We start from the raw sequence: 60948 nt of genomic DNA, 5'->3' as shown, positions 1-60948 counted from the left end.
CACGTCTCACCTTATTCACCGCTGACAACAAGTCCCAATTTTCAACGCTTGAGAAAGGATTACACAAAACCACACATATGAAGATGCTGTATTTAACTTCTGGTCCTCAGTTCTTTCGCTGTAAAATTGGGACACACCTGTCTAGTCTAATTCAGGGGACCGTGTCCGTGATTTTGTAAGCGAAGTCCAAATGGCAAAAACTTATTATGGTGGCTTCCCTCGTGGCGCAGTGGTTGAGAATCTGCTTGCCAATGCAGGGGACACAGGTTCCACCCCTGGTCTGGGAAGATCCCACATGCCGCGGAGCAACTAGGCCCGCGAGCCACAACTACTGAGCCTGTGCGTCTGGAGCCTGTGCTCTGCAACAAGACAGGCCGCAACGGTGAGAGGCCTGCGCACCACGATGAAGAGTGGCCCCCGCTTGCCGCAACTAGAGAAAGCCCTCGCACAGAAACGAAGACCCAACACAGCCATAAATAAATAAATAAATAAATAAATAAAAATTTTTAAAAAAGAAAACATTTCTTAAAAAAAAAAAAATCTTATTACGGAGGCCAGTGAATAGTTTGTCCCTTTTGACAGATGAGGCCAGGGAAGTTAGTGTTTCTTGGTTGGTGGGCTGGGAGTTTCAGAGAAGGGGCTTTGGCTACTTTAATAGCGCCTCTTAGTATGGTCACAGTATTTAACTTATTTGGAACAGGGAGATATAGGCACAGAAACCACACGTCCTCTCAAACGGGAGAGGCGATGCGGCGCAACCACGCTGACTAATCCGAACCCGGTCCACTTAAAGGGCCAGATCTTCCCTGCCCCGCCTCCGCCGTACAAAATCGCCAATCATCGAACGAGCCGCTCCGTGACGCTGTCTTCTTGCGACAAAGCCGGCGGTCTGAGGCGTTTACTGGGGACGGAGCCCGGGCGCTGAGGCTATGCGCCCCCGCGAGGTGCTGGGCCAGGCGGCCCGGCTGGCCTCCTCTGGTCTCCTCCTGCAGGTACTCTGCCGGGCCGTCCTAGCCCGTTCCGTAGCCGGGATTCACGGGGAGGTGGCCCGGGGGCCCTTGAGAGCCCATCCCGGGGCAGACCCAGCCCTGGCATGGACCCCGCTACTACGGAGGGGTTCCGCGAGAGGCGGTGGCGGCGGCGGCCGAGAGGGGACACCTGGGCCCGGAGCTGGGAGCCTGCGTCTAGAATCCTGGCTGGGAGACTGCAAACAAACCACTTTTCCTTTTGAGCATTATATATCCCATATGGCAGTAGGGGAGGGTTAGATCAGGTGGCAGGGGTGCCTTTGGTGCTCTAGAATCTCATATATTTTTAAGGCAAGGGTTTATTTTTTCCATGTCCCACTCCTTACCCTCAAACACTTTTTTCAAACTCTGACTCCCACTGAGTTCAGAAAGACAATATGGCATGGCGAAGAACAGGGACCTGGGCTCAGACAGGCCTGGACTGGAATCTTGGTTCTACCATGCCCTTGTTGCATGACCCAGGACAAGTGACTTCACCTGCTAAGCCTCAGCTCCTCCTCAGAAAACGGGGGTAATAATAGTACCTAGCTCATAAGGTTGCTGTGAGGCTAGGTTGGGGTTATTCGGATAATTGCACTTAACAGTAGTATGCTCTGGCTCTTAGTATGCACTCTTCCTTAAGGCAGTGTGACCTTGGACAAGTCACTTTCCCTTCTTGGCCCAAATTTTCACGTCAGATACGGTGCATGCCAGTTGATCCAAATGGTATTGTAAAGATTCTTTTAACCCTAGAACCTGGTCATTCTAAGTCATGTGGCTCAGTTTCTCTATGTCTCACTCTTGACCGTTCAACCCTTCCTCACAAAAGTCCTGAATCTACCTTTCCCTTTGTTTTAGAGAGGCAGCATTTCACATAGAGGTTAGGAGAAAGCACCAGGCAGACTAGGGCTCAAGTTTGGGCCTTGCCACTTGCTAGATGCCTGCACTTGGGGAAAATCTCTTGACTTCTACAATCATCAGTTTCCTCATCTTAAATGAGAACAATAATGCAACCTCATAATGTCATTAGGGAGATTAGATGAAATGCCTAAGTGCCTGGCATAAGTACTTAATAAATGTTAGCTAGTTTTATTATGGTAATATGAATTTTGAAAATGGTCACTGTAGGGGTGAAATGAGCCAATCTATGTAAGGCATGTAGAAGAATTCCTTGCACAAGATATGCACTTTATAAACAGCTAGTCATCTAACCCTAAGTTAGTTGAACCCTAAGTTACCTAGTTGTGGTTTTTTTTGTATTTCACAACATTAATAACTTTGAATTCAGTGCTTTAGCCACAGTGTTGATTGTTCAACCTTTGATGATACCTTACTACTGAGATTAGCTTCATTAAAAGAAAACAAGTCATAGCAGAAAACACACTAGACTAGGAGTCAGGTGGCCTTACCCATAAGCTCAAGCTGGGTCATTTGCTTGCCATGTGGGCAAATCCCTTTGCTCCGAGTTTACTTGCTTCCCATGCATTCACCCGGTTGCTTTTAGGGGTCAGGTAATTAACAGATGTGAAAGGGCTTTTTTTTTTTTTAAACTGTTAAGTCCTTTACAAAGTTAAATGAAGACTGTTGCTAATAAGGGCCACTATACGGAGCAAATACTGGGGAGTGTGAGCAACCTTATATCTTCATTAGCTCAAACCTTTATTCAAACCAATTAGGAGATATGGATATAGCCTAAGACATTAAGTTTCTTAGTGATAACTTTGAAGTTAACATAAATGTGTGCATGTGGGTTTTTTTTTTAACTAGCTATAATCTTTAGGTTTCTTGGAGTGTTTTAATTCAGTCTTGTGTGCTTTCTCAAATTACAATGCAGACACTTGAGGTAGCTTTGCAATTACATTGTGTTCTGAAAGAATTTAAGAGCTTATTCTCTGTAACTCTGAGCCAGCCACAGTGTATTAATGCCTTTCATTTGTATGCATTTTTCAAAAATGCTTTCACTTCCACGATGTTTTTTGATCCTTGTCATCAACTCTCTGTGATAGGTAGCCTCACCTGACAGGGATGAAAATTGAGGCTTACAGAAATTAGAAGATGATGGGTTTAGCTAAATGGTGAGTTGAGACTCTCAGCTGAGTACTTTTTCCGTTAAGAGCTGCATGAATTGGTTTCAAATCTCTAAAATTGAATACAGAATTTGGTGTCTATGTATGTACCCGCATGTTTCTAAGGAGAGGCTACCAAGCTTTCATCAGACTTTGAAAAGATCACCTTTGACTCCATAAAGGTTAACACTGATACCTTGGCTTTGGAGACCTTGCTGCTCTGTGACACTTCAGGGACAGTGTTAGACTGCAGTCTCCCTTTTTGGTCATACCTTCCCCGGGAGATTTTCAGACCACTGTGGTCCACTGGCATAGTTTGATTGAATTTTCCAGATTGCAACTGTTCACATGTAACTCTGAGAGTGCTTGACACAGAAGTGATCTGTCATTTGCTCTGGAGTGCCCTTGAGTTACATCTGTGTTGCTGCCAGGATGCAGAGGGGGTGTCACTTAGTGAGGCTTGCACCCCAGCCATCATCCCCATTTGGCAACCTCACTTAATTGCAACCTGTTTTTCTCTGTCTCATGGGAAGAATTCTTTGTTCAGGTGGTTTTCTTGAATTCACAGGCTTGAAAGTCTCAGGATATATCCTTTTCAAATGGTGATAGCTGGACTCTGTTTTCCTTTCCCCTCTATTTTATAGTATCTTATTGCAGTTGTTTGAAAGGTATTTTAGTTCCTCTCTGGAAAGTGGCAAATATTCAGTAAATAAACATAGCCTTTTCTGTTTTCTAATTGAGAAACCGAAGTTCAAAGAGATTAAATGTCATTGTCAGATCCTTAGATATTACTAGGCAAAGAGGAGAAGTTAGATTCCATCGTTCCTGGTAAATCTGCTATATTCTGCAGACTTCCACTTGCTAAGTGTGTGCTCTTTCTAAACAGGCTGGAGGGAGGGCCAGTGTGAAGCACTAACTAGAATTCCCTTTCTGCTCCCTAGAGTGCCTGACTGAACTTGAAGAAATTCAGTGAATCTGTCAGGGCCTCCCTCTTCTCATCAGTAAATTAGGGAGACTTCCACATGCCTTCTTGGGTTCTTTGACCATTGCATGAGAGTGCCGAGAGACCCCAAGGAATGAGATTTCAGAAGCAGTGCAGACAGGTTGAGCATTTTAAAGAGAATCTCTCTGGCAAAGCTGCTGTATGTCGTTACATTAAGAAGAGCAGCCATCTTGTGTTCATTTCAGCGAAGTAAACCTTCCCAATATAATTTATTATGTATTTTTTTCTTTTTCTGTAGGTGTTGTTTCGATTGATCACCTTTGTCTTAAATGCATTTATTCTTCGCTTCCTGTCAAAGGAAATCGTTGGCATAGTGAATGTCAGGTAAGAAGGGGTGTACCCTGGCCTTGTCCACAACTCACATCCCTAGTCGGGTTTTCTTCAAACTCTGTACCTGTGTGTCACCCTTGGATTTTAGAAGCATGGACCTTTACCAGAAGCAGAGTGTTTCAGCAGTGGGCTGAAGAGAAGCGTTAGGCGATGTTGCTTTTAATGGACCCATGGTGTGTTTTCCATTAGCAGCCTCCAAATACACATTTCTCTGCCCGCTCTCCCTCTGTGCCTTAAAACCCAGGAGAGGAGTGGGAGTAATTCACTGCAAACTCCAACTCAGGTATAATCCTGTGTTCTCGTCCTGCTGACAGCAAAGGAAGCAGGAATTCTGCAGATCGTGAGGATGTACTTTGTAATTGCAGGGCTGGAACAGCCACCTTCCTTCCCTCCTCGGTGAATTTTATAATTGGAAAGTGGAAGTGGGATGAGAGCTGAGTCCTTGTCATTAGTTCCTTGGAGGCACTTAGAAAGCCAACTTGCTTTGTCTTTTAGACTCTGTTTCTTCTACTCTCCTCCTGTCTGTTCAAGGACAACCACACATATTCTACCTTCACAAATGACACAAAAGTATATGAAGTGATGTGAGTGCTCAGTATAGCTCAGCTTCCCAGGTGTGTCTTCATGTCCTAGTAAACAAGACATTATGTTCCAGACAGCATTTCACATCTAATATTTACCGAACATATGCTCTTGGCTCTGTTCTCAGAGCTTAGAGAAGGGTCTCAAACTTTGATGGGCAAAGGAATCATCTGGAGAGCTTTGCAATTGGTAGGACTGAGGAGGTGCCCAGGAATCTGCACTTTGACAAGTTTTTCAGGTGATTTTGAAATAGGGACCATACTTTAAGGAATGCTCTTTTTGGGACTTCCCTGGTGGCTCAGTGGTTAAGAATTCGCCTGCTAAAGCAGGGGACACGGGTTCGAGCCCTGGTCCTGGAAGATCCCGCGTGCCACGGAGCAACGAAGCCCATGCGCCACAACTACTGAGCCTGCACTCTAGAGCCTGCAAGCCACAACTACTGAGCCCGTGTGCCACAACTACTGAAGCCCGCCCACCCTGGAGCCTGTGCTCCACAGCAAGAGAAGCCCCTGCAATGAGAAGCCTGCGCACCACAACGAAGAGTAGCCCCAGCTGCTGCAATTAGAGAAAGCCTGCACACAGCAACAAAGACCCAATGCAGCCAAAAATAAATAAATAAATAAATTTATTTTAAAAATGAGAAATGTTCTTGTAAAAGCAGGAAGGAAGAGGGCCAAGGCCTCTTAGGTACTCAGACTTTAAAGCAGTTTGGGCCTCTCCCCACTGGCCTCGCCCAGATTTGCAGATCCCTGCATTGACAGCCCTTGTCTGGCCTGTCTACCTGCTTAAGGTATAGTTCAGTCTCATTGGGACAGAAGCACTGGGTCACAGAATGGTCCCTGGACAACCTCAGGTACCTTAGCCCTGGGCCATCCTCATTCTAGCTTCATCCAATCAACTGCCTGTTGAGGAAGGGGAACTGTAGCTACTCTTTGCTAAGGTGCAGGAGGGTCCACCTAGGTAAGCCCGCCAGGAGGAACGTGGGCAAGCCTTGCCCATCTGGGTCGCAGCAGCCCCAGTAGTGGTTGCCAGCCTCATTGCCTGTGTTGAGATTCTCTACTCAATAGAGCCTCAGCTTCTTTCATAAGAGTCATTAGGTCACCAGTCTCGGGGTGGCCAAGAGGCCCTCTTGCTGTGTGCGGTCATATCTTGTCCTTTTTTCCTCCTTATGGTCAGAGCCACACCTCTGTATAGGCACAAAGGCTGCAGGCTTTGGGGGCCTCTGTGGCAGTTTCTGTCCTAGGCATAACTCTCTATAGGCACACGCTCATATGTCCCTTGTTTGGTTCCTAACTCTCCTATTGTATGGATCAGATTAGCTGGGGAGGGGGCTTCTGTAAGAAACCATTGCCCCCCGCCAATCACCACCAGTGATCTATGACCAAGACTTTTCCTCCTCCCGATTGCTAGCAAAATCCCAGAAGTTGTCTCTATGAAAAATCTAGACATCATGTTGATTGCTGCTTTTCCTTTACAGGCTAACACTGCTTTACTCTACCACCATCTTCCTGGCCAGAGAGGCCTTCCGCAGAGCATGTCTGAGTGGCAGCACCCAGCGGGACTGGAGCCAGACCCTCAACCTCCTGTGGCTAACGTGAGTTGTGCTTTGGCCGGAGACGGTTTCACGGAGGCAAGTGTGATAAGTGTGAGAAATTAAACAGCAACACTTGCCTAAAGCTGAATAGTTTCCAGCTTGGGTTTTGCAGTGGGCTTCTGGGCCCTTGGCGTGGGACAGGAAGGGGAGAACATATGTGTGAAGGAGCATCCCTGGCTGTTTTCTCTCCGGATGGCCAGGAGCCAGGAGGAAGCTCCGGGTAGGGGTTTCTGTGCCACGTTTCTAACCCCACTTCTACCCTCTTTGGAGGCTGTTTCTGCTATTTTGATTCCCACTGGGCCTGTGCCATCTTTTTTATTCCTAACCTTTTTCCTTAGAGTGTTTTCTGCACTTTTAACAGCCACTTATTATTTTTTGAAAGCCTTTTAAGGGTTTCTTTGTATCTCTCCTCAATTTTGTTATGTTGATTTCACTTCTGAGCCTTTTAGAATATTCTTGAGGACCAAGTACATCAGCTAAAAGTTGTAATGGCTTTTCTGCAGTTCAATCCCTGCCAGGAGGGCTAGTAATTAAAATGGTTTCCCAGTCCTGCCCTTGCATAACTCCTTATTACCTCATGGAGATGACTGTCATAACGGCTGGTAGGTGTTTATTTTATTAGAGGAATGACTGTTAGCCACCCAGTCATATTGAAGTGCTCTCTGGTCACACCTGAAGGGATACTGTGCACTGGACTACCAATTATTTGAGGTACAAGGACCAGCTGTATACCGTCCTTCAGTTATTCTAGTGCAAACAGCAGGCACTTCTGGGAGTTTTACTTACGAGTCATTGTAACACAGTGGATAGGAGTGCAGGCTTTGGAGTTAGATCAGGATTGGGTCCTACTTCTGCCCTGAATAGCTGTCTATGACCTTGGCCAAATTACCCAGTGCTTGTCAGCCTTAGTTTCCTCATCTTTTAAATGGGGGTAATGACAGAGTATCATTGTGAGGAGTCAGTGAGATAAAGGGGGTGAATCATATGCCTGGCATGTAGTAAGTGCCTGAATAAGTGGTAGCTATTTTTATTATGACTATATTTCTTTTCTGTTCAATGTTACTATTTTAATATATTTTTATTTTTATATTTAGCATATTAAGAGACATTTGTTCCCTTTTCTAGAGTCCCTTTGGGTGTGTTTTGGTCCGTGTTCCTGGGCTGGGCCTGGCTACAGTTGCTCGCAGTGCCCGACCCTGATGTCATCCCCCACTACGGAACTGGAGTGGTGTTGTTTGGGTTCTCGGCAGTGGTGGAACTTCTGGGAGAGCCCTTCTGGGTCTTGGCACAAGCACATATGTTTGTCAAGCTTAAGGTCAGTGTGCCTTCTGCTGTGAATGAGAAATGAGAAGAACAGGAGAAAGAGTGGTTTTTAAAAAATGCTTTTATAGGAGAGAATGGTCTTTTCAGATTTGCATCTAAAAAATATTTGGAAAAAGGTAACATGAACAGTTCAGTTCATTCACTTGAGATTTGTCAGATGAGTTTGGTTGAAGTTTACCTCTGCTACACTATTAATGAAGAACAAGTTTTGGTAATAGGGAAGTTATTAGTGTAAATAAGAATTTAAAAGGACGTTTTTCAGATTTTTCTAGTGATTCTATTTAGTTGTATACGGATATTAACTTTTCATCTTTTAAAATATATTATTTGATACATACAAAAGAATATAGTGTGTAACATATGTAAATCTTAAAGCATGATAATATACTGAAGGTCTATGAACCTAACCACCCAACCCAAGAAGTAGAACATTATTAATACTGTGTCCAACCATATGCCCCACCCCTACCACCGGGGTAACCGCTATCCCAGATTTTCTGGGATTCCTTTGCATCTTTAGTTTTTCATAATGTTTGTAAAGTGTACCCTTTACCATGGGTTTGCAGGTGGTTGCTGAGAGCCTGTCAGTAATCCTCAAGAGCGTCCTGACAGCTTTTCTCGTGCTGTGTGTGCCTCACTGGGGACTGTATATTTTCTCTTTGGCCCAGGTAAGAGTTATGACTTTTAACTTTTGTATAATTTCTGTTTCTCCATCTGTTTTTTACTTCTTGGTTCTGTTACTCTGTGATTTACATTTGCAGTATTCATGCATGTGGAGAAGGCTGGAAGCTCTAGAAAGGTGGTCTTGGCACTGCTTCTCCTCTGGCTGCCATGTCCATCCCACTGCATACACGGACACCACTGGTGTTTGTGGGGACCTGGTGAGAGCCACATCCAGCCTTGTTGTCAGACATAAAAACTCCTTTAGACATTCTGTGGGCAAGCCCAGCCCATATCAAACTGACCTTTGATTGTCTGACAATCCTATGGAGGAGAGAGAAAGCAGCAAGGGGGTGGGGTGGGAATCAAATTGCATGTGTGTTATTTTCCCTGGATTTCAATCAGTTGTTTTCAGAATAGCAGGAAACTCTGCCAAGCCTGTTTTAAACTTAGATTGAAATCTCTCATAATTCAGAGGGTGTGAATCTAGTCATAGGAGGTACGTTTTCAGTTTTAGCAATTTTGGCTTCAATTCCATCTCATTTTCTAGTTCTAGTTCATATTTCTAGTTCTATTAAAAATGTAACTATAGTACTAATGCTAATTAAAAAAATGAAAAAGATCAAACAGTTATCAGACCATCTCATAGTACAAACTACTTTGTAATTTTTCTTAATGTATTGGAAGACAAGTTAAAATTCTTAGTAATGATTTATGTGAAAATGTTTCCCATGTCCTAGGCAAAAAGTAAAAATATTTCTGTGAAACATAGAAGAGCTAGATTTAAAATTATAGATTAAGAATGAGGGGCTTCCCTGGTGGCGCAGTGGTTGAGAGTCCGCCTGCTGATGCAGGGGACACAGGTTCGTGCCTTGGTCCGGGAAGATCCCACATGCCGTGGAGCGGCTGAGCCTGTGAGCCATGGCCGCTGAGCCTGCGCGTCCGGAGCCTGTGCTCCACAATGGGAGAGGCCACAACAGTGAGAGGCCAGTGTACCGCAAAAAAAAAAAAAAAAAAAAAAGAATGAGAATTGCTTCCTAAAAGTAGCTTGCTACAATTACATATTTTAGAGAAGTTATCTCTGATTCTTTTTGCCATGTTTTATTAGATCTACAACTACAGTACTCAACATTCGTCACTGTTTGTGATGGACTCTCCCTAATAGGATAGGAGGGCAGTAGAGATGCCCAGTTATTGGTTGACTCTTCTTGGGAAAGTTACTTGCATTATGACTTTCTCATTGTCGTAGTTCCCACCCGGGATACGTCATAGATCGTAGGTCAGCTAGGCCAATTCTGAGTTTATTGACATCCTCATCATAAGATTTCTGAGAGCACTTCTCTGGTATATTCTCTGTCAGTCTCTGGGGGAGAGGTCTAAGAGCCAACAGCACCTCACATCAGCAGGCGAGCCCCACCTATGGTGCTGGGATTCTCCCTTCTCCAACCTGCCTCCAGGTTCCTCCTTGAACTGGCCCCTCTCCCCATGGCATCATAGCTCAAATAAAAGGGTCACTGTAGAATATATAAAGAGATCTTACAACTCAACAACAAAAAGACAAACCATCCCAAAAGTGGGTCAAGGACTTGAATAGACATTTTTCCAAAGAAGATACACAAATAAATAGCCAATAAACACATGAAAAGGTGCTCAACATCATCAGTTATTAGGCAAATGTAAATCAAAACCGCAATGAGATACCACTTTACAGCAGTTAGGATGGCAATTATCAAAAAGATAGAAAATAACAAACATTGGTGAAGATATGGAGAAATTGGAACACTCATACATTGCTGGTGGGAATGTAATATGGTGTAGCTGCTGTGGAAAACAATTTGGCAGTTCCTCAAAAAGTTAAATGTAGAAGTGCCATGTGATCCAGCAATTCCACTCCTAGGTATATACCCAAAAGAACTGAAGATGGGTGTTCAAACAAAATTTTGTACACGGATGTTCATAGTAATACTATTCACAATAGCCAAAAGGTGGAAACAGCCCAAATGTTCATCAGTTGATGAATGGATAAACAAAATGTGGTATATCTATACAATAGAATATTATTCAGCATAAAAATGAAATACTGATAACGTGCTACAACATGGATGAACCTTGAAAACATGATACTAAGTGAAAGAAACCAGACACAAAAGGCCACCTATTATATGTTTCCATTAATGTGTAATGTCCAGAATAGGCGAGTCTGTAGAGACAGAAAGCAGATTAGTGGTTGCCAGGGGCTTGGGGAATGGAGAGTGACTGCTTAATGGGTCCAGAATTTCCTTTTGGAGTAATGAAAAATGTTCTGGAATTAGATAATGGTGGTTATTGTACAACATTGTGAATGTACTAAAAGCCACTGCCATTATATGCTTTAAAATGGTTAAAATGGTCAATTTATGTGAATATTTCCTCAATTAGAAAAAGGGGAAGGGATCATGTAGTTAGGATACTCTGTAAAGAGGTTGTTGCTCTTCCCCAGGCTCTGGTCAGCAGGAAGATGGAGAGAGGCAAGGAAGGGGGCTAGAAAAGGGTGCTTGTTACAGAGGATGTTGGCCTCAGGTGGTGTGGCTCCCCACGCTGCTGCTTGTGTCTTAAAGGGTTTGAGGCATGAAAGAAGGAGAGTGGATGGCGAGTCTGTCCTCAGGCATGGATGGGCGTGGAGAGCAGAGGAGCCTACACCCGCTAAACCCAGACTCCTCTTAGTGCGTTTCCTAAAGGAGCAGGCTTGGTGTTTCCAGATTGAAAGTGGGGCCTGGAGGTCCCAGTACTTCTTAAGCTAGTGTGCACTGTTCTCAGGGGCAGAGGGGATAAGGGAGCTTATGAAAAGGGGCTCTTTCGTTTTTTTTTTTTTCCCTGCGATGCCACGCAGCTTGTGGTATCTTATTGTAGTTCCCTGACCAGGGGTCGAGCCTGGGTGCCCAGCGTTGGAAGTGCAGAGTCCTGACCACTGGACTGCTAGGGAATTCCTGAAAAGGGTCTCTGGATACTCCTCCCCAACCTGCAGACAAAACCCCAGGCTGCTGCTCATGGCCAGAAGACATCTTTTTGTCCTAGATGGGAAGAGGAAGGGGTGGAGCCTCTTAGCACCCTGACCCTCCCCATCCTGTAGTAGCTCTTGCCCTACCCATGCACTAGGCAGAAAGGAGAGCCAGCAGCTCAATCTGCTTTTTAATCATAGTGTCACAGGTTTCTGGGGTTCGTGGAGAATCCCCAGCCCTAGATGATGGACAAGTCCCTGGATACTAGCACAGCTGGGACACACGGATTCTCAAGGTGTACTGTCTAGTTGGGAGAGCCATCCCTTTGTCCAAATACAAATCTTCGGAGAACGTATCTGACATTGCTGTGGTGGTTGTCCTAGTGGATGTCTGTCACGGAACTTATGTTCTGCCTGCCTGGAAGAACTACTGTTCTCCCAGTCAGGTGAAGTGTGTGACACTTTCCGTAGAGATGCTGCAGTGGAGCTGGGTCATACTCAGTAGTGCTGTTTTCCAGAGGGTGAGACATTGCTCCATAGAAAGTACAGTTAATTAAAACAGTTCTATTTCTTGACTGGCCTTTGAGGTCGAATCTATAGGTGTATCTTAATTATGCTTACATTAAAACAGTGTAATTTAAACCCATTATTTTCTTTTTTCAGCTTTTCTATACTGCAGTTCTGGTGCTCTGCTATGTTATTTATTTCACAAAGTTACTGGCCTCCCCAGAATCAGCCAAGCAACAAGTTCTTCCTGTCTCCAGAATGACAGATCTGTTACCCAATATTACGAGAAATAGAGTAAGTAATGTATTTTGTCTGTTATCATTTTAATCACAGATGCTAGTTACCTTTGAGGGAAAGAAATGACAACTTTATCGCTTATTGTTATAATAATAGAGATAATTTGATAACTCATGTCTATGGAGTGCTTGTTATGTGCTCAGCCAGGGTTTCTAAATATTGTCACTATTGACAGTTTGGGCCAGATAATTTTTGTTGTGGGAGCTGTCCTTTGCACTGTAGGATGTTTAGCAGCGTTCTTGATCTTTACCCACTAGATACCAGGAGGTACCACCCCCAAGTTGTAACAACCAAAAATATCTTCAGACACTGTGGAGTGTCCCCCAGGGGACAGAATTGCCCCCAGTTGAAAATCACTCTGCCAGCCCCTGTGCTGGATGATTTACATACCTTATTTAATGCTTATAACAACTCTTTGGGGATGACATTATTATTTCTATTTTAGCGTTGAGGAACTGAGGCTTAGCAACTAAATTACCTGCCCAGGGTGAGGGTCAGAGTGAGGACAGGAGCTGGAGTGGCGTGAATCCCAGCAGAGCACAGGGCTCTCACCACTGTGCTCACTCTCTCTGTTCTGCTGCGTCTCTTGGTTTTTCCCAGGACTGACCTCCAGCACAGTTAGTCTAGATGGTGCTGACAAAGCAGGGAGGGCCCCTGCAGAGTTCCTTTGCCTAGTGTCAGGCTGCTCTCTCAGGTGATCCCCTTCCCCACGTAGATCACTGAGGATTCCAGAGTCTGATGTGTGAGAGCAAGGCATAATCTCTTTCTACTCAACCCTTCAACTTTCAGTCCATTTGACTTTTATCTCCTGACTCTCGTGGGGTCAGTGCTAGTGTCTCTAGCCCAGGAGCCGTGCATGTGATGTCTTACCACATCGCCTCTGCACAGATGCTCTGTGACCTGCTCCATCTCGGCTGATGCGCTTTCCCTTTTTCTCATACTTACTTGCTTGCTGGATGTGGTACACTTAGTTGAGGTAAGGCTTCAGCTGGACTTCTCCTTATAGCTCTTTTGTGATTACTTGAAAATGTAATAAAGTATTTGGGACTTAAGTCTCAGAACTTAAGGAATCTTGTTACGCAACTTTTCAAGAAAAACGAGAAATTATGTCACAAAGCCAGATATGTTCTTTTTTTTTTTTTTTGCGGTACACGGGCCTCTCACTGTTGTGGCCTCTCCCCGTTGCGGAGCACAGGCTCCGGACGCGCAGGCCCAGGGGCCATGGCTCACGGGCCCAGCCGCTCCGCGGCATGTGGGATCCTCCCGGACCGGGGCACGAACCCGTGTCCCCTGCATCGGCAGGCGGACTCTCAACCACTGCGCCACCAGGGAAGCCCCAGATATGTTCTTATTTGTTATATGAGAGTTCTCCATTCTGATCAACTAGATCTTACCTTTAACCTAAATCAACATGACAGTTTTTGGATACCATGGTGCCTTATCTGCAGGCTTAACAGATCAGGACTCCAGATCACTTCTCTTGCCTGGAGCTTCTGCTCCCTGCCCACAGAGTGGGTCTGAGAGTGCAGAAAAGTCCCCCTCCCTGAGCGCTCCCCAGGGCCCACCTGTACCAAGCCTGGCCAGCTTTTCATACTGGACCAGCGCCTGCTCCCAGCAGTATTTTGGAAAGGAGCGTTTTTACTGTTAATACAGGCAAAGAGAGAGAGGGTAAGGAAAAGAGTCCGACAAGTGTGTACTTAACCCTGTGACGGGCTCAGAACTCCAACCTTCAGTTTCCTTGAACTCCAACCTTCAGTTTCCTTATCTGTCAAATGGGCATAATAAGAATACCTCCCTCCTAAGGTGGTTGTGAGAACCAGATGACATGGGGCATATAAGGTGCTTAACACTGTGGCCTGGCATGAGAGCACATCCATAAGTGACAGCCCACACCATCACCAGCATCCCACTGCTGCTCTGAGAGCAGGAGTAGCTCCACTCAAACATCCTAGCCAGGCAGACACTGATGACATTGCTGAGAGCTCAGCGGTTTCACCTGGCAATCTGTCCCGAAAGTACCCATGCTCATGTTGTCAGGACAGAAGCCTTGACCTTAAGAAGGTTGGGTGTACCTGTCACACATGATGGTGGCAGTGTTCCTGCTGACAGAACACAGCCCCTGCTGGGTGTTCTCTGGGACACAGACACGTAGGAAGGTGACTGCTTAGCCTCAGGGAGCTTCCTGTGCATTTGGGAGGCAGTAGATACAGATCTGAAGCCTTCAGGACTCTCTCCAGACCTCAGGGTCCTCACTTTTAAGGTGAGATTGTTGGTCTACACAACCTCTGAGGCCCCTCTTAAAGACTTAACAGAATTCTGTGAAAGTATTTGAACTTTGACAAAGAGCCGTTTATAATAACTGCCATTGACTGCACACTTACTCTGCGCCCGGCCTTAGACTAAGTACTGTACTTGGACTTCTGTCCTTAATCCTCTTAGTAACCCTATGAGGTAAATACTATTGTCTCCCATTTTACAGGTGAGAAAAGTGAGGTTCAGAGACATTAAGTGACGAACCCCAAATCACACAGCTGGCTTTGGACCCACTTCTCTCTAACTTCTGTCTGTGGAAAAACCTTAGTTTGTGTGTTTAAACCTCTATGCTATGAAGTCTTCCAGAAGAAATTGTCTTATTGCCCAAAGTAATTATTTATTTACTTAAAGATTAGGAGATTCCAGGTAGAACAATTCATTATTCAAGTTTACTTTTTTAAAGAGAAAAGAAACAAGACAAATCTGAATGCAGTGGATGACTACACCAGCAACATGCCTAACTCAACTCTCCAGAGCAGCTTTCTGCCCTAGGGGCTCCCTTCTACGAAACTGGTCAAAAAATTGCATTCACAATCAACTTGACCAAATTGGGAGATTTCTTGCCTCCTCTTATAGAATTCCATCTTCTTTTTTTAAATTACTTACTTAATTAATTAATTTTTGGCTGCATTGGGTCTTCCTTGTTCTGTGTGGGCTTTCTCTAGTTGCGGTGAGCGGGGACTACTCTTCGTTGTGGTGTGTGGGCTTCTCATTGCGGTGGCTTTTCTCTTTGCGGAGCGTGGACTCTAGGCACGCTTGCTTCAGTAGTTGTGGCTCACAGGCTCTAGAGCACAGGCTCAGTAGTTGTGGCACGTGGGCTTAGTTGCTCTGCGACATGTGGGATCTTCCTGGACAAGGACTCGAACCCGTGTCCCCTGCATTGGCAGGCAGATTCTTAACCACTGCGCCACCAGGGAAGTCCAGAATTCTGTCTTCTTTAATGTTACTTATTTAGCCTTAAAGTACTGACATCTCAAATAAAGCCTGCCTTTTACATCTTTTCTATTCTTTGACACTCCTGAGGGATTTAATATGAGAGATCAGCTAGTATTTAAGTAAAGTTGAGGAATTTAACACAGCAAGCATGTACTAAGCAGTATCCTGTCTTAAGCACTGTACCAGGTGCCCTGAGTGAGGTCCCTGTGCTCAGAACTTGCACTGTGGTGGGGAGATAACATGTGTACTCTGCTAACTACACTGTGTGTCTAGTGTTAACAAGATAGAAGCACAGAGAAAGAACTGATGAACTCCATCTGCAAGCGTCAAGGAAGGCTTCATGGAGGAAGCTGCTTTTGAGCTGGGCCTTGACACCTGCGTGGGCAGAGGCGAATGTGAAAGTGTGGTAGAAATGAGCATTCGTGGCTGTAGGAAGGAAGAACATTTGCTCAGGGCCTGTTATGTGCCCATCACCATGTTGGAATTGGGATTGCAGAGATGACTGGGTCCTTAGGTTGGTTGGACAGCTGGGGAGGGGAGAGGTGAGGAAGCAAAAGGGGGAAGGAGGTGACGGTGTGCTGGTCTAGAGCCGGGTAGTAATGGCCTCAGTGCTGCCAAGTGCAGTTCAAGGGCAGTGGAGCCTAATGAAAGGTTTTTGAACAGTACCATGGTCTAATTGCTTGTGCTGAGAAACTTGCCATCTGTTACAAATTTATCATGTCTAGTTTTCTCTCATTCATTGCTCATACCAGCTCCAGGAAATAGGACTTCTTATCCCACTTTGTAGGTGAGAAAACTGAGGTTTAACAAAGTTAAGTGTTTTGCCCATGGTCTTTGTAGTCTGTAAGTCAGGAGCTGTAGGGAATTCCCTGAGGTCCAGTGGTTAGGACTCTGCGCTTCCACTGCAGGGGGCATGGGTTTGATCCCTGGTTGGGGAACTAAGATCCCACATGCCGCCGTGGCCCAGCCAAAAAAAAAAAAAAGAAAAAAAAGGGTAAGGAATGGGACTTCCCCAGTCTCACCCCTGGGTCCAGTGGGTGAGACTTCATGCTCCCAATGCAGGGGACCTGGGTTCAATCCCTGGTTGGGGAACTAGATCTCGCATGCATGCCGCAACTCAGAAGAAGCTGTCATGCCACAACGAAGATCCCTTGCGCTACAACTAAGACCCAGAGCAGCCAAAATAAACAACAACAACAAAAAGTCAGGAGCTGTAGTTTGAGCCCCAGTCCCTGAGCTTGAATCCAAAGCCTGAACCCTACCATGAGGAGAGAAAAGGTTGGAAGAAGACCAGGAGGAGGCAGTAGCAATTATCTATCACTTATCAAGTGATGAGGACAGTGGAGGGTGGGTGGAAGCGGGAGCATGGACGAAGCCAGGGCAGTCGATAGCCCTGGAGCGAGAGGGAGAGGAAAGAGTGCTGTGCGGGGTGTGGAGGTGATGGAGGGCAGGGGACAGGACCGTGGCCCTGGTGACTCTTGTCAGTGTGGTAAAGATGCAGCTGGTTGGACCATTCTGAGTCAGAAGAGTTTGGGAAGTGGAAGAGTGACTCAGGTTAAAGCACAATGAGCCCCTGAGTTCTGATTCCAGACCTTCTCCGGAGGTACTTCCCATCACCTTTCCCCACCTGTACCTCAATTTCTCCATCAGTACCGGGAGGCAGTGGAATGGCTTGTTAGTCACGGGATTCTGGAGAAATTCACAGCCTGTAGACCAGCTCAGCAATACCAACCTAGCTCTTGGGGAAGAGGCCTCTTTTTTTTTTTTTGCGGTACGCAGGCCTCTCACTGTTGTGGCCTCTCCCGTTGCGGAGCACAGGCTCCGGACGCGCAGGCCCAGCAGCCACGGCCCACGGCCCACGGCCCACGGCCCACGGGCCCAGCCGCTCCGCGGCATGTGGGATCTTCCCGGACCGGGGCACGAACCTGCGTCCCCTGCATCGGCAGGCGGACTCTCAACCACTGCACCACCAGGGAAGCCCCAAGAGGCCTCTTTTGACCTTCCCAAGTGACAAATCCATTCAGAACAGAATGGTAAAAGCCCGGAGAGTGCTTCTTTTTCTACCACTTAGCAGGTGCCTCTGAGAAGAAACCCAATCTCTGATCAGACTTCCTGCCTCTGTGTCTTTAATGAGCATTTTGGAGTTAGTAAGCAGTGTGGCCATTCCTTCCAAACCATGGGTCCATTTAAATTGAAGGCATTAGGAGAAAGGAATGCTCAAATATAAGCTTGAAGATCAGATGCACTGTCATGATTTCACTGTCCTAAAGAACTTTTAATTTATTTTTTTTAAAGAGCTCAGCCACCTTCCCAAATCAATTCACAGCCTAACAGCAAGTAGGCTTCACAAAAGCCTTGTGGGTCCGCTGTAACTGTTCATTTCCTTTGAAAAGAGCACAGTTACTGCTTTGCAGATCACACCCCTCGCCCCCTCCAGAGGACAACCTGGCATGGAGGGGGCAGAGAGAGAGAGAAGGTGCTGTACCCAGGCTCCCCTGAAGCCAACTATGGGCGGGATCAGTGTACCAGGATGACATGGTCCACAGTGCCCTCTAGTGGTATAGGGAGGTCTGGCGCTCTTTGTTCTGGGGCAAGGAAATGCCCAATTTCCTTCTCACTGAGGAAAATTTCCTCCTGGACTAGAGCTACCCCTGGCATTCGGCTCCAGGTCCAATGATGCACTGATGTCAGTGTGGTTTGGCAGGATTCAGAACTGTCCTCCAAATCTGAAAGAAAGGTTCTGAAACCAAAGGGTGAGGAGATTTGAGGACTGGAAATGACCCTTGCTTTCAAAGGGTACTCTAGACTTGCCCTGTCCTAAATGGTAATGTGGACGGGGCAATGTGGCTACAGAGCATTTGGAATTGAGATGAGCTGTAAGTGCACTCAATACACACTGGATTTCAAAGAATTAATATAAAAAATATGAAATGCTTCTAGTATTTCTTTTCATGTTGCAATGATAATATTTGGGGTCAAATCAAATATATTAAAATGAATTTTACCTGTTTCTTTTTACTATTCACTGTAGGCTGCTAGAAAATTTAAAATCATATATATGGCATGCATTATATTTCTACACAGATGGGCTTTGGGCCAAGAGCAGGGGCCCATGTGACTGGGACAGGTTCTACGCCTGCCTTTGGGCCAGCTTCCATAGCTAAAATCGACCTTTTAGAGAGGTGGGTTGGGCTTGGCCTTGTGATTCACCCCTTTCCTCCTAAATAGCCCCCTGAAATCCCACCTTTGAAAAGTCTGAGTTAATAAGAACTTTCCAAAATGCAGGTACCCTGAGAATAAGAACCTAACACCTAAACTGAATATTCTGGATGCCTTCATGTTTGAGGAGGGGCCCCTAGAAGGAACTGGGAGGAAGTAGGAAAAAAGAAGTCATGTCCAGCTAGCTTGCCCCTCTCCTGCATTTTGTGGTCGGCTCTCTGGCTTTGGGGCTACCTGTCTCTTACAGGTTGACCTCTGCCCTTCCTAAGCATTTGCTTCCTTCTTACCCTCCTTGTCCCTAGAAAATGGGCAGTTTGGTGCTCCCCCTGAGAGTTTGAGAAGAGCCATATCAGAAGTTTGTTTTTTGTTTTCCTTTTCTCCGTCGTTCCAATTCTATGTGGTTTAACTGACCTGGAAGGCCTTACTTTCTTTTGAAATATACAAGCCAAGCTCATATGCTTTCTGTAAAGGGAACCTGGCTGGCTAAATAAAGCACTAAGATGTACATTGAGCAGAACTTGTCCTGCAGCTTGGCATGCTTCAGACGTCTTTTAAGGGAAGAACTGACTGTGAGCTGTGTGTGTTCCATGTGGTCAGCTTACTCTCTGGGCAGCAGCAAGGGGACAGCACAATTCTTTAGGGGTCTCAGTGAATGAATCTTGGGCAGGCCCCACAGGGAGGCTCTTCCACCCAGAGACTTTGTCTTCACATTTAGGAATGTAAGTTCTTTGCCAGTATTCGTTAGATGTTTTCTGTGTGCTTAGCAGTAAACGAAAAATTAGTGGGGACTATCCAAATTGGGATTTAGAGACCAAGCTGAGTTTGCCTCTCATGTAGTATTATTGTATTCTTAGACTTGGAATACCTGGAGTTTTTGCTTTGTTTTGTTTTTTCTTCTAGGCTTTTGTAAATTGGGAAGAGGCTAAATTGACTTGGAGTTTCTTCAAACAGTCTTTCTTGAAACAGATTTTGACAGAAGGTAAGTAAAAAGTCTCTCTAAGCAGCCAGGAAACCGAAGTATCAGCCAGGGGATTCCATAGAACTGCTGATTGCCTAGATGCAGACCACCTGCTGCCTAGAGCCCCCAGGGCAGAGGACCCTCAGAAATGAGAGTTTTTTAAACAAGGAGAGGGAAACTAACATTTATTTAATTAGATACTTCAGTTGTCTAATTTAAATCTCCCCACAGCCTTGTAAGAAAGATATTGTCCCCATTTATTATGGATGAGGAAACTGAGGGTCAGTGAGGTTACATAACTTCTGCAGAAATGAGGAGCAATTTAATTTGAATCCAAGTCTAACTCCTGAACCCATGTTAACAGCATTTAAACAAATGTATTATAAAAATATATCAATTACAGAAAGTTTGGAAAATACAGAAAACGATCTGTAATCTCATTTTCCTAACTTTTTATACACTTGTTTTTCTGCACTTTTTAAGAACCAGGTTTTTCTCATTTTATTTTCTTTAACAATAAAATTCACCTGTGGGATAGTTTGGTCAGCCTTCCAACTTCTCGGGACTTTCAGATTTAACAGTGACAGAGCTCTGAAGCAGAGGGCAAACCAGGAGCTGAAAGTATATGTAACTTTTCTATATATATGTATTGGTTTATTTATACCCAGCTTTAGTTCAAAGAATGAGATTGGAGGTGGCTATAAGCTGCTGAAAGTAGTAGTTTCTCTCTATAAATTTCATGTGTCTGTACATCTATATATCTATTACTGAACATGTTTCTAAATCTTTTCAAAAATTCTTTTAATTATGAAAATAATATAACCCCATTACAAGAATTTTGGAAAATAGAAAAGTTTCCTATAATTCTAGCATTGTAATACAAACATCATTATTATTATCTTGTTGTTTTTCCTTTTCCACCTTCTTTATTTTATTCATTATGCTTCCAAAGGGAAGTAACTCTCCCTAAGCCTCACTTTCCACATCTGTGAGTTAAAGGATAGAACCAGGAGGCGCCTTAGGGCTCCCTGAACTTTGCGAATGGGTGTTTCTAGCCTGAGCCCATAATGCTGCCATTACAGAAGTGAAACTGTTCATAGGGCTTCTGGAGGAAGTAAAGCTCAGAAGCCTTCAGAGAGCTGACTGGAGGTGCCTTAATGCTAAGTTTCATGAGAACACCGAGTGTGCTGTTCACCACTGTCTCTGTGGCACCCTGCCGGGCCTGGCACATGATAGGTATTCAGCAAGTATTTTTTGATAAAGAAAGGTACTGTAGTGAAATTGTATATTGTGATAGTTCCCATTATTGTTAGAACAGGCAAAACAATGGAGGGAGTTTTGGGAAGGGGTGTTACTTAAATGCACTTTTTTTTCCTCCTGAAGTTTAAAGGACAGTTTGAATGAGTTGAGGAATGGTCCTGAGTTGGTTGCAAGCAGTGGCCCTAAGTTGGTTGTCTGGACTGCAGTGGCTAGATGTGTTTGCAGTGGCAGGTGTCAGCTACACACTCAAGCCTCCCAAGCTGGCCCTGCTCCATGGTTGGGCCGTCCTGACCTGGCTGGCAGAGGGCCCTTAGGGACATTCCAGGGCCTCCCTCTCTGTGGCTGTGAAGTAAGGAAGGGGCTTGACAAGGACACCCAGATTCTTCTTCTCTAAAAACTACAGCTCTAAAAAATTTGAAATCATTTATTGTTATAGCAAAAATGTGTGTGTGTGTGTGTGAGTGTATATAGTATATGTGTATGTATGTGTGTGTTATATGTGAGTGTATATAGCACATGTGTATGTGTGTGTGTGAGTGTATACAGTATATATGTATGTGTGTGTATGAGTGTATACAGTATATGTGTATGTGTGTGTATGTGTGAGTGTATATAGTACGTGTGTGTGTGTATGTGTGGATGTATATAGTGTATGTGTGTGTGAGTGTATATAGTGTATGTGTGAGTGTATATAGTATATGTGAGTGTGTGTGTGAGTGTATATAGTATATGTGTATGTGTGTGTATGTGTGTGTATACAGTATATGTGTGTGTGGGGGGGTGTATATAGTGTATGTGTGTGTGAGTATATAGTATGTGTGTGTATGTGTGAGTGTATATAGTATATGTGAGTGTATGTGTGTGTGAGTGTATATAGTATATGTGTATGTGTGTGTATGTGTGTGTATACAGTATGTGTGTGTATACAGTATATGTATGTGTGTATGTGAGTGTATATAGTATATGTGTATGTGTGTGTATGTGTGAGTGTATATAGTATATGTGTATGTGTGTATGTGAGTGTATATAGTATATGTGTATGTGTGTGTATGTGTGAGTGTATATATATATGTGTATGTGTGTGTATGTGTGAGTGTATATAGTATATGTGTATGTGAGTGTATATAGTATATGTGTATGTGTGTATGTATGTGTGAGTGTATATAGTATATGTGTGTATGTGTGAGTGTATACAGTATGTGTGTGTGTATATAGTATGTGTGTGTGTATGTGTGAATGTATATAGTATATGTGTATGTGTGTGTGTGTATGTGTGTGTATATAAATGCTGTTACTTTCTGCCCCCACATTTCCTAAACACTGTGTGTCAGGTGCTGAGAATACACAGATGAATGAGGAACAGGCCGTGGCCTCAAGGAGCTCATTCTCTCCCCAGAGACGCAGGCATTTGTGTGGTTAACTCTGATACAGGGCTGTGAGGGGCTGTACTTGGAAATGCCAGCTCATTCGCCAGACATCTCTTGAGTGCTGTTTCATTTCCTGGAGCTCTGCTAGGCAGCCAGGGGCACGGAGATGAGTGAGACATGGTTCCTGCCCTCAGGGAGCTCACAGAACGTGGGAGGGAGAGGCCTTTTGTGCCAGAACCCAGGGAAGCCCCTGAAGAAAAGCCATTGCAGGTGGTGAGAATACCAACAGCTGAGTCTGGGAACACCGGCCCAGCCTGACTCAGAGCAGCTGGAGGGGCTAAATCCTCCATGTAGGGTGTAGCAGAGGATGACATTGTGATGGTGGGAGGTGGGGGTGAGGTTGGTGAAGGGAGCCCAAAAAGATAGCTCGGGGTAAGTTTATAAAAGGCCTCAAGGGCTTCCCTGGTGGCGCAGTGGTTAAGAATCCCAATGCAGGGGACACGGGTTCGAGCCCTCGTCCAGGAAGATCCCACATACCACGGAGCAACTAAGCCCGTGCACCACATCTACCGAGCCTGCACTCTAGAACCCACGAGCCACAACTGAGCCTGTGAGCCACAACTACTGAAGCCCACACGCCTAGAGCGCATGCTCCGCAATAAGAGAAGCCATTGCGATGAGAAGCCCACGCCCTGCAACAGAGTAGCCTCCGCTCGCCACAACTAGAGAAAGCCCACGCGCAGAAACGAAGACCGAACGCAGCCAAAAATAAATAAATAAATAAAATAAATTTATAAAAGATGATAATAATTAAATAATAAAAGACCTCAAATGCAGAATCAAGGCGCTTGGACTTTTTGCAAATACTCCAGAGCCATTTAAAATTGTGAAAGCAGGGATTGACTTAATACCTGTATTTGCAAAAGCTGGAACTGTTAGTTGTGAGGATGGATCAGAGCAGAGCAGAGATACAGATGGGAACTAGTGCAGTGCCTGAGGACCCGTGCCTGGGAAGACTTGCAGAGGTCCCTGCCACAAATGCAGTGGCTGGGAGATTGTAGGCAGGGAAGGGCTGAAGAGGGACTTAAGATCACATTGCTTCTCATCTCTTAATATTGCTTTCCTCTTTGAGCAAGTTGCTAGGAGGTGAGAGTGGGCCCTTCAGAGCTATGGACACTCTTCAGTGCTCCACCTCCGTAGTGGTCCGTGCTTTCCACTCACAGATAATAAGAACATTCATGGAAGTTGGGGGTGGGGAATAGGGCTCTGGGCTGGTGTCTTCACCTTGAAAGCATTAGACTGTCTTGAATTGTGAACTTGGGCTCCAGGGAGCTGCCAGCCTCCAAGGAGCTTTATCCACCCAGAGAGGAAACTTTTGATGAGTCTGTGCACTTAATCATGGACCTTTCATTTCATAGAATTTACACTCAGATTATCTGACCTCCCTGAAAACTTGAGATAATCATTTTCATCATTAACATTTTAGTAACTCCTCATACTTTTTTAAAAACTTAGACTGGTTTTATTGATTTTTGTTTTGTTTTTAATTCAACTGGTTTGGAAATTTGTTGTCAGTAAAGCCCTCTGCACTTTCCAAATTGTTATTATTTTGAGATTATTTGAAATCAACATTAGGACAAGGAACATGTCTTTAACTGATTACTTAATTTTTCTCCTTTGAGAGTATTTACCAACTGGAAGAGATGATAGACGATAAAAGAAAAGGAAACAAGAAAATACTGTACATTTGAAATGCTAATTATTTTGCTTTTCCATTTACAGGCGAGCGATATGTGATGACATTTTTGAACGTGTTAAATTTTGGGGATCAGGGTAAGATGAAATTCTGTATTGTTTTAATTAAAGATGAACTATTAGTAGACACTTTCTCATATTTTTCTCTGCAGTTTGAAACATTTAATGAAAAAATGAACCTGAAGATGATTTTTTAAAAAAAGATTATAAGAAATGAATCCTGAAGATTAAAAAGTGTAGGTCTTTATAAATATATATTTGACTATCCCCTCTCATTGACGTGGGTGGCACGTTCTCTTTTGAGGTTCTCTGCCCTTACCCTGCTTTCTGCAGAGCTCTGGTGCTCATTTTGGGGGCCAAGGTGTGCTAAGGGAAAAGGGAGCTCATTGCAGCCACAAAGATTTGCTCCATGTTTGTGTGGCTAGATAGGTCTTAATATTTTTTTCACATTTATTTTTGAATATAATCCCAAAGTAGTGTAAATAAAAATAGAAAAAAAATCAACTTGGCATTAATGACTTTTATAAAAAGATGCTGGTGATGGAAATGTTCTGAATCTTGACTGTATCCATGTCAGTTGTGATATTGTGCTATAGTTTTGCAAGAATTTACTGTTTGGGGAACCGGGTAAAGGGTACGTGGATCTCTCTTTTATTTCTTACAACTCCATGTGAATCTATAATTATCTCAAAAAGTTTAATTTAAAAAATTAAATTAGAAAAAAGTTTAATGGTGCTATAAAAATTCAAATAGAAAAACCAATACGATTGTTATTTCTTCCTTTTTGTTTTGTAGGCGTGTATGATATAGTGAATAATCTTGGCTCCCTTGTGGCCAGATTAATTTTCCAGCCAATAGAAGAGAGTTTTTATATATTCTTTGCTAAGGTGCTGGAGAGAGAAAAGGATGCCACACTTCAGAAGCAGGTAGTCTTGGTTCTCATGTCACCATCTCCCAAGTGAATTCTCTGTCTATGTGCAGGATAAACAGACAGAAACGTGGAGCTATCTGTTCCCCTCTGTTAGATCTGAAATTTTCTTCTAGTTTTCATTCTTCTATCACATTCTGAAGGATGGCAGGACCCTGAGCTCACTTCTTCTTTCACAGCTTCTCCTTTTTGCCCTGACCAGCCCTTCTTTTTCACCCTTTGTCCTTCTTTGTGACCTTATTCTTGTCCCAGCCCTCTCAGAACTCTCTGCAGCTGTCCCCAGTGCAGCGCAGACCTCCTTCCATGGTCTAGTCTTACGTGTAAGAATGAGGTTGCTTCCCCCATCCTCAGATTCTCAAGAACAACAGATGAGCTGAAGGATGCAGAGACCAGGTCAAGGCCAACTGAGGGTGCGGGGAGGAAAGCATGCGGACATTTGGTCTCGCTCACCACACCAGTTATTTAGCTTCTTAAGGACTTGTGACATGCCCAGAGCTCCATTCTGACTCTGAGAATTGATATACTCTGGCCAGTAAAAACAGAAGAGATTTTAATCCAGAAGTATTTGGTTGTAGAAACTTCCCTTTTCCTAGAACCATTGAAAATGTCTGTCTTAGAATTAGAAGCAAGCTAAGTTGGCCTCTTACATCTCTTAGAAGACATTTTGCAAAATACAGTTTATGCACAGTATTTCAAAATGAGCTAATCTGGTTCTCAGACTGATTTAGGAATGTTTTCCTAAGTGTAGATCCCAGGAACATCGGGGTTTGGAGTTGTTTGTCAGGAGAAGCACGGTGACAAAGCTAGCTAGCAATGTAAAAACTCGTCCATTTAAGAATAAATGTCAGAGGGGGAAGTGAGTGTTTCCTAGGCAACATTTGAGATAGTTTATCCTAAATGAGTTAAAAACTAACCCTCCCTTGCACTGCCTAAGGAGGTACACTTTGTCTTTTTCCCTCCATTTGCTAATTGACATAGAAACAAACCCAGGCTACAGAAAAGCAGTGATGGCCCTCAGCAGTTGAAAGAGTGATCTGTAAAACAGCAAAGGGAGAAAGTCAGACATGAAGTTTTTCTTTAGTTCATGATTCATCCCACTTCCTTCCCTCTCCCCTGGCCCAAGGAGGATGTTGCTGTGGCCGCCGCGGTTTTGGAGTCCCTGCTAAAGCTGGCCCTGCTCACCGGCCTGACCATCTCTGTTTTCGGCTTTGCCTATTCTCACCTGGCTTTGGACATCTATGGAGGGGCCATGCTTAGCTCAGGATCAGGTATGCACAAGAGGTTTTTCCAGATCTGTTCTAATTTCCAAACCGAAATATTTAGAAGAACCTTACAAAATTCAAACAAACGACTGACATGTGTGTCAGTGTAGGGAAAATTGCCGGTAGCTGGGGCACCTGAGGTCAAACCAGCCCAGGGTGCAATTGGAGCTTTGGCACCAGGTCGATCAGTCCCGCAACCTCACTTGGAGCAGTTGTTATGAATCCTTGGCTTTCCTCTCAGCCCTAAAATGTGTTTTGCCGATTGCTTCCCTGTGCTCCCTCTGGGGTAAGCGAGGAAGGCAGAGAGCAGGCTCTGATGAGTCTCCACTTGGTACTAAACACATCTGCAGATAGTAAATGCCACATAAATCTCACGGCCTGATGCATAAAAGCCTCCGAAGGATAACCCAGAGCCATTCGCAGAGAATGAAATTGATCTCGGCAAATAAAGTGGTATATTTAATCCAGTGACTCTTGGGTTTTGAAGGAGAAAAGTATTGAATGTGTCTAACTTTGAAACACTTGGTGCCCAGGCCACTGGCCGTCTCACAGCATCGCTGGGCCCTGGGAACTTCACCAATTTCAAAATGTGCTGGGTCGTGGGGTGGCAATCCATTTGGAGTGTTTCGTCTTGGGTTTAGCAAAGATGTTTTTAATTCCTCAGGTCACTAGACAAGAACCCTGAAGACTTCTTTCTGCTGCCCTATCTCAAATGTAAAGGGCCTTCTCCAGTGCCATTTTACAACGTCACTGGCATGTTTTAGTCTCCACTATAATAGGCCCAAACTTTTAGTATTAGGGGAAGAAGGGCCGAGTTTCTGCTTGACAGCAAAGGTTGTTAAGTTTGGAGAAACACCTGCCATGAAACCAATGACGTGGTTTGTGGCTCCCTGGGTCAGGCAACTGCAGGGAGGCCGCATTCGGAAGCCATTAGCAAGTCAGTGTGCAGAGACGGGCTATTTCACAGCAGCTCTGCCCCTTTGGAAAGGTAATCACCAAGGAGCAGCCTTTGTAATGCAACAACAGGACAATGCCACGAGGAAAGGGCTGTCCCATCCATGCAATGTTCACTTGCTGGATTCGTTAATCATAGAAGATATATCAACAAACCATTGTCATTGTGTGGTCCTTTTACTCAAGTGAGATGCTGGTACCAGTCTTGAGAATTTAAAAGGGTCAGTGTTAGTTGATTTCTAAGGTAATAAATTCTATCTCTGATGGTTTATGTCAGAGTCATTAATAATTCTATTTATTTATTTATTTATTTATTTATTTTTTGTGGTACGCGGGCCTCTCACTGTTGTGGCCTCTCCCATTGCGGAGCACAGGCTCCGGATGCGCAGGCTCAGCGGCCATGGCTCACGGGCCCAGCCGCTCCGCGGCATGTGGGATCCTCCCAGACCGGGGCACGAACCCATGTCCCCTGCATCGGCAGGCGGACTCTCAACCACTGCGCCACCAGGGAAGCCCTCTATTTATTTTTTATTTTTTATTTATTATTGTTTTTTATTTTTGGCTGCGTTGGGTCTTCGTTGCTGCACGCAGGTTTTCTCTAGTTGCGGCAAGTGGGGGCTACTCTTCATTGCAGTGCACGGGCTTCTCATTGCAGTGGCTTCTCTTGTTGCAGAGCATGGGCTCTAGGCACGTGGGCTTCAGTAGTTGTGGCTTGAGGGCTCAGTAGTTGTGGCTCACGGTCTCTGGAGCGCAGGCTCAATAGTTGTGGCACATGGACTTAGTTGCTCTGCGGCACATGGGATCTTCCCGGACCAGGGCTCGAACCCGCGTCCCCTGCATTGGCAGGCGGATTCTCAACCACTGCGCCACCAGGGAAGCCCCAGAGTCGTTAATAATTTGAGACTCAAAAAGATATCCCCTCTGTCTCATCTTCAGAGAGAGAAGAGTCTTGAGAGTGGTCTGGTTTCTCAGTCTCTGAAAAGGATGTGTGGTTTGGTGTAGCCTCTGCAGGATCTTTAGGGCCCTTGTCGTCTCTTGCCTGGCCCAGGCCTCCATCAGCATCCCTGTCCTGGCAAGGTCTTCCAGCATTTGTCTCCTCATTGCAACTGCTTCTCATTTTGACCAAACTTCCAGTTCTCTGTGCCTTCTGGGAGGGTCATTTTGTCTCCCCAGGGTGCCTGTCGGCTTTCCTTCCCTCGTCTGCACTCCACCCATCTTCTCCTTGCCCTACTCCTGACTCTTTGGACTAGTGCTGCGTATCCGAATGCCTTTCCTGTGCCAGAAAACATTAACACTGCTGCTCTCTGCCCCCCTCCGCCCCCCACCATAGTCTTTTTTGTTCCCTTAAAACTACCTCGCAGGGCTTCCCTGGTGGCGCAGTGGTTGGGAGTCCGCCTGCCGATGCGGGGGACGCGGGTTCGTGCCCCGATCCCGGAGGGTCCCACGTGCCGCGGAGCGGCTGGGCCCGCGAGCCATGGCCGCGGAGCCTGTGTGTCCGGAGCCTGTGCTCCGCAACGGGAGAGGCCACAGCGGTGAGAGGCCCACGTACAGCAAAAAAAAAAAAAAAAAAAAAAAAAAAAAAAAAAAACTACCTCGCAAAACTTGACTTTCTCCAGAAAGTCTTACTGAATCAGAAAAGAATGGGAACTTTCCATGGCTCAGCCCAACACTTAGTTTTGAAAGTGGACCTTGCAATGCTGCTGTCCTCCGTTGCCCCAGCTGCGTGTTGCTCTTTGTCCTCACCTGTGAAGTGGACTCACCTATGACCTGAAGTGGCCTCTCAGAGGCCTCTGTGCTGTTGTCTCCAAATGTAGGACTTGGACGCACCACAGGCAGGCTTTCGTGGGGCACTGTGGTTTTGCTTTGCATTACTTGGCTTAGCCCTGTATATAATTAGGAGCTTTGGAAGTGCTCTGAGACTTTTCTCAGAAGTCTTTCTCATACCTAGCTTTTCCATCCTAAAGAAAAATACATTCAGTGAACTCCCCTGAGATTTCTCACATTTATCTCTTAGGTGCTTCTCTCTTGCCCTTTCTTTTACTTTTTTTTTTTGTCTGGAGAAGGAAGGATTTATTATTTGCAGCAAGTAAGGAGAACACTTGCTTTCCCAAAGCAGTGTCTTCTCTTTTATTTTTTAAAATCTTTTTTCCTTCTCAATCCCCTAATATTAGTTTCCTAGGGCTGCGATAACAATGTATCCCGAACTGGGTGGCTTAATTTCAACAGAAGTTGACTGTCTCGCAGTTCTGGAGGGCAGAAGTCTGAAATCCAGGTGTTAGCAGGGCCGTGCTCTCTCTGACATCTCCAGAGTAGGTATCCTTCCTTGCCTCTTCTAGCTAATGGTGTAGGCCGGCAGTCCTTGACTTGGAAGTGCATTAACTCCTCCTGTCACGTGGCTGTCTTCTCCCTGTGTGTCTTCACATTGTCTTCCCTCTGTGAGTGTCTGTCTCTGCGTCCAAATTTCCCTTTTTCATAAGGACACCAGTCATAATGGATTAGCGCCCACCCTAATGACCTCATTTTAACTTGGTTATCTTTATAAGACCCTATTTCCAAATAGATCATACTCTAATAGGTCCAGATAGATCTATTAGACTTCAAATTACTTCAGATTACTTTTGAAGGGGATATATAATTCAAGCCATACTACCACTCACTTTAATCCATAGTTTAAGGTTCCATCCACAAATTCCCCAATTCCAACCTCTTTCCCCAAAATTGAATCACTGTTTCATGCAGGAGTTTTGCGTCCTCCACATTGCAAAGCAGCTCACTATCCACCTTCAGATAGATTCACACATGCCTTCAGCTTTCAGTTATCAAGTGAGAGGTGCAGGTTATGAGAGGAGCCCCACTCCTCTCTGCCAGAGAGAGGAGGATGGAGAGAAGCAGGAAGCACAATGAGCATAGCCTCGAGCCACCGCAGGCCTGAACCTGGTCCCTGCCTCCTTTGCTGGAGTCATCCCACAGCTGGGGTGGGGGCCAGGCTACTTTCTGCAGTGACTTGGGGAATGAAATGCAACAGGATACGGTACAATGTGAACACAAGAGAGGGCCATCAGGGCTGCCCTGTTAGTAGTCCTTTTGTCCTTTTTGATGGCCGTAAAACTATTTAGGGTCCCCATGACGCAGGGATGTTTCATATTAAGCAGCTTTCATAAACCATGAATAAGTTTAAGATTCTGAGACTCGGGAACTCCCCCCCGCCTTTCCCTTTTCTTTTAGCAGTTAAGTTTTTTTCTTTATTGAGGGCTAATTTACATAAATTAAAATGCTGTCCTCCTAAGAGCACAGTTTGGGGCTTCCCTGGTGGCGCAGTGGTTAAGAATCCGCCTGCCAATGCAGGGGACATAGGTTCCAGCCCTGGTCCGGGAAGATCCCACATGCCGTGGAGCAACTAAGCCCATGTGCCACAACTACTGAGCCTGCGTGCCACAACTACTCAGCCCACGTGCCACAACTACTGAAACCCGCATGCCTAGAGCCCATGCTCTTTAACAAGAGAAGCCACCGCAATGAGAAGCACGTGCACTGCAATGAAAAGTAGCCCCCGCTCGCCGCAACTAGAGAAAGCCTGAGTGCAGCAACGAAGACCCAATGCAGGCAAAAATAAATAAATAAATATTTTTAAAATGCTTTAAAGAAAAAAAAGAGCACAGTTTGATGAGTTTTGACAAATATCTACACCCATGTAACCAACATCCAGATTAAGATACAGAACATTTCTATTACCCCAGAAAGTTCTCTTAGGACCCTTTCCAGTCAACTGCCCCCCTCCAACTCAGAGACAAGCACTGCTCTGATTTCTGTTACCATAGATTAGTATTGCTTTTAAAAAGAATTTCATATAGGGCTTCCCTGGTGGCACAGTGGTTGGGAGTCTGCCTGCCAATGCAGGGGACACGGGTTCGTGCCCCGGTCGGGGAAGATCCCACGTGCCGCGGAGCGGCTGGGCCCGTGAGACATGGCCGCTGAGCCTGCGCGTCCGGAGCCTGTGCTCCGCAGTGGGAGAGGCCACAGCAGTGAGAGGCCCGCATACCGTAAAAAAAAAAAAAAAAAAGAATTTCATATAAATGAAATCATATAGCATGGGCACTTTCGTGTTCGGCTTCTTTCCCTCAATATAATGTTTTTGAGATTTATCTATGTTTTTACATGCATCAGTAGTTTTTTTTCTCCTTGATTGCTGAGAAGTATTTCTTTGTGCGGACGGCCCATAGTTTGTTTATCCCTTCTCCTGTCAATGGTCACTTTGGGCTGTTAGGAATAAAACTGCTATGGATGTTTTTGTGCACATGTTTTTGTGAACACATGCATTTGTTTCTGTTGGTTGTACACCTAGGAGTAGAATTGCTGGATCATAGGTTAAGTACATGTTTATTTTATTAGAAACTGCTTGGCTGCCTCTCAGTAATGGCCCTCTTAAAGGAGGGGATCAGGGGATTCCCTCGTGGTCCAGTGGTTAGGACTTGGCACTTTCACTGCTGAGGGCCCAGGTTCAATCCCTGGTTGGGAACAAATGTCCTGCAAGCTGCGCAGCTTGGCCAGGGGAAAAAAAAAAAAAAGAGGGGATCAATTTCGTTTTAAGGCTCCCAATTTTTTGTTAGCAGATTTTCCCAAAGCTTGTTAGTTAGCTATAGAACCACAGCACTTTGTTTTAGGAGAAAATAAACTTGCAGGCTCTGATTCTCCCTGAAGAGTTATGGGTGTTCTATCTCTGTAGTTTCCTGCTGCTCCTGAACCCTGGGCTTCTTCAGGGCCTCCTCAACTGAGCTTCTCTTAGCATGCAGGGCCACTAGTGTCCCCAAGTGCTCAAACCAGCAGGCTTCTTCATGCTGATTTAAAAAGTGAGATTTGCTTGCTGGCCAGATAAGCTTTTAGTTGTTAGGCAAGAGATCTGTACATTTATTCCTAATTGTCCTTTTGTTTTTAGCTGTTTATTTTAGTCAGTACTGTAGAATGCTGGGAGTCCTTCCAGATAGGCTCAAGCATGCGTCTGCCCACTGATGACATCAGCAGGGCTCATGACCCAGCTCTGGTGTTCTCTGACCAACCTGCCGAAGTGAGGGTGCACGTGGGCCTCCCGTTTGGGCTCTGGAGTCTCAGTGGGTTATTTCCTTACAGGTCCTGTCCTGCTGCGTGCCTATTGTCTTTACGTCCTCCTGCTTGCCATCAATGGAGTGACCGAATGTTTCACATTTGCTGCCATGAGCAAAGAGGAGGTCGACAGGTAGGTAACCTTAAAGATACACCTCTAATTATGGCCTTCAGCCAAAATGAAGTAACTTTTTTCTTTTCATTCTGAACATGCATTTACAGAAGGCTCTTCTAGAACCAGGAGTGTGGTGCCTTCCTCAGGCACCATTCAGTAAGTCCTCCCCACAGTAGGGCTGGGGGCAGACACTGCTCCTTGCCTCCCTTTGTGAAGGGAGAAGTCAGGGCTCTGAAGGGTTGTGTTAGTCCAGGCTGGCAGAGGCAGGCACCAGACAAGATCACTCCTTTACCCACCTCCTTGCCCAGTGCTCCGATGGGTTACCAAGGAGCTTCTTCAAGATGCAGATCTATAGAATCTGATTTGTAGGTCTTGCAGAATCTCGGGGATCTGTGACACCTCTCCTCAGAGAAAGGCCCAAGTGCACATACAAGTTTTGCCACATTTTTTCCCATCCATTGACCCCCAGGTCAGGACCTCTGCCCTGGAATTTCAAGCAGTAGTTTTTAACACTGGTTTTGAGTCACAGTGCCCCATGGAGCTTGTTAGAAATGCAGATTCCTGTCCACCCTACTCCCACCACTCTCTCTCCTACCACGCCTACAGAATCAGCAGGCCCTGAGCATGTGAATGTTTTAAAACTCCTCAGTGCTTCTGACGTGAACTCCTGGTAAGAGCCTCTGACCCACACCTAGGATAACTGATCTCTTGTGTTCCAGATGCCAAAATTAGCAAGGTGGTATCTGAAGACATCACTGCAGAATGCAGTTGAGGAGAAGGATAAAACTGATAGGGACAAAGAAGAGAGAGGAAGAAGAAGAGAGAAGGGTGGGTGTAGGTAATGGGGCGAGCGGCCCTCTTTATCCCTTTGCCCCTTGAGGTCTGGGTCCCTCGGGGGTTTCATGCTGCCTCTGTAGTGCCCTGAGTGCCATTGAAACCCCTCAGAGTCCCAGTGCGGGGGTAGGTTGGGAAAAAGGTACTCAGAGAGTTGGTGAACCCTTCCTCTCATTCAGAGCAGCCTCTGTCTGCTTCCCACTGGGGCCTGTCTCACAGAGGCTTGGTGACCTTGTATGCTACACTGTAGTTGAGAACTGGAGTTTAGGGCAGTGGTCCCAGCCCAGACTGCTCAGAAGTTCTGGCCCCCTCCCATACCAGCTGAACTGGAATTTTAGGAACTTAGGCCAAGGAGTCTTTTATTGCTCAGCTCCAGGAGATTGCTGATGATAGATAGCGAAGGCCTTAGGAACCGCTGGCTCAGACCAGCTTTCAGAGTGAAAACTGCATTGAACACTGTGACCCAGTGCATATTTGGGTGTGACTGAAAGGAAGCTTCCATGAAGCAACAAGTACCCCAGTTACGCACAGGACACACTGATGGTTTTTAATTCTGTTCTATTTCATTCTTTAAACTGCCATGTCATGACCCACTAAATTGATTTCCTAGCCTACTTTTAGGTCACAACCCATAGTTTTCAAATGGTGGTCTAGACATGGTTTTTACTTCAGACAGTTAAATTTATAGCTATAAACTGCTTTGAGTCTATCTTTTTTTTTTTTTTTTTTAGTGGATAAAATGTCCTCTAAGTTTAATTTTGAAAGCACTGTGTTTTTACTTGAAAGGTGCTTCTAACATGAAATAATTTAAAAATATAATTTAAAACATACTAAATGAGGCACTGAGGTGTAGTGGAAAGAGTTCTGGACTAAGAATCTATCTCTTTGAAGGGAATTCTGTTATAACAATTTCAGCATTAGTGTTGAGGGGGAGAATCAACACTAAGCCTGATTAAAACATTAAAAATAGGGCTTCCCTGGTGGCGCAGTGGTTGAGAGTCCGCCTGCCGATGCAGGGGACACGGGTTCGTGCCCCGATCCCGGAGGATCCCACATGCCGCGGAGCGGCTGGGCCCGCGAGCCATGGCCGCGGAGCCTGTGTGTCCGGAGCCTGTGCTCCGCAACGGGAGAGGCCACAGCAGTGAGAGGCCCGCGTACTGCAAAAAAAAAAAAAAAAAACATTAAAAATATATATCTTGCAACAAATCATGAGGGAATATAGACAGTGGCTGGTTGCTTTGGTTTCTCTTACATTGCATTGACCCAATGAAAGCAACTTTTTAAGTTATTTGTAGTAATGGGATCAGAACACTATATTAAAATCTGGAAAATTATTTTCATGGTATTAGTAGTCAACATAGAGAAAAGACAGGGCCTTGTTTTCATCTGAAGTAATTCACTTCCCCTAAGAGTAAAATGTGTGTACCTTTAAGCATGGTCTCCAGGTTTGTATTAAACATAGCAGCCCCCTTTCTGTCTGGGCCCCTGGCCCCAACCCTCAGTCCTGTCTGAACACAGGTAGCACCTGGGCTCATCACAGACCCCAGCAATTTTTCCCTCTCTATGAATTTAGCCAGACATAAAACGGTAGTAAGAATTTTTATAGTAGAATTGAGCAGCTTAGTTAAGTGTTATGATTGATTTACCTTGTACATTTCAGATTCTGAATTGAAAAATATATACTGATGAAATCATGGCTTTTAGTTAACTACCTACAGGTTAATCAGTGTTTTTCTAAATAAAAATTGGGGATTTGGTTGGATGTGAAATATTAGAATGTCCATTGAACTGCAAGTTGCTTTTTTGTTAATAACCTCATAATATGTATAGCATAAAATTGATGGCTTTTACATTATGCTCCACTGAAGGATTTTTGTTGTGTTTTGTTAAGGATATCTCATTTTCTTTTGTTCATTTGACAAATACTTTTTGGGCATCTACTCTCTAACAGGCATTTCTTTAAGCTCCAGGAATTCAGCAATGAACAAAAGAGAAGCGATCCCTGCTCTTCTGGAGCTGACAGTGGGGAAGGCAGGTAGCAAACAAGTAAATAAGCAAGAAAATATGGTGCTTTGCAAAGAACTAAAACAGGGTTATGTAGTGAGATTGGGGGCCTTTTTAGATTGGGGGGCCCCTCCAAGGAGGTGGCATTTAGGCTGAGGCCTGAATGACCAAGAAGGGTCTGCTATGCAAAGATGGGGCCGAACCTTCCAGGCAGAGGGGACAGTGATGCAGAGGCCGAAGACTGACAGCTCCTTTTTCTGACTTGTTGGCCCTTGAGTGCCCAATGTGGAGTGGGACTCCATAACTGTTGAATGCAGGACGAGTGCACACAAGACTGGCACCATCCTTTGCATGGTTGCCAAGGCTACAACGTATGGCTGTGCCTTGATGTTTTCAACCAGCACCCACTGGGGGATGCTTCAGTTGCTGCTGCAGTCATCTATCTTTTGATAAGCCTGATTAAATAACTTCCTGTCTGTGTTAACCAAGCCTTAGAAAATAGTCATTGTCACTGACTAATTTTCCATTGATTTAAAAAGTGGCATTTTAATTTTATCTTTAAAATTCTCATTTTTTCCTGAAGTGGATAATGTCTTTAAGGCTATAGACTTATGAGTTCTGGAAAGTTCAATAGTTGCAGAGCCCTCTTCTAGTGAAAAACAGTGGACTCCGTCATCATCAGCACCTCCCAAATGGCTGCGTTAAAGAAGCCACACCATGGAACTTGTCCCTGCTTGAATTAGCATGAATTGCCTACCGGTTTCATTCATTGTTTCCATTCTACTTGGAGCTGGGTGAGGATGGCTTTGAAAGTTCGTGAACCTATGGCCTAAACTCCAAGCATTGGTCTTAATAAACCTTTCTGAGATCGTTTCTGAAAAAAAACTGAACAGATTACACATCTCTGCTTCTTTTTGGAAAAGAGGTCAGAGTACTGGCCCAGCCTCAATTGCCTGTTATAAAGTTGGCCATTCTGATAATTGATTAGCAGTTAGTGAAGAAACTTCCCTTTTGAAGATGTGGGCTTTTGTAGTTCTATTACTCATTAGAAGAAACTCTCTCAACTAAGAAGCAAATGAATTCCCTCTCTGGAATTCTGGATGAAAGCATACCTCCCCTGTTGGAGTACAGTGTGTGTGTGTGTGTGTGTGCGCGCGCGCGTGCGCACGCATGTGTGTTCTTGCTATCCTCTCTGATGAATTATATCTCCCATAGCACCTTGGGCTTGATCAGCCCAAGGACCAGAACCTGGGCATTTGGAGGCCACAGTGGCTTTCTTACCACCCCTCCCTCCTGTACAGAACCCGAGTGGTGGCCTCTGAGGTTTCCTAACCCAGCTGACACAGCTTAGGGATCTAAGGAGTTTGGTTCCCTCAACAACTATACACTTAGAATGCCTGCTGTGTGCTAGGCAGAAATGAGATGCTGGAGAATTTTGTTCATGGATGTACCACAAGCCTTTTGGAAGCCTGTGGCAGCTATTTTATCTCTGCTGAGACTCAGTTGAGAACTGAAAACTGAAGATAACTAAGTGACGTGCTGCTCTGGAATCATAGAAGTGAAAAGAGCAGTATAATCCCTCCAGTCATAGAACCCACAGAGCTCTGGAGATGGAGAGAGCAGAGGAGGGATGTGTAAGAGTCTGGGAAACCCTGAAGGTGGTCCAGGCTTTGCTCCCTGTTTCCATTTCATTATGGAAGCTGGTCACTTGCTTTGAGTGAGATCCACTGGCCAAGGTTATGGGGCTTCTGCATTTTGCAAGGGAAACGGTATGAGGTGCTAAAGTTTAGGGGCCAGGGGTCAGGTTGGGGTGTTGGCTCATTCCTTAGGCAAATTATTTAGCCTCCCTCTGCCTGGTTTCCTCGTCCATAAAACGGATCCAAGCTCCACAGGGAAAGGGCCGTGTGTTCATCCACCAGTACATCCCCAGCACCCCTCACAGTACCTGTCAGAGTGCCTGTTCACATGTAGTTGTTATCTGTGTCATATTGTTGTGTCTCACGTTAAAGACAGGCTGAAAAGGATTTTTATGTGTTTTGATCACAGTGTCAATTAAAGTAACCAGTTATTATCCTTAAACACCATAAATATGTTGAGTTGTTCATTTTCTTACTCTTCTATTCAGGGGTGAAAGGGACAGTGACATTTCCATGTTGTCCACTTAGCATTCGATGTTGTGAAAATCAGCTGGATCGCAGGAACTTGAAGGTGCTTTCTGTGAATTCATGTTCACAGCCACTTTCTTTGTAGCAGCCCTGCCTTGGGACCAGGTACCCACTGCCCTGCATTGCTTGCTTCCCCCTTCCCAGGTATAATTTCACAATGCTGGCCCTCTCAACTTCGTTCCTGCTGTTATCCTATCTCCTGACCCATTGGTGTGGCAGCGTGGGCTTCATCTTGGCCAACTGCTTCAACATGGGCATTCGGATCACACAGAGCCTTTGCTTCATCCACCGCTACTACCGGAAGAGCCCCCACAAGCCCCTGGCCGGCCTGTTCCTGTCGCCAGTCCTCCTCGGGGCATTTGCCCTCAGTGGTGGCATTACTGCTGTTTCCGAGGTGAGGCGCCCTGCAGCCTTCACACCACATGATTTTGCAGCATGTCCACTGTCCCTCGTTCCAGGCATCCCATTTCTGCTCTGCCTGACCCAGCTGGACAAGTACTTGCTTCCTCTTACCCCTTCCCCTAAGCTTCTGGGACTACCCGTGGGAACAGAGTAGACCCTAGTACATAGCTGTCATGCCTTTACCTGACTGGAAGCTGGAGCAGTAGGGCCTCCACTCCCCGTGGCTTGCCTCAGAGAAAGGAGGTACGGCTGGGGGCCCGGGGCAGTGACAGTGGTTTCTTTCTGCAGGTGTTCCTCTGCTGTGAGCGGGGCTGGCCAGCCATGCTGGTGCACATCGCTGTGGGGGCCCTCTGTTTGGGAGTGACTCTTGGGACAGCATTCCTCACAGAGACCAAACTGATCCACTTTCTTAGGACTCAGTTAGGTGTGTCCAGACTCACTGACAAAACGACGTGACCTCGTGGAAGCCCTCTGGCACCTGGACCAGCTGTGGAGCGGTTTTGTGGGTGGAACATGTTTTTTATGCAGAAGAGCCCAGTTGGGGGTCTGTAGTGGAGTGAGACCAACACACAGGTGAGTCATCGGAGCGAACCACCAGACCAAACACTTAGCATCCGTTTGAGATTTCAGACAGCAAGGAGGAGTTCCATTTTTAAGGGAAGACCAAAAAGCTTTTAAAATAGATGCAATTGTTTTTTTCACCATTTTGTTGTAATCAGCATTTTTCTTTTTGAATGATGTGTTAATTCTTTTTGGTTGTGATTGACCTTCAGAACTACATGTTCCAACAAACTCTGTCTTGGATGATAATAGTTAATCTTCTGGCCCAGAAGGAGAGATGTAGCTACTTTACCCTCCACAGGAATATTTAACATATTCCATAAAAGCCGGAAGGAGACTTGATGTTATGTGATGTTGTGCACCAAACAAGAACAAGTTGGCCCTGGAGTTGTGGCTTTCCCCACGTCAACACTGTGGCCTGGTTGTTTAGCGAAGGAGAAATATTGCTCAATGAGAAATCTAAGAAATGAAGACACAGTCTTTCAGGTCACATTTCCCACAGTTAGGCAGAGTCACGTCTCTCCCCTTCATGGCTGTCCCCCACTCCCACCCCCACCCCCAGGCCAGCACATGTCTTCCCACAGCAGGGGCAAGCCGGCTGACGACCTCTGGCCTGGCCACTTGAGAGAGGAGGGCTTTGAAGGACACTGTGATCCTTCGTGAGCTACTCTGAAGGGAACACCGCTTTGCAGTTGGCTGTAACTTTTCATGAGGAAATTGCACAGATGACAACTAAAGTTGAATAGAGGTGTCTTTTTTTCCATCAGAATGAAATAGGGAAAATTCTATGTGGCATGTGTCACTGAATCACACCCTTCCCCCACTGACCTGTTACTTCCAGCACTGGTCAGTACACTGGAATTCCAGCCCCAGGGCAAGACTGGCAGGCTGCGGATCTGGTCCTTCAGGCTACAATGTGAGCCCAGGCTAAGGCTTGCCTCCCTGCCCTGCACCCAGCAGGTGCTGTTCTCAGGCAGCAAAGCATTCTTCTTCTTTCATTAATGTATTACTATATTAACTGATGTAATTAATGTATTAATTAATTAGATGTGATTGGCCTTTGGAGCTACATGCGCAGAGTATATCTTGGGTGGTAATAGCTAGTAATCATCTAGTCCCAACGTCCCCAAACTTTCTATGTTTACACCCAGAGAGCAGGGAAGCTTGTATCAGATGGCAGTTTGGCTGAAATGCACACATTTAAATCCACTGGCCCGGAGCCAAAGCCAAGAGGCCAAGGATAAAGAACCACCAGTGCACCAAGACTAGGACCTAGTCACCTGGACACCTTTTTATCTATTCAAGGAGAGAATGCTTCGTATTAATTGCAGGGAAAGTAGCTAAATGCAAGGTGTCACTGAACAATCAGAGGCCCTCCAGAATCATGGGCTTGGTCATATTTTGTAAGGCAGGGTCAGCCTACCTTAGAAGAACTGATTGCCCCGTGGGGTAGGGTGGGTGGCACACACAGAAGGCAGCCCCCCGCCCCCAAGTACTTTTTTTAAAAAATAAATTTATTTATTTATTTATTTATTTATTTAGGGCTGAGTTGGGTCTTTGTTGCTGCGCGTGGGCTTTCTCTAGTTGCAGCAAGTGGGGACTACTCTTTGTTGCGGTGCTCGGGCTTCTCATTGTGGTGGCTTCTCTGTTTTTTTTAATAAATTTTATTTATTTATTTATTTAGGCTGCATTGGGTCTTTGTTGCTGCGCATAGGCTTTCTCTAGTTGTGGCGAGCGGGAGCTACTCTTCGTTGCAGTGTGCAGGCTTCTCATTGTGGTGGCTTCTCTTGTTGCGGAGCACGGGCTCTAGGCACACGGGCTTCAGTAGCTGTGGCATGTGGGCTTAGTAGTTGTGGCACACAGGCCCTAAAGCACAGGCTCAGTAGTTGTGGTGCATTGGCTTAGTTGCTCTGCGGCATGTGGGATCTTCCCAGACCAGGGCTCGAACCCATGTCCCCTGCATTGGCAGGCGGATTCTTAACCACTGTGCCACCAGGAAAAGCCCCCCAAGTACTTTTTTTTGTCTTTTGAATGCACAGAAATGGGCCTCCAGCCCTCACAAGTTCCTTCTCTGCTGCCATTGACCACCCCTCTCTCCCTTAGAACCCTGTCACCCGACCCCTGCCCACTTGACCCCAGACTCAAAGTGTGGTCCTCGCACTACCTGCCTCAGAATCACCTGGATTGCAAGTTAGAAATGTAGGTTTCCAGGATCCATTCCAGACCTTTGGCCTCTGCATCTCTGGGGCAGGACTTCAGGACCAGCTTTTTCGGCAAACTGAGGTTGGCACACCCCATTATCCTCACCAGCGGCAGTGCCCAGGGCCAGTCGTGCTCGTGTTCACAGTGTCCATCCCAGCTCCAGGAAAACAGCTGCCGTTGCCTGAGCAGCAATGCTGATGCCCCACCTCCTCGGGAGCAGGAACACCACGGCTCCCACTCTGTTCTCCAGCTTGGAGAGTCTCTGTGTCTGACAGCAAGGGCTCATGCTCATCTCGTCCCCATGCGGCCGGGCTCTGCTATCAGCACAGGGCTGCCGCAGTCAGGGCCAGCGCCTCTTGAGAGATGGCCAGCTGGGACGGCCACCGGGGGCTGCTTCCTGTGGCCTGCTTCCCCGTTTATAGAAAGAGGAGTCCCCGTGGCCCAGGGTTTTGGGAAGCAGGTGTTGTCCCATTACTAACGCCTGCTTTCCGGGCTCCAGCACTTGGGCAGCAGGCCCTTTGCAGCCCATGGCTTCTGCCTCTGTCCCCGCTGCTCCCTGGAGCACAGCTGGGCCCGACCACTCGCTCTGGGGCTTTCCCCCGTCTCCCTAGAGCCACACCTGTGCCTCAGGGTGCTTGCATACATGAGTGCTGAGCTGCCCCACGTTACCAAAGAAGGGTTTTGGGGGGGAATCACACTTGAGGCTTTAAGTGCCACTCAAAACATAGTGAGGCTACTTTTCCATGGAAACAAGTCTCTAAAGTACATCCATTTATGAAACGAAGAAGCTTTTGTTGGTGAGGATAGCAGCATTTCTTCTTTCTGTGCTGCTCTGGCCACATGTGTGTTGGTGTCTTCAGGTTTGGCCTGTCAGGTCCCTCCGTGAGGGGATGCTGCTGTGCTACTTAATGCTTCCTCAGCTGTGACTTCTGGCTCCGGAGATGCTATATACTCTGCCCCACTCCCTGCCACTTACTACCTAATTCACCAGGGCACCTCCTCCCTCCTGTCTTTTTTTAAAACCATGTATTCATATTGCTAGTTTCATGTCAATTTCCCCATTTTAAAATGAATAAATTATTTTCTTCACATCTCTGTGAAGATGTTTCATACTACTTCTCCTTCCAAAAAAGAAACAAAAACTCTTAAATTTCAAAAGGAAAGTGGGCAAGTACCTTGAGTATGTGAATCGTTTTTATTTCTCATCAGAACGGTTCTCCCTACGTTGACGTTACTAGACCATGATTCTGACTTTGAAAGAGGGGCTGGATTCCTGGCCCCTGCAATGGAGCTTTCTGTGTCCCAGACTGACAGGCCTGGCAGTTTATTCACCGCCTTTCCCTTCCGCCCGAAGTAGTGCTCCTCATTGTTGATAGCACTTTTCTCTTTCCTGTCTTCTCTGTCTGGCCTGTCCTTTTCTTGGTCATGTTTTTAAAATATGCAGCCATTTTTGACAGGTCAGAACTAATATCAGGGCAGGGAGGACAAGTGTGTGATTTTAGGCCTGTGGTTTTTAGGGAGTCCAGGGTACCCCTTCACCTTTATATCTTCCTCATTCGGTTGCTTGACTCGTGTATTTTATTTGAATGAGACTTCTGAGCCAATCACATGCAGGTGGAAAGTGATTTGTTTTACTGCTATTTACCTGAGTGAATGTCCTTAATGTTGTAAATATTTTATTGATATTTGTTAATTTCTTTTTTTTAAAACAGCATTTTTTATTTTTATTTATTTTTGGCTGCGTTGGGTCTTCATTGTTGCACGCGGGCTTTCTCTAGTTGAGGTGCGCGGGGGCTACTCTTCGTTGCGGTGCATGGGATTCTCATTGCGGTGGCTTCTCTTGTTGTGGAGCATGGGCTCTAGGCGCGAGGGCTTCAGTAGTTGTGGTGCGCGGGCTCAGTAGTTGTGGCTCACGGCTCTAGAGCGTGGGCTCAGTAGTTGTGGTGCATGGGCTTAGTTGCTCTGCAGCATGTGGGATCTTCCCAGGCCAGGGCTCAAACCCGTGTCCCCTGCATTGGCAGGCTGATTCTTAACCAGTGTACCACCAGGGAAGCCCAAATTTCTTTTTTTTTTAGATTTTAAAAAAATTCTATTTTATTTTACTTTATTTTATTTATTTATTTTTGGCCACGCTGTACGGCATGTGGGATCGTAGTTCCCCGACCAGGGATGAAACCCAGGCCCCCTGCAGTGGAAGCACAGAGTCTTAACCACTGGGCCACTGGGGAAGTCCCTAATTAACTTTCAAGAGTAGCAAGAAAGGTGTTTTATTTGAAGAGCTTGGGGGGAAAGGAAGACTCATTGATTTGCATCATCAATCCAACCCCAATTACTGTGGCAGAATCAGTCCCCCTACTTAGTGTCATTCCTTCTTAACCAGAACCATCTGGGTGTATCAGTGAAATAGGGAAAATGGGCTCCTAATGTAGTTCAGCCTCCTTTAGGGACCTAATGAAGGAAGTCTTATAAATACTTCTTAATTATCCTCCAGACTAATTAGCCGAAGTTGCTAGGTGCCCCTGTCCCAAAGTGAAGTCTTGGCCTGTCAGCTTCTCCATCCTTCTGGGGTAGTATGGCTTAGAAGGAAAGTGCTAGAGGTGAGCTGTAGGGAGTTAGGTCTTTCCCTTCACGAACGGGGTCCTCACCAGAGTAGGTGCACCCAGAACCCTGTCAAGGCTGCCGCATGCTCATGGAGACCCCTCCCCACGGCTTGTCAAAGCTGTTACAGTACACCCTGTCCCACATTGAGCATAACAGGTATGTAAGTATGCAGGAGTTGTGGTTGGCTAACTCTCCTGGGGTATAGACATTTGAACATCAGCTTTGAAGCTTTGTGTTTGGATCCAGTAAATTTTTTTCCATCTCAGTCATTTCTGTAGGTTCCTGAAGAGTTGAAGGGTCCTGGATTCTGCACCTATGAGGCTGAATGAACAAAGGGCCCCAGGGGGCTTTAGAAGGAGGAGAGGGGATGCCTGGACGGCTGCCTCACCATGAGGCTAGCAGGTGCTGTGTGCTGGGGCAGCTTCTGGTTTCTGTGCTCCTCCTGGCTTCACACTGGGGTGATACCCACCTGTCCTGGGGCCCAGACGGTGGGCAGTCAGGCTGGTGGGCAGTGAGAGGAGGAGTTCCCAGAAATAGCTGCTGCTCTCGGGTAGAGGTCCACGTTCTTCCAATGATGAGACAGTCTCTTTCTTTCTTTTTTTAATATTTATTTATTTATTTGGTTGCACTGGGTCTTAAGTTGCGGCTCACAGGCTCCTTAGTTGTGGCATGTGAACTCTTAGTTGTGACATGCATGTGGGATCTAGTTCCCTGACCAGGGATCGAACCCGGGCCCCCTGCATTGGGAGCGTGGAGTCTTAACCACTGCGCCACCAGGGAAGTCCCAAGACAGTCTCTTTCACCACCTTTTATCTCCTGCCTGCAGTCTCTCCTCTTGGGTTTAAGCTCTGTTCTGTACACAAAGCCCCTGAGGAGAAATGGAACTGGCCCAGGCTAGCTACTGTGGGCCATGGGTCATAAGGGAGCCAGTGGATGGGCCACCCTCAGGGCAGATGAGTGCCCAGTTCAATCAGCTCTCACTGGGCAGGGGCTGGGTCAGGTGGCATGGTTCATCCGGAGTTGCCCCTTCAGACTCAGAGGAGCTGCCCAAGGGCCTGTGATGTAACAACCGACTTGCGCGGGAATGTTCTAGTCCACCATTTACTTGTCTCATTACCTCCCTCCATCCAAAAATGTGTCCCTGTTGGCTCTACTGTCACAGTGCTGCCCTGGTCTGACCAATGTACTTGGCAGAGGCCACCTGGGTTCAGAGTGCTCAGTGGGAAGGGGACCTGAAAACCTGGCAACTCTCAGTCCTTTAATCTCATCCGCATCACAAACTGGGGCCTTGGAACAGGGCTCTGATGCTGTCAGCGCCGTAAACAGTGACTAATTAAGACACGACTGCATTAGTCACGTTGGAGGTGACAACTGTGCAGCATGTTTCGGGTTCGTGTCTGAGAGATCCTGACACACTTTTCAATTATGTGGAACTAATAGTGTGCGGCTTCCATGCAGCCGTGTCGGGCGGGAGAGAAGGGGAGTCTGAAATGAAAGCCTGGCTCACTGTGGCTCTTCACTCACTTCTCTGCACTGCTTTTTGAAAATGACAAAAGTTGACACCAGGGAGCGTGGCATCAGGGGGACCAGAGAGCATCTTTCAGAAGGAGAGTTAGGAGACAACTCCGGGTGACACAGGAGCCTCGGTCCTTTCGGGAGGTGTGTGTTGTGAACCCCAGCGTTGACTAGCCCCAGCTTCCCCTGGGCTCAGGGCACGCTCTCGTCCAGCCCTCATCAGGGACTGGCACGGCCAGGCAGGGAGAACCATGAGGACCCAGGAGAACCAAAACCATTAGCCATGAGGGAAACGGGAATGTTTTCCCCCACACATAATCCCAACCAAACTAGGGAATGTTGCTAAAATAGCTTTCCTTTTTGTTTCCCCCAGGGCATTAACACAACAATTTTATGAACAAACCAGATTAGCACAGCGCATTTTTATGTTCTTGAGCTAGAGCTGAAGATTCCTTTCTTCCTCATGTGGCTTGTGAAAACCCTAAGTGGCATCTCTCCAATGACAAGAGGATGTTCTTGTAGGTGTGCAGATGTCCAGCTCTGGGGGGCAATAGAAGGGATAGAGCTACTTGCATTTTTTTTCTTTTTTCTTTAGTAAGTGGGAGTGACATCATGCGGGGCTGATGGCAAGATGCCCAAGCGCACTGGCCACTCATCCTTGCCTCTTTTCCACTCTCCCTGCAGCAACCCTACAAACACATGGCTGAGAGCCAGGCTCTGGGGGAAGAACCCAGAGGTGTCCTGCCTGCGGCGTTCCTTCCATGTGCACCACTACCAGGGAAGTCCGCTTGCGTCCATGTCTGCCTTCTGAAGTACACGAACAAGAGTTTTGCTTTCTAAGCGGCCCATGGTGTCACATACATGGTTATACTCCAGCCTGGCTGCCCTTTTCTAACTCAGTGGGTGACCTTGAACAAGCCTCCCTCACTCTGCCAACTGTGGCGCACTGAGCACGTGCCAGGTACCATCTCCCTTTGGGCTCCGTTCCTCCCTCGGGTTAACAAGGGCTGGATTTGAGCTGTAGTGATAACATTGAGCCTGAGGAGATGGACGGGCCATCCAGCTCCTACTCTAACTGGAGCAGCACCCTTTTTATCTGTTTTGAAAATTAGGGGTTAGTCTAAGAAATTGCTTGAAAAAAAGGGTTTTTTTGTTAAAAACAAAAACAAAAAACCCCACCAAGTTTGAAATCCATGATTTTGAATGTTTTAAACCTCCTCGCTGACCTTCCATGACTTTTTCTCCCACAATTCCTCTCCCACCTCAGTCTTTATCTCATCTTAAAGAATTTAAGGTAATTGTTTTGCACAGGCATTAGCATGCATAAGAAGTATTTGGGAGGGCTTCCCTGGTGGCGCAGTGGTTGAGAGTCCGCCTGCCGATGCAGGGGACACGGGTTCATGCCCTGGTCTGGGAAGATCCCACACGCCGCAGAGCGGCTGGGCCCGTGAGCCATGGCCACTGGGCCTGCGCGTCCGGAGCCTGTGCTCCGCAACGGGAGAGGCCACAGCAGTGAGAGGCCCACGTACCACAAAAAAAAAAAAAAGAAGTATTTGGGAGGAACAAATCTGGCCAAAAATTATGTTGCGTTACAAAGAAAAAGTTGTCTGTACCCCATGGTCCCCTGTCTTGGTGGCCTTGACCCCAGGTGACACCACCAAGGAGTGGGAAGGCAGCTAACTTTGGCCACTCCATCACTTTGTAATCATAGGCAGGAGATCTTGCCTCTCTGTGCCTCGGTTTCCTCATCTGTCAGTAGCCCACCTTGCACAGCCCAGGGAGGATGGAAGGAGAACAGAGGTAGGACAGGCAAATGCAGCTCTGAAAGCCTTGGAGAAAATAACCCACAGCAAAACTCCCTACATGTCCTATGTACGCACCTCCCTGCCTGCTTTTTCTTCTGTTCCTCACCCACGGCCAGTCCTCTCCTGATGCTGTCCACCCCACCCCCTCCCCAGCCCAAGCTCTGTTCTCCCCACCCTCGCTCCTATTAACCCACCCAAGGCCTGTTTACGGCTGGGCCAGCAAAGGAGCGAGAAGTGAGGACATTACAAATACTGGTGATTTAACCACTTTTCTTTAGCCCTGTCACCCCCAGAAGGCACTAAACCCCAAACATGTGGCATTAGTAAACACAGGACCCATCCCTTTTCCCCCGCTTCTGCCTGGTCTGGTTCTTTGGGTGCCCTCAGGAGCCCAGCACCACCTGCTATCCAGCCTCCAACGTCTCACCTCTCTGCCCCCTGGGCCCTCACCCCTGTCAGGTTCAGTTGCTCACACTCTTGAGCCCATCACGCTCCTTTCCCTTTCTTCGAACAGCCCTATTTTCCTTCTCCCTTGAGAACTAGGAAGGCAGGTTGTGTGTGAGTTCCAGAGAGGGTCTTGGAGGCAGACCCATCCCCACTTCAACCTTGAGCAAGGTAGTTAATCTCTTTGAGCCTCAGTTTATGCATCTAAAACTGGGCATTAGAGCACTTGCCTCATAGGTTGTGGCAAGGATTCCATGAAAGGATGGAGGGGCACTGAGCAGGAGGTGCCCTGCACCAGCCCGTTTGCTCTGTGAGTGGAATTATAAATCTGCTGAACAGAGAGGAACTGTGGCCCCTGGGAATATTTGTTTCACACCTACCTGCTCCCTCCTTCCCACCTAAACCCAGTCCACAGACATGCATGTGGTTGAGTCTTTTTCCCTTCAGTGGCAACATTTCTTTCCCCTTTTCTTGGAGGCAGTGCTGCAAGTGAAGAGGAAACGAAAGATCCTTCTCAGCCCAGCTTGCCCGGAGGAGCTTAGAAGGTGAGAACATGGGTAACGGAGACTGCCCGAGGCCTTCTGACTCTTGGCCAACTCAGGTAGGCAAGCCTGGGGAAGCAAAGCCACAGCTTCCAGGGAGAGCCAGCAAATGACCTCTTTCAGGCTCAGCCTGAGTGGCCCCCCAGAGCAAGAGGGGATGCTTCCAAAGCTTGTTAAATGATTTTCAGCAATTTCAGAAATTACCTCAACTGGTAGTTTACATTTCCCTGTAGCCTTAGATTAAAGCAGAAAGAAAAAAGACCCCAGGTGATAGAGGAGAATGTGGCTTTGTCCAAGGAGGGCCAACTGCTGTCGGCAGCTTCTGAAGAAACTGGAAGGGTCTGCGTTGGTCCTGCCATGTGGGTGTGAGGCCATGGGCACTGGCTCCCCTGACCTCAGCTTTAGGCCTGGGCCATGGTGGCTGTGAGGACACTCCCGAAACTGCCCCTGCCGCCAGCCTCGATCTCCAGTTTGCCAGCATCCTCACCTTGAACCCGCTCATCAAAACTGATCTGAAACTTGTTGAGTTCTTCCTCCTCACCCTAAAAAAGACAACAAAAAACAACCATTGCCTCTGCCATCAGCCTCTCAGACTTAACCTCTATAAACTTCTATTTCGTTTGTTGTTTTTCCTTCTCTGGACTGGGATAAAGGATGCCAGGTTCAGACCAACCAGCTTTCCCCTTCCAGAAGCAGCTGGGAGGAAGAGAAAGGCCAGAACCTAGGGTGCCCAGAGGGTTCTGTCTTGAGTGCTACTGTTAAGGTGGGATTTTCCTAAGAAGGGAAGTGTGTTCTGTCCACAGTTAGGACTCAAGGAGAGCAGGGAGACACCAGACATGTCTGGGTCTGGCACCGCTCCTTGGGGGAGGAGTAAGGCTGTTGGCCTTTGGGGTCTGGGTCATATCTGAGTGGTGGGGGGTCCGTCAGGCCTGCCTCTTGCTCCTCCTCCTCCTCCTGCTCTCCTCAAAAGCCTGTGACCTGGCTGTGCCACAGAGCCCGCTGCTCTAGGCCTCTGCACTCCCATCAGCTTCTGTGGGCCTCTCCCCCGACTCTGCAAGCTTTCTGGTTGTCTTTGTAGCTTGGGAGTTGATGTTTTGGCTCCAGGGACCAGCTGTTGATACAGATAATCAACAGAGCCAGGGAGCCTGAGAATCATGCTCTAATTCCAGGCCTGCCGCTGTCTGTTCGTAAGATCCTCTTCTCCATCTACAAAAGGTTCTCATCCCTACTCAACTGTTGCTCTAGGACCATGGTGGGGGACAAGAAAAAGTCTGGGGTATCCAGGGGGCCAAGGAAAAGTCACCATGCAGCACTATTTGGGGCTGAGTGGAGCGTGGGAAAGCAGATGGGCCTGTGTGCTCCGAGGCTGGAGCCTGGGCCTGCGTTCAGACGGGGGAGCTAGACCAGAGCAGAAATCATCAGAGTCTAAAATATCTCCGGGTATTGTTCTTCCTGGTAGCAAATGATCTTATCTCTGACAGCATTATGTATTTTAGGTATTTCTTATATTAACTTATAAGTTGTAAATTATAAAATATCCTGGGCAGCCAGTGCCCTGTAGACAGAAACGCCCCATCCCGTCCATGGCCTCTTTTTACTTTGCATGTGGTGCACACATCTTGCCATGTACACACTGCCCTCTACACTGTTCTTTTTTACTACACGGTGTACCAGTTAAGTTGTCCCCAGTTTTCCCTACATTGTAAACCACGTGGTAGAGAATATCTTGACACAGAGACCTCTTCTGCATTTTGCCCACTGATGGAGCCTGAGACCGCTCTTGCTGTATCAGAGCAGGGCCCTGCCTCTCGGCCCCAGCCTCACCCCAGAGGAAGCCCCGGGGTGGTAGGAAGCTTCTCCAGGTCACACTGTGTTAATGACCAGCCAGCCTGGAGCCCAGACCCAGGACCTGCTAGCCAGTGGGCCATACCCCTCCTTTCACGTGAAAGAGGCTTTGCACAATGCCAGGCACCCAGGCCATGCTCAGCGGTAACTGTGAGATCATGGCAGCCTGTCACTGGGTTATTCAGCCGACTGTCTTTCCCACTGCAGAAGCCGGGAGACTCCTGGAGGAGCAGTGGACCTTGGTGCCTCTGGTGAGCACAAGCCAGCAACGAGGACCCGACCCTCCAGGTTCCACTGCCTCCTTGGCTGCAGGTGGAGTGTGTCTGGCACAGGGGACTGCTTCCCAAGGTGTCAGGAAAGTCATTGATACCCCAGGCCTCCCCCTTGAGGATCTAACTAATCAGCCTGGCTGGATGGGGAACTTGGGAACTAAATTTACCAGTAAACAGAGAGGAAGTGAAACCACCCTCTGCCCCTGCGCCTCCCTCAGGGTGACGTGATCTCCTCAGGGAAGTGGCTTTGGGCCTTGTTTCCCTGCCCAGAGGCATAGGGTACAGCAGGTTAGGCTCGAGGCCTTATTTGTGCAGCCTTCCTGGGCGCTTGGTGAGCCACCGGCCCATAGGTGGAGTCCATGGTCTTGACAAGTTCACTCCAAGCTCTCAGAGCTGAGTGTGGGATCCCTGCTAGGCTGTCTCCCAGCTCTGCCACCCTGGACGAGTTCTCTACCTCTCCAGCCTCAGCCTGCTTTCTATCTAAACTCTACCTATTTTTATTTTCAGTTTTTCTTTTGATCAAAAAACACATGTACTGGGCCTCCCTGGTGGCGCAGTGGTTGAGAGTCCGCCTGCCGATGCAGGGGATACGGGTTCGTGCCCCGATCTGGGAGGATCCCATGTGCCGCGGAGCGGCTGGGCCCGTGAGCCATGGCCGCTGGGCCTGCGCGTCCGGAGCCTGTGCTCCGCAACGGGAGAGGCCACAACAGTGAGAGGCCCGCATACCGCAAAAAGAAAAAAAAAAAAAAAAAAAAAAAAAAAAAAAACACATGTACATAGTTTTAAAAGATAACCCCCAAAGGGCAGGTTCTGCCCCCCTCCAAGCTTCCTTCTCCTTGGCCCATTGTTTTAGTTCTTTTCGTCATTCCTTCTTCAGTTTCCCTTCATATTTCTAAGTAATTTGCTTATAATGCTATTTCTTGATTGTTTCCGCTTTAGAATATTGACCTCCTCGTATGGAAAAATGAGCTCTGATGGCCACCTCCCTGCACACTTACCTTCTCATCCTCCCAGTGTTATGATTTGGGGTAAATTGATATTCATGTTCACATGGTTAAAACTATAGAAACATTGTTCTCTGCTAAACCAAGTAGTATCCTATTTCCTTTCTACTACAATCCTCAAGCTATTAATGGTCTTGTTATTTCATTTGCTTTTTAAAAAATACTTTATGCTGTCCCCTACAAAATTATAAAACTCTGAGCAAACACTATAAAGCTCTTGGCAACATGACTAACCTCAGCAAGTATCACGGAGTCTGTGTTCTCCCTGGAGACTTTGCTCGGGGAGCCCCTCACCCCCCCTCCTCCACTCTCACGGTCCCATCTGTGGGCCCCTCCCTTCCCCAGAGGGAAAAGGCTCAGAGAAGTTAAGAAACTTTGCCCAAATTCATAGCAGTAGTAAGATGGGGGCAGAGATGTGGACCTAGCCCAGGGGATGCAGTTACGGTCAAGAGCCACCACCCCCTCACCGGAGGATGCTGCAGCCCTGTGGGGTGGTGACCATGTAAACAGGACCACGTGGTGGGTTTAACCTGCAGCAGGATTGCACGCGGTGGGAATTCCCTGGCGGTCCAGTGGTTAGGACGCTCATAGCACTTTCACTTCCATGGACTCTTGTTCAATCCCTGGTCGGGGAACTAAGATCGTACAAGCTGAGCAGTGCAGCCAAAAAAAAAAAAAAAAAAGGATTGAACGTTGGGCAGAGGTCTCAGCCCTGACTGCAGGGCAGAGGCGGGTCTCCCTGTTCATCCTGAGTGACCCTTCCTGGTAAGTTCCCCCGCATCCATGTCCATCCCTGTCCCAGGCAGATTTGAGAACAGGCTGAGCCACAAGTCTGCCTGACAGCCAGGTCCACACATTTCTCTGACTGCCCATGGCTACCTCCCATTGAACAGGCTGAACCAGCCCTCACCCAACTGCCAGGCTGACATGTGCCTCCCAGGGCCACTGGCAACCCCCTTATCACGGGCCACTCTCCCACCACCCCAGGTCTCCTTCACTGGGGGACTGAGCTCTGACCCCAGCCCCCATGCTCTGCACTGGAGGCGACTCCTTTCCTTTTCTGGTCACAGTCAGCTAAGGTGAGCTCCTGGGAAAGCGTGATTCCGAGGGCCCCAGGGCGCCTGGTCATCCAGTTCACACACAGGCAATTCCCAGCCAAGGCTGCTGAGCCCCTAAAGGCAGCGCACACCCCTGAAGGGGACAGAGAGCCTTCTGAGTCCAGACAGAGCTCTTGCTGGAAACCCCTGTGCCTCACACGGAAGAGGCCTGTGCATGGTCTGGGGCCTCTGATGACCACCATCCACCCGCCCCTGAAGCTGCACACCAGAGTGTTGTCAGACGGAGGCCAGACCGTCAGGGAATGCTGCCACTGGGCCAGGACCGCCCCTGGGACACAGGAGATGGTGCAGGACATGTCTTGCTGGCCTCAGCCATCAGGAAGCAAGGAGTGAGCATCAGAGGTACTTGGGAAACGGAAGATGCATAGATCTCTCCAAGCAGCCACATGCCTTCTAAACAGACAACTCACCACGATTTAATTGGCAGCTCAAATTCAATCTGCTAAGTAGGGAAGAAGAAAGTGTGTGGTTGTCATGGCAACACCAAATTGCCCAGGACTGTTGGTCTCTCAGGTAGGAAAGGGAGGGGAGCAGAGCCCAGCCTCTGTTTCCCTGATGGGGATGTTCTGGGGAACAGGGGCCAGGCTGGACACACCTGCTTTCTTCCCACCACCCCAGCTTGCGGCGGAGGGCCTGAGCCGTGTGGTGTGGTGTAAAGGGGGCTGGCTGGTTCAGGGCCCTCACCCTGGGGTCTGGGGCCCAGGTTGCTCAGCCATGCGTGTTCCAGCCCCACCTCAGAGCAACTGGGACTTGGACCCCCCTTTTCCTCTTACCCCCCAAATCCTATGACTTCCTAGCAGTGCTGTGCCCGCAGGCCTGGTCACGGGCATGTGCACAGCTGGCCTTGCTGGCCAATCCTCTGAGTCCAGTCTGAATGACCAAGGGAACAACAGCCTCACCCAGAGAGTGCCAACCAGAGCCACACGAAGGAAGGTGTGGGGCTGACCCTTCCACTCACAAGCACACCGCACTGCCAGCCTGGCCTCCTTCTCTCCATCAGGAATGGGATGAAGCCATCTGATGGTTGCCCCCTGTAATCTATGCCAAGCTGGGCCCAGGCCTGGGTGGGGGTGAGTGGTAGAGGAAGGGGCTGCTCAAGTGGGGGAGTTAAGCACTAGGAGCTTCGCCTGCCCTCATACCCACCTGCACGGCCCTGCTGATCAGCTTCACGTCTATCTCTGTGGTCCCAGGGCCTGGTCCTAGGAGGTCCATGGACATTTAATGCGTGAATGAATGAGTGAATAAATGAATGAATGAGTGGATGATGTATGGAGTGAGGACTGGGAGCAGAGGAACTGGAGAGGCCAGGTTGGGATGAGGAGCTTGGGGGAAGGCCTCAAAGGGAGGTGTTTGTCAGGCTCCCCATCCTCCAGTCTGCCCCAGCCCTGGGGCAGCTCCCATCTTCCAGAGGGACCACTGAGGCCCCTGGCAGATGCGGCCCTGTAACTTGATCCCCCCTCAGAGAAGCAGGGACCCCAGGGCCTTTCCCCCAAGGCCCTTCTCACCTGGTGCCTGATGGGGACTGCCTCCCTGGGACCCCACAGACCTGACTGCTTTTGCTACACGGTCTGTGGGTTCTCCCGCTGTCTAATTAGGGCTAACTGGGAGCAGGAAGTGTGTGCATGAGTGGAGATTCGTGGGGGGGTGTGTGCCTGGAGCTCGGATGTCCTTGTCAGAACCTAGAGGCTTCTTGGGACGGGCCCTTGCCCAGAGCCACGGGGTCTCCGTGGGGCCTGGGTGGGACTGACTGGGCATCGTGTGCGCTGAGTGCTTTTCTGCAGAGGCCTGTGCTGTCACTGGCCACCTCCTACCCTGGACTCCAGCTGCCCCAGGGCCAGGCAGGCCCACTTTGTTCATGTGAATCCTCAGCGCCTGGCACAGAGCCACAAGTTTTTGCATTTCAGACTCCAGGAATGAAGGGAAGAGGCCTCCGGGGCTGGCAGGAGAGACATGGAGGGCCTGGGGGAATGACCCGGTCCCAGGCTCAGCTCATGGTTCAGTAAAGGCAAGGAAAGACTTGCTTATCTGATGGGTTCACACTTGTGCCTCCCTTGAGGGACAGAGGATGCAGAGGCCCTTCCTAGAGAGGCAGGACTTCCCCTTAGTTTTCCCTCCTTCCCCAGGTCCCCGCCTCCTTTCACTTGGGGCACAGATGGGGGTGTCCAGAAGCAAAGCAGCTTTTGTGTCAAGCCCTAGGCTAAGTTCTCAACTCCTGTGGTGCTCCCCCCATCCATAGGCACTGGTCACAGCCTGACGACAGGCTGCAATGGGGGAAGCAGGAGTGTGGGCATGTGGGGAACCTGGGCAGAAGCATGTGCCCCATTCCAGAGCTAAGGCTCTCCCTGCTTCCTGTATTGCTTGTGTTGACCATGGTCCTTGAGTACCCTCATCCTGGGCAGTCAGGCCTCCCTCTTAGTGGACCCAGACCCTGTGACCCTAGGACCCTAGGACCACCAAGAACCCGGAAGCAGCGCCCTCAGGGCTCAAAGGTGCTCAGAGATTAAGATAGCTGAGCCGGCTCCTAGGACCAGCCTCAGTTTCAGCCACTGTAAAACAGACTTGTTCCTGTGAAGCCGGCACTGGAGAAGGTAGAGCGGGCAGTGGGTTCCTCTGAGGCCTGGGATCCAAAAGGAGAGGCCTGACCGCCGGCGGCCACTAGAGGGCAGGACCCTCCCGTGTGTTTCTTCCAAGGGGCTGGCGAGCAGGGTGGTGGGAGACAATGGCAAGGCAGGCCCTAGACACAGTTGCCAAATGTTGAATGGCTGCTAGTCAGGTCCAGCAGAGGCTGGGGCACTGACCAGAAGTCCACCTGGACCCTACACCCCACAAACCCTCGCTGAGCCTTTTGGCTTTCCCCTCCTGAGCCTGCTCAGCACCTCGCCTCCCCTTCTTAGAATATCAGTGGCAGAGGAGCAATTAGAACTGGCTCTTCAGCCTCCTCTGGGGACACTGAGGACACTGAGGCAGGTAGGAACTCAGCTGGCCACACCCCATGCGTTGGCTTGGAGTAGAATAAGGGCTGACCGTGACCCAGGCACTCACAAAGACTCCGTGGGGTCAGAGTTGTTGGGATCATGCTGCTTTGGCAGATGAAGAAACTGAGGCTCAGAAGGGCTTTTGTCTGCCCGAGGTACACCAGCAATGGTGGTACAGGGATTCCAGCCCGGGCAGGGGGACGGCAGAGCCTGTGTTTGAGCTACCACGCAGCGTTGCCATCATACATGCAGAGACACCCTCCCATGACCCTCCCAGACATGAATGCGTGTGTGCCCACAGGGCCCTGGTAGCTAGCTGCAGCAAGCACGGGGTGTCTCTGCACCCTGCCTCTCCCAGCCAGAGGCTTCTGCCTCATCCAGGCCTGGCCGGTAGCGAGGCCCAGGAGCACTGCCTCCCGGGTACAGGCTCCTTGAGGATGCCCATCCCACCCCTGGGCAGGAGGAGCTGTGTGAGAAGCTGTCCATGCTGTGACCACTCCTCCTTCATGGCCCCTTGGCGCTAGTGGGGAAGTGGGTACCAATTAAGCAAGCAGATGGTGGCCCTGTCCACCTCATGAGGCTGTGCTTGCAGCCACGGGAGTCAAGGACCTGCGTTTGAGCCCTTGTTTGGCCTTGTTCCTCCAACCAGGCTTGGAGCTCTTTGCCCAGGACGGGGAGTGGGGAGTTCCTGACCCAGGCCGCCCTACTTCTGCCCTTTCCCAGAGAGGGCGAAGGCCATGGAGCTGCTGGGCATCGTATTTCCGGTGAGGGCCTGAGCAGTTAGAGGCTAAGTCCAGCTGTCCCAATACTGCCTTGGAGCAGTAGAGAATGAGGGTGTCTTTGGGGCCTGTTTCTGGAGCTCTGGTCTGAACTGAGCTATAGCTCATACAGCTGATTTGCATGGAGATCCTCCACTGGGCTGCTGGGCTGAAGTGGTGGGCCCTGTTAAGGGCTGGGTTCTGGTTGGGGAGGTAGCCCTGTTGCCAGATCTTTCTCTATGGCCCAGTTGGCCTCCTGGTGTGTTGAGACCTGTAAGCATCAGGCACGCCTGGGAGGGCAGCTCCGCAGGAAGGCCTGAACAGGGTACTTGGGGGAGCCCTGTCTTCCAGCCAAGTATCTGGGGAACAAACCCCACAGACTTCAGAGTGCACCTCCAGTAGTGCTAGGGTCCTCTCAACAGCTCCAGTGACCATAGGATTCAGTGCACCCATTTTATAGATGGGGACCCCCAGACTCCGGCCACACCACCCCTTCACCAATAGCTTCTTCACTGGTCTCCTTGACTTCAGTTCTCTCTTTTCCTTCCTTGTTCTCAATTAAAACAATTTTTTTAACTTTTAAAATTAGTTTTTATTACATAAGAAGTACATGAAAACATCCTCATTTTTAAAATGTAATACAGTAAAATTAAATTGAAAGGCTCCCTTGGCCTTGTTCTTCACAAGCTCAGGGTTCACAAGGGTTAGGAGTTTGATATTTCTCTATAAAATGAGAATAATTATACTTGTGCTACCCAAGCAACAGATTTATTGTATAAAAAAAAAGAAAGTGCTTTAGGAGCATGTGTGTTTAACACATATAGATGATTTATCAAATGTCCTGTGAATGTGAAATGGTTGTGTCCCAGTGGTGGTGCTCAGCTGTGCTAATGCCCTGGCCCTGCAGGCAGCCCATCCCATGATGACACTGCCACCAACGCCCTGACTTTCTATCTCTGTCCCCTTATTTTGGCTTCAAGACTCAATCCTTTTCCTTTAAAAGCTCACATCTCAAACTATTTTCAGAGTTTATTTTCTCCTTTCTCCCAACCCCCCACAATAAGATTTGGGTTGGGATGGGGACAGGCAGGGACGTGGGGGAAGCCAAGCAGGGCAGGAAATGTCTAGCAGAACACCCCTCCCAGACTGTAGACCCAGGTGCTTCTGCACAGCCCGTGCGTCTGGCCAAGCCTGTGCTCCTGTGGACACGCAGCACCCCCAAACCAGCCATGTCCCCCTCCCCCTCCTCAGTCATTGTAATTGCAGCAGAGGACATGCACTATATGGATATCCCATAGGCTTATCTGTTCCTCTGTTCCTGGACGTCTAGGCTGTTTCCAGTGGGGTGCTATTCCAGACTGCCACAACGGACACCCCTGTGCACGTCTCCTCTGGGGTCTTTCGGAGATGCTGAGAACTGAACTCGCTGAGCTGAGAGGCAGGTGCTAAATCACCCTCCAGGGACTTCCCTGGCAGTCCAGTGGTTAAGATTCTGCGCTCCCAATGCAGGAGGCATGGGTTCGATCCCTGGTTGGGGTACAAAGATTCAGCATGCCACACAGTGCAGCCTAAAAAAAAAGAAAAAAAAAAAATCACCCTCCAAACTCTTGAGCTCACACTCAGGATCAGAGGACTTGTTGCACTTTGTTGCAGTAACACTTTGCCAGAACATCTCCTTTCAATGTGAATTTCTTTCATTACTCATCTTATATGTTACTTATTAATTAATTAATTCATTTATATTGTATATATTTAAGATGTATAACTTTACATCTTAAAGGCAGGAGCTGTCTGGTGAGGCCTCTCCTGAAGCAGAGCCCTGACCTCAGCTCCTTCTCCAAGGCCGGGAGACTTGGAGATTGAGGTCAGCGGCCTGCTGGGCCCTCTCCTCCAGGTTGGATCTGAACTACACCCTGGCCCCAGGTTTCTTCCTGACGTCTGACAGCAGGGCTGGCTGGAGGTATAGCTGACATGGTCCCTGCTCAGGCTCAATCTAACTAGGGGGGAACTGCCCCAAAACAACTCACTTGGAAAAGATTGACCTTTCCTGGACTTCTCACTCTAAATGAGCAAATCCCAATCTGTCTCGGCCTTCACTTTCTGCTTCTAGAAAATGGGGTGAAGGAGGACCCAGAATAGGAGATTAAAAAGCAACGGACAGGCAGGTGCTTTGGGCAGCAGGAAAGATAGGGTCCGGGTCCTGGGAGCTCAGTGTGGATTCTAGCATCCGCCAGGCCAGGTGCTGGGAGAGGTTGAAGTGTCAAGTTTGGGGCTGTCCTGGGCCTGTCTCAGATGTTTTTGCCAGCCCTCCCTGAGCTCACCGTGCCTTTTCCATGCCCACTCCCCCCCGCACCCCACCAAACAGCACTGAGGATCTGCTGGCCAGTAGCCACCAAGAGCTCCAGGGAACTAGAGAGCAAGCCCATTTGATGATGGAAATGGGCTTTCAAAGAAGCCCATTCTTGGGATGCCATGGGCTTGCTTCCCTCTGACCAAAGGAGACCCCACCTGGGAGAGGGTGAGGAGAGGGTAGGGAGAGAGGGAGTGCAGGGGGCAGCGGCCAGACTGGGCTTTCTGCCTGGCTGCAGTGCTTTGGGGTTATGTTGAGTGTCTGGGTGGACGATCACAGGCAGGTGACTTTTCTCTGAGCTCCTGTGTCATCATCTGTAAAGTAGGCAGAATACTACCTGCCACACAGTGTTGTGGTGAGAATTGAATGAATCCACACATGGACAGAACATCTAGCCAAGGACTGCACACATGGGAAGTGGACCATAAGCAGTCGCTGATCAGACATTGCCCAGTGTTTAGTGGACACCCAATAAATGGTGACTGTTATCACGGCGGCAATAGTTTATGTGCCCATGGCCGTAGGCACCTGTACACGTCTATAAATCCACGCCTGTTGCCGGGGATCCTTCTGGGATGTGTGTGAATGAGTGTGTGTGTGGTATGTGTTTCCACATGTGGAAAACCATGTCTTGCCACAGGTGTGGGTGTGGGCCCCCTGGGGTCATTTCTTCTGCAGAACCAGTGCTCAGAAGGTAACAAGTAGGGGGCAGTCTGAGGAAGGGCTGGTGCTTGGATGGAAAAAGGAGTGGACAGGCTGAGCATGGGGAGAAGACAGGGCAGGAAAAAACAAAGATGAGATTAGTCTATATTGGGTGCAGTGGCTAAGGTCTGTTAAGGTCAATCCCTGTCACCCTCTGCACCAGGGCTACCCCTTAGTGGAGGCTTGGGCTGGGCCCCTCCTTCCCAGCAAGGTTGGCTACAGCTAACCTTATGCCCCACCCCAGCCAGGCAGTCCTGGGGCCTCAGAAAAGCCCAGAGTCTAGTGGTGACAGATGGCCCAGCTGACTTGAGGGCATGATGTGGCCTGTCCGGTTGTGATCTGCCTCCAAGCCCTCCATGCTGTAAACTACCACTTACATGTGTATGATCTCATTCACCAGCCAGTGCACTTGACATTCGGTTGAGACCAGAACCAGGAAGATCAATTCCCAGCCAGGCTCCTGCAGGATGGGTTGGATGAAGGGAGCGCTAGTGCGCACACACGGGGCCTCTGCCTGCTTCTCTGCAGCACCCCTCCCCCAGAGGCTCCTCATTTCGGAGTGCATCCTGGAGGCTTATTTTTCCTATCGAGGAATAAGTTACAGTCAGTAAAAAGCACTAATCAGGACTGTACAACCCGATGACTCTCATTCAGATGGACACCCATGTAACCATGACCAGAGCAAGGTTCATCACCCCAGAAAATTTCCTTTGTGCCATCCCAGTCTCTAGCACCTACCCAAGAAGTAATTGCTACTCTGACCTCCATCATCAGAAATTAGTTTTACTGTCCTAGAATATCAAGTAAATGTAGTCATACAGCATGTTCTTTTTTACGTCCAGCTTCTTTTGGTCAGAATGATGTCTTTTAGATTTGCCCATGTTGCTGTGTCTAACATTTGTTCATTCCTTTTTTATCACTGAGTAGTATTCCATTGTATAAATATACCACAATTTACCTATTCTTCTGTTGACAGGCCTCTGGGTTGTTTCCAGTTTTCAGCTATTATGAATAAAGCTGCTCTGAATATTCCTGTGCAAGTCTCTGTGTGTGGGTGTGTTTTTACTTCTCTTGGGTAAATTCAACCTAAGAGTGGAGAAACTGGATCACAGGGTAAGTGTGTGTTTAATTTTATAGGAAACTGACAATAGCAATGAATGTGAATTCCAGTTGTTCTTCATCCTTGGAAGTCCCTCTGTTCCAGACCCTCGGTTGCCTCAAAGAGCCCACCCCATTTCCCATCTGGAAGTGAGCCTGGCTGCTAGAGGTGGCAGGCATCTTCCAGGAACCCAGAGTCCTGCTACAATGGAGGATCTGGCTGATGTGGGAGACTACAAGTTGGGCACCACAGAAGACCTTTACTTGCATGCTTTTACTTAATCCTCTAGTTGCTGGGGTCCCACCAAGAACAGTGCACAAGACGTTTGCTGTCTGCAGAGAGCCTGCCCCCACCTGCCAAGGCTGCTTCTCCCCAGCAGTGCCTCCTGGCTGCCCTATTGAATCTATTAGAGGACCCAGCACAAAGGTGGGAGGGTCTATAGAGCCTCTCCTCCTCCCCCACCTGCACAGAGGAAAAGCCAGGCCCTGGGACAGAAGGGACAAGCAGACTCAGGTTTTCTGCTCCCAGCTCAGGAGAGGAAATCAGGCCTCCTTCCTTGGAGAGAGGCCCTTTCTAGGACCCCCTTTCATTGAACCAACCCTAGGGAGGACTTTACTCAGCTGGGAGCACTTCTGCGTTGGCCATTTAATAGATCTGTCTGTGCACCTCAGTCCCACCTGTGCAGGCACAGAGCCAGCATCAGTAAGAGGGAGCATGAATGATTTTGTCTGGCTCTGCTGCTTGGAAAACTCCTTATCTGAAATATTCACAATCTTGTTCACAGCCCAATCCCAAATCTTAGAGCTGAAAGAACCTCTAGACATCTTTGAGTGCATTGCTCTGCTTTCAACAGCCCAAATGTTACTAGCCAGATTATAAGGATAAAATAATTGATATCAGGAAGTTAAAAGTGACTGTCTCAGGTTTTGTGCTCCAGAACTGACTGAAGACAGTGGAGAACGGAAATTTGAGGACTTAGGAGCAAGACCCAACAGGAATGAAGATCACACATCTCAGGAATTATAAAGTAAGTAATGAGAAAATTAGAATTCAATTGGCTACACTTCATTTTGTACAAAGCTACCGGGTAAAGCAAGGTCCATTGGCATTGTCTCTGATTTTGTCTGTATTATGCAGAAATCTCTTTCCTCCCAAATCCACCCAGCGCTGACAAGCAGGGAAACAGTTTGGGGGCCTAGAAGTGGTACCACACATTTGGCTGGAAGCCCCACCAGGTAAC

At 47.7% G+C, this 60948-nt stretch overlaps 1 protein-coding gene across 5 annotated transcripts; it reads left to right on the top strand.

The window, feature by feature from the left end:
- Positions 1-877: 877 nt before the first annotated feature.
- Positions 878-39991, top strand: RFT1 (RFT1 homolog). Of its 5 annotated transcripts, none has more exons than XM_060110564.1 (14): positions 878-992; positions 4315-4400; positions 6466-6582; positions 7708-7897; positions 8472-8573; positions 12206-12343; positions 19715-19793; positions 24182-24232; positions 24950-25080; positions 26206-26350; positions 32423-32528; positions 35309-35379; positions 37474-37556; positions 37658-37738. In XM_060110564.1, the coding sequence occupies exons 1-14, from the start codon at positions 930-932 to the stop codon at positions 37661-37663; spliced, it is 1368 nt and encodes a 455-aa protein (XP_059966547.1). In that variant the 5' UTR covers positions 878-929; the 3' UTR covers positions 37664-37738. The 5 variants fall into 5 exon arrangements, with proteins under 5 accessions (XP_059966547.1, XP_059966548.1, XP_059966544.1 ...); XM_060110565.1 differs by having other exon boundaries at positions 35296-35379; XM_060110562.1 differs by lacking the exons at positions 35309-35379; positions 37474-37556 and adding exons at positions 3014-3082; positions 38204-39991 and having other exon boundaries at positions 904-992; positions 37658-37907.
- The last annotated feature ends 20957 nt before the right edge of the window (positions 39992-60948 follow it).

This window comes from Mesoplodon densirostris, chromosome 10, assembly GCF_025265405.1.
Source record: "Mesoplodon densirostris isolate mMesDen1 chromosome 10, mMesDen1 primary haplotype, whole genome shotgun sequence".
NCBI lineage: Eukaryota > Metazoa > Chordata > Mammalia > Artiodactyla > Ziphiidae > Mesoplodon > Mesoplodon densirostris.
The sequence above is the reverse complement of the archived record's forward strand: the minus strand, read 5'-3'. Positions and strand labels throughout refer to the sequence as shown.

Excerpts from the sequence above, each read along its gene's own strand:
- RFT1 (XM_060110561.1), top strand. The coding sequence starts at position 930 with ATGCGCCCCCGCGAGGTGCTGGGCCAGGCGGCCCGGCTGGCCTCCTCT. Across the intron at positions 12,344-19,714 it reads CCAATATTACGAGAAATAGA|GCTTTTGTAAATTGGGAAGA; the intron begins GTAAGTAATGTA and ends TTTTTCTTCTAG. Across the intron at positions 37,908-38,203 it reads GCATTACTGCTGTTTCCGAG|GTGTTCCTCTGCTGTGAGCG; the intron begins GTGAGGCGCCCT and ends TTCTTTCTGCAG.